At 39.6% G+C, this 58,226-nt stretch overlaps 4 protein-coding genes across 4 annotated transcripts; 3 read left to right on the top strand and 1 right to left on the bottom strand.

Moving 5' to 3' along the window:
- The first annotated feature begins 11,154 nt into the window (after positions 1–11,154).
- On the top strand, positions 11,155–21,491 carry smad3b (SMAD family member 3b). Its single transcript, XM_083893383.1, has 9 exons — positions 11,155–11,567; positions 16,301–16,494; positions 16,592–16,726; positions 16,935–17,009; positions 17,094–17,144; positions 17,750–17,962; positions 18,088–18,225; positions 18,314–18,458; positions 19,833–21,491. The coding sequence occupies exons 1-9, from the start codon at positions 11,365–11,367 to the stop codon at positions 19,954–19,956; spliced, it is 1,278 nt and encodes a 425-aa protein (XP_083749509.1). The 5' UTR covers positions 11,155–11,364; the 3' UTR covers positions 19,957–21,491.
- A 688-nt stretch (positions 21,492–22,179) lies between these two features.
- On the bottom strand, positions 22,180–25,075 carry aagab (alpha and gamma adaptin binding protein). The gene is made up of 10 exons (XM_083893384.1): positions 24,909–25,075; positions 24,462–24,652; positions 24,284–24,380; positions 24,097–24,186; positions 23,896–23,979; positions 23,727–23,806; positions 23,485–23,578; positions 23,211–23,315; positions 23,076–23,125; positions 22,180–22,703 (listed from the first exon to the last, which is right to left on the bottom strand). Exons 1-10 carry the CDS (start codon positions 25,000–25,002, stop codon positions 22,626–22,628), a joined length of 963 nt encoding a protein of 320 aa, XP_083749510.1. The 5' UTR covers positions 25,003–25,075; the 3' UTR covers positions 22,180–22,625.
- Positions 25,076–26,429: 1,354 nt separating this feature from the next.
- On the top strand, positions 26,430–46,490 carry iqch (IQ motif containing H; the record flags this gene model as incomplete). The annotated part of the gene is made up of 17 exons (XM_083893684.1): positions 26,430–26,582; positions 28,145–28,264; positions 29,854–29,956; positions 30,635–30,801; positions 30,884–31,435; positions 32,540–32,606; positions 33,543–33,626; positions 33,714–33,886; positions 35,031–35,303; positions 35,427–35,615; positions 40,355–40,475; positions 40,702–40,988; positions 43,863–44,021; positions 45,163–45,285; positions 45,609–45,670; positions 46,106–46,214; positions 46,371–46,490. The coding sequence occupies 17 exons, from the start codon at positions 26,430–26,432 to the stop codon at positions 46,488–46,490; spliced, it is 2,862 nt and encodes a 953-aa protein (XP_083749810.1).
- A 2,008-nt stretch (positions 46,491–48,498) lies between these two features.
- cUnh15orf61 (chromosome Un C15orf61 homolog) lies at positions 48,499–49,106 on the top strand. Its single transcript, XM_083893413.1, has 2 exons — positions 48,499–48,875; positions 48,971–49,106. Exons 1-2 carry the CDS (start codon positions 48,533–48,535, stop codon positions 49,096–49,098), a joined length of 471 nt encoding a protein of 156 aa, XP_083749539.1. The 5' UTR covers positions 48,499–48,532; the 3' UTR covers positions 49,099–49,106.
- The last annotated feature ends 9,120 nt before the right edge of the window (positions 49,107–58,226 follow it).

Here is a 58,226-nt window from a genome sequence, read left to right as displayed (position 1 = left end):
TGTTTAAAAATAGCTTCTTCACGACTCCCCGCCGCAGTCCCTTTGATGACTTTAAACCGGAGTCAGACCCAGAGTCAGAAGACACTGTCGCTCGTGAAACACCTCCACAACGGACGTTATTCTTCTTCTGCGGTTCAATGTACGTAACCGGATGTGCCCGGACTAGTGCCCGGAGCAGGACGATCGGTTGTTCAGGAGAACCGCTGCTTACGTAACTATTACGGGATTTTCAGTGATCTCGTTGAGCCCCGAGATTACAATAAAACACAACGTTCTCAGCAGTGGCTGAACTGTTTGTTTCGAACCGTCAGGGCTTCATAAACAAGGTAATGACGCAGATACACACTAAAAAAAACAGCGATAATAGGAACTTCCGGTCTAGTTCCGCTTTAATTAGAGCGTGACTTTAGACGTTATTACACTGACATCAACGTTGTGTCAGAGTGAGCTGCGGCATTTTCATATTCACTGTGAGTGACGTACTGTCCGGACAATGTAATGTACTCTCACATACTGCACTTACATATATATATGTGTGTGTATATACAGTATATATATATATATATATATGTATATATTTGTGTGTTTATTTGTATGTGTATATATATAGTATATATATATGTGTGTGTATATATATGTATATGGAAACATATATTGTGTATATATATTTATATATATATACGGCACACTTTATCTCAGAGAGAACATACGTTTTACTCCACTGTGTACTGAAGTACTTTTACTCATAACTACATGCTGCTACTATGAGACATATGAGGTGCACTTTTACTTCGATTACTAGGTGTTGGTTACCTAAATATGTCATCCACTACTGGAGCAAAGAAGAAATAAATAAAAGTTGCATGTTTACATATTTCAGTAATAAAAAGGTCGACTGAAAAGCCGAAACAATAATTAATCCAAAGTACTTATAGGGAAGTACATGCAGACTTGAACATACTGTAGTGCTAGTATGTTATATTGCAATTTTGATGTAGTAAATACACTAAATAAAGTTGAGTAACAGCTGGCTGATAAAGACATAGACACAGTTTTTGCACATTAACTACTTAAGTACTAAATACATTTTAGTTATAGTCTTCAAAATATGCTTTCTGATTATACTAAATACACTTATTGTCTGGTTCCAGATCTGTTTTGACAACATGATGTTTACACTAAATGAAACATCTAAACTTGAGGTTTTCATGGCTGCGTTATTAATCTCTTGTGGAAATATTGTTTGATTGTTTTTTTGAGGGTTGACAGACACATGAACCTGTCTGACTGACTCACCTGCAGCAGAAGTGTATCATTTTTCTCTCCTCTCCTACTTGTCTGAGGATATATAGACAGAGAGGTGAGGACAGCTGCTGCTGCTGCTGCTGCTGCTGCTGCTGCTGCTGCTGCTGCTGCTGCTGCTGCTGCTGCTGCTGCTGCAGGAGGATCTGGTCTCTTCTGTTTGGGGATGCGCCAATCAGTCTGCACTCAGCGATGCAGAGTAACTTTTGTGAGTGAGTTATTCCAGCTGAGGCGTCTTTGTAGCCTTCTGTGGCTGTTTTTGATTTCACAGTATACCCCACCTCACCTCCATCTCTCCCCCCCAGCTCACATCTCAGAATTACTCCCCCCCTCCCCCCCTCCCTCCTCCTCCAGCACTGCCCCTATATTACTCACACACAGATACTCACATTCACTCTCACATGTTAAAATAGTACCACAACAGGTGTTTACACTCACTTGTCTGTCTGCACAGGTTTCAGGGTGATTTATGGCAGAGGAGAGGAAATTAAGCATGAAGGATTACATCGTGCTTAAGACACTGGCAGGACCTGCAGAATGCATGTGTGTGTGTGTTTGCATACGTGTGTTGTCTTTGTATGGCTATCTTTGTGAGGACCAAAGCACTTTTAAAGGAAGTGAGGACATTTAGGCTGATCCTTACATTTTGTCACCCCTTAAAATGGCTTTCTCAGGGTGTAGACCTGGTTTTAGCGTTAGAGTTAGAATTGTGCTTATGTTAGGGTTAGGCACTTGGTTAAGCTTAGGGTAAGGTGTTAAATGTTAGTAAGAGACGTCTTTAACAATCATGATGCATGCATAAAGACTTCCTTTTTTATAGTTTAGGGCAGGGGTATCCAGCTCAAATGACCTTGGGGCCAATGAGCATCTAGTCTGGTCAAGAGGGGGCGCTCTGGAGGAAAAAAAAAAAAACAACTGTTCAGTAGTGGGTGTGCAATATGAGCTTAAAATATTGCACACTATTCCCTATCTGGATGTCACAGTAAATATTTTCATGATGACATTTCACATAATTTCATAAAGTAAACGTGCTTGTTTTAATATGGAACGATGTATACCTCACAATCAAAGCATATTTATGACGCAAAATTAATCTAAAATTAATCAAATGGACAACAAGGACAACTGTATATTATGTCATTTAAATAAAAAACAATAAAAAATTTAATTTCATGTTAATATTTAGTATAATAGTCTGTATATTCTATCACCTCAGCCACACACTGTGTTTGAAGGAAGGTTCTGGGCCATGTTTTCAAAGTAGTGGTGGGTAATCGGTTTTTTTGGGGGGGGGGGGGGGGGGGGCACATGTGGCCCAGTGGCTGCCCCGTTTGACACCTCTGATTTAGGGGATATTTAATTCAATTTAGCCGAAACAAGACTTACCAATAAAAGGAAAGAAGCAAAAATGATTTATACTGTTATAGATTTATACTTTCTTTTCTTTGTACTTGTTTGTCAGTGCAAAAAAGCAGAAACTTCCACGTAAAAACAATAGACAGTGATGATACGAATTTTTAGACGCACACAAACGCTGCACTGTGTGAACTTTACACTGAGGATCGTGCCATTTTAAACTGAATAGTCCGCAGTCCCTCGTGAGGCGGATAACAGTAACACGGCCTGAGATGTTTCCTTTTATCCTCCCCCTCTGTTGGCCTGCTCCCACTCTGTTCTCTCAGCCATCTATCCCTCCTACATCTCCTTCCTTTGCTTCTCACCCTGTTTTTTTTCTTCTTCATCACTCCCTCTCTCTCTCTCTCTCTCTCTGAATGAGCTGCCCCTGGATTACTGGGGCTTGTGGAGGTCGATCAGAAACATGTGTGCAGGGTTGAAGGTGGCTGATGGGAAGACCTTCACCAACCCTCACTTCTCCTAAAGAACCACGGGCCAGTTGGGAAGTAAAACTGTGAGTGGGTTAAAAGGCAGGAACTTATTGGGATATTATTTTCCCATTGAATTGAGCAAACAGGAAAAAACTCCTCACCCCAAACCACTTTGTGTAAAATACAGGAGCCAGTTGGAAAACTGGATCATTGTCATACTCCCCTCCTCTCTTTGAGCCTCTGCTGCTCTCTGTCTGTCTGACACGTTATTCTGCATGTGTTTAACTGCACGTTATATCATCACAGACCGTGATCACGGTCACAGAAAGTGAAATCTAAAGCTGTGATTTAATCTCACACTGCCATCACAGTGTGGGAGAATGAGCTCTGAGCCGATCAAAACAATGTTGATGTATGACAAAGGTAAAGTGAGCCAGTGAGTGAGGGAATTTTCACTCTCAACTCAGTTTTTTTGTTGTTGTTGTAGAGCACACAAACACTGCCACCTTGTGGGCTGTATTGTCCGTACACTTTACACTGCAGTTTGCACCATTTTCAAGGCAAAAACACAGCTTTTTTCTCTGTATGCCTAAACGCACAATGATGGAAGAAGTATAAAAATTAGGTGAAATTGTTGTTCATTTGGCACAATTTGAAGATAATCATTTCCATTATATTTATATCAGGAGCTGGGTCAGCTCTAGAGAAGCCACAATTTGTATTTACAATACAAATGTGAAGTTAGGAATATTCAGCTGCAACATACAACTTTTTACACACACTGTATCTTAAAGATCTATTGTCAGGAACATCTGTTTAAAGTTGCAGTTGCACATGACACTGTTAATACTGATGTATCGTTTGTTAATGTAATCAAAATAGCTGAAAATAGATGTTTACAATCGCTTATCTTACGTTACCTTTTACCTTTAACTGTACATTTTAAGTCATTGGAATTGAACCAACGTCGAGGTTTAATTTGAAAAACCTTTTTATGCTGCTGGTTTACGCTTCAGCAATTGTTGTTAAAGCTGCAATGGACAAGTTTTTGCTTCATTATGACGTCAAACCTGATTGTGCAGTGTAATGTGATAGAAAAAATGCTTTGTCGTGGAAAACAGTGCATCAATATACACTCTTAGAAATAAGGGTTCTGAATAAGGGTTTTCAAGGGTTCTTGGCAACACTAATGGTTCCAGTAAGAACCATTTTGTTCCAGAGAACCCTTTAAAACCCCTTTCCTGAATAAAGGGTTTTAAAAGGGTTCTTGGTGGAAGCCTCCAAAAGGACCTTTATATAAAGGTTCCACCTGAAGCCAAAAAGGGTTCTCCTATAAGGACAAGCTGAAGAACCTTATTAGGTTCTACTAAGCACTTTTATTTTTAAGAGTGTACGTTTTTTTCCAAATAGAAAACAGGAACAACGAGTAGAACGTCACGGCCCTAAGTGACCCTTTACGTACGCAACTACGACGTCAATGCGGAGTAAATTCTCCCCTGTAATTTATGTAGATTCCACGTCTCGAAGCCAAAAACTCTCTGTTTATTAAGCAACAATCGGAGGAAACATCTTTTTTCTTTTTCGATATCGGAGCAGAGACCGAGCTGCCTTACAATGAGCCACGAGAGCGGGAATGGAAAAATCCACAGCGTTTAGGTTAAAGCCATGTCATAAAGGCAACACTAATGAGCCAGAGGTTTTAAGAGAGGGAGAGGAGGAGAGAGGAAATTGTTTACATATGGATTTGAAAGCGCACACAGGCATCACAGCTATGTTGTGTATTTAATGAAGCAAAGTGATCCATGGTGCACACACGTCTCTCCACTGCTGCTCTTCTCCCACACTCGTTTCACTTCAATGTTTTTTTTTTTTTTAGTCATACAAGTTAACACTTCACATCTAATCAGGTAAAGGGTTAACGCAGGTTTCATCAAGTCAAAGCAACAACATTTTACTAGCATTAAAATATTCATGGTCCTCTACGAGCAGATGGTTTACTGCACCGACAACTACTAACAATATCTCACTTTTGGGAGAGCACCCACACTTAGAGAGGTCTATTTTGTATCTCACCGTGGCTAATCTGCTGCTGAAACTCAGCAAATGCACGGATTGACCAGAGGCTATGAGCAAATGCATAATAGATAAATGTAGACGATTGCTGAGGACTACAACAAGTCTGATTGCTTTCTTTTCCTGAAGCAACATTAAATCATCCCCTAAGCCACATTAAACTCCATTCCCATTACAGGGATAATAGGATTGTAGTTTTAATGAGTGATGGCTCGTACCTGGAAGAAAACCCACAGACATTATAGATGTTTTAGGCTCATTCAGCTGCTTCATCATCACATAAAACGTGGAGCAACAGGGAGAAACACTATGAGCATATAAATTATGAGAATTGTAATATCCCAAAACCAAAAATACATTATTACATGAAAAAGCAGTGGATTTGCATTTTTAGCCAATTTAGGGAGTGTTTTTATGAACTGTTTTTCCAAACTTTCTACATTTTAGATCTTTGAATGTCCCCTGTTTCTAGCAGCTTTTGTCCCTGTTCATTTAAAGTATATTTGAAAGTAGCTGCATGGAGTATTTTTTATTTCATAAACCCTTGTGTGTTCTCTGATAAAATAGATCATTGGCAGCTCCGCAGTGTCACACACATTATTTACTTTTACTTGGAATTAAAACAGCACATTTTTAATGACACTATTTTATGTGATAGATAATTAACAAAGTTTGGTCCTAATTTGGATACGGCTCGCTCAAACTCCTTTTATCTCCATCAGTATTAAGACCGAAGACACATTTGACATAATAACATTTAAGTTACAACCTCAATGTCGCAAACCAAGTATAAAGATCATTTTGTAATGAATTAAATCACAGCAAAGGCAAAAATCATGTGTTGCTTTTGTTGAGTGCACAACAATAGACGTCATTGAAACGACAATAAATGAAACAATATACGGTGTTTTTAAAAATATTGCACAAACATTACAGTTGTTAAAGTACTCGTAGTACAAAACCTGTTTTCAGGGTACAGTAAGAGAAATAAAAAACTTAACAATTACTTGCATACTAATACTAATGAGAAGGCATTATAGGCAAACACCAAAAACAGTGATGAGTCCAATAAGAGCAGTCGACTGCCTGCAGTTCTCTGAAATAAGCAAGTTTTAATGTTCAAGAGTAATGCTTAATTATCCATACATGCCCATTTACAAGCATATTGCCACAGGGCTCCAGTTTCACAACAGTCCCCAATCTAATAGAAGATAGCATTATTGCGTGCAGTCAGAATTATTCACTGCATTACCCACGATTCATAGCATGTATTAACACAAGCAATTTCATGCATATGGATACAGTGGGTCTTAGCAGGGGAGCTCCTGATTGCTCTGAAACTAATTTCACAATCATTAGTTTTGGTGGTGGTGTGAGTGACAGAGTGTATTTACCAGATTTGAGATTTTTGAAGACTTCCACAAGCTTTTTTTTTTTTTTTTTAGAGAAAGTTGCACGTGTAAAAGTCTGATCTTTGAAGAAACCACAGTGACTACACACTCGTCGTCACGCGCATTTCCAAACTTTTCTTTTATGAACTCAAAGAGAACACACTATACACAATATATAATGAGTACATTTTTGTACATGGTGCAATGTCTGTCTACAAATTAGCTTTTTTTTTTGTAGAAATATCGTCTGTAAATACAGAGCCTAGAGCTCAAGATGCAGTTCCAACGCAAAGCCACTTTAGCCTAGAGGTGAAGTTAATGAATCGTGACCGAGCGGCTGCATTTTATCCATATGTAACACACGGAAATATTCTGTAAAGCTTCTGAATCAACTTAATGCTGTTATGGGCCGTTGTCCACAATAAACATGTAAATTGTGTTTATTGAATAGCAAATAAATCAGTGGCACAGAGTCATAAATAAATCATCAACACGGCGAGTATTTGTACACTGGCATCAGAAAAACAACAGCATCAATGGCGCACACACGCCAAAGAGGACTTTTGTATGTGTTTTTCATTTTTCAATGTGTCCGTCTATTTGACAGCAGACATTTTGAAAGTTATTATATTGTTTACAACTATACACGTTTTGCTGTGACATGACATGAAATGTCTTCAGGTGACAGAACACAGTGGCCTTTGGTCTTAGTGTACACTTAGAAATAAGGGTTCCAAAGGGGTCCTTCTACAAGGGCTGAGGTTCTACCTGGAACCATTTGCTTCTGAAAAACTCTTTCCCGAAGAAAGGGTTTTTCAAGGGTTCTTGGTAACACTAATGGTTCCAGTAAGAACCATTTTGATCCAGAGAACCATTTAAAACCCCTTTCCTGAATAAAGGGTTTTAAAAGGGTTCTTGGTGGAACCTTTATAAAAAGGATCTACCTGAAGCCAAAAAGGGTTCTCCTATGAGGACAAGCCGAAGAACCTTTATATGGTTCTACTTAGCACTTTTATTTCTAAGAGTGTATAACTGCACTGCATTAGCTGTTGTAGTAATAAAAAGGAGACAGTAGGTGGCGATACACTATTTATATTAATAACGCACAGTGCATTTCAGCAAAGGCACCACAGCTTGTGGATGTGTGCCTCACTTTTCATCAGAAGTATTATATTCTAATTAAAAATATTCACATAACAATGTACAGATCTAGGATAAACCAACTAAATGCCAATATTTTTTTTTAATATTTGGAGGGTTTTCATGTTAAGACAAATGCCGTTTTTGTGTTGAATGTTTCAATCTGATAATAATACTTCTAATAAAGCTTCATATATTTTCTATTAATGTATAAAATAATAATAATATATATTCTGGTGTCTTTTAGTCATGTTTACTGTCAGTTTTGGTCTGTTATGCCACAATGGGAGAGGAAACACAAACATGGCAACCTAAAAGTCATCTTGGAGTACAAAAAATTTATTATTTATGAGCCACTGATAAATCCATCAGAAATAAACACACCTGCAAACCCCACACACATGCAGCCATCTGTGAGATGGAAAAGAGCAAAATAAACGGTCAAAATGGAAGTTTAACTGTGAGGCTGCACACAGAGAAGGGGGGATGGGACCATGTATCACCTCCATGGGTCTGAAGCCAGAGGGAGAGGATTTGAGGGTTCTTTGGTTCAGGCCACAGGGAGAAGTGAGGTCACTCGCTTGCCCCAGATTTGGAGGTGCCACTGTCTGGGGACAGATTGATGGCTGCGAGCAACAGATAACAGCTTGCAGTGTGAAGGGAGATTAAAAAAAGAGGCGAAGATTGCAGGGAGAGGTGGACCCCACCCATGTGGGGCTGTGCTGAACAGTCACGTCAGAGTCCAACACTGCAATTAGCCGCTGGGCCAATTACAGGTTTGTGGAGGGTAAATTAGATTTGTATCACACAACAGATTTGCTGGAAAGCTATGGTTCATCATAGGGAATGTAGTGTATGTATATCGCGTAACTGAGATCAAAACCGAATGTTGCTTTAATAACAATGACTCAGTTTTCCTTACTCTTCGTGGTCTGTTCACATACAAAAGACGTAATTACTCCACTTGCTACTCCATCCTTGTCTAAGTATTGTTGTGACAGCGGCACAGCTGATCGGGCCCCTTCCAACACATTCTGCTTGTTTCCCATGTAACCCATGAATGGTCCATCACAATGCCATTGTTATCCATCAGATTGTCCTCAGTCATTACTTATTCAGCCAGCCGTCACCACCTTTTGTCCAAAACCATTCTTCAGTCTGTCCCAAAGACCTTGTCCTGCCTGCTGTGGCCCATCTGCCCCCCGTCTGACACATACTGCACAAGCCCATCATTTCTCTCTCTCTCTCTCTCACACACACATGCGTGTGTGTGTGTGTGTGTGTGTGTGTGTATCCACACCAGCTGTCCATCTCATGGCCCCTGCCAGTAAAAGGTGCTGGAAAACCAGAAGAAAATCACGGAAAAAGTAGCCACTGCAGAGTGAACCCTTTGTTGCATTGACTTTATTTGAGCAGTGTGATTTACACTTAAATCTGACTAATGGCTAATGCAGACTGTGCAGCACAAAGTCTAGACCCTGCACTGACAACAGCATGACACGCGGAATTGTAATGTTACGTAAAATATTGATACGCATCAACAAGATAACCACGATCAGCAATTTCTGAAAAAAATAGTACATTCATTGAAAAGTGGACGAAATAGAAGAATATTAACTATTTCATTCTGATAATCAACAATAAGTTTGAGGATAAACTAGCTGAGTTCCACAGAGATATATAGTTTCTCGGATGCCACTTGCCAGGATAGCTACAATATTTATTTAAGAAGAAGGAAGCAGGCAACCGTGCCAAATACTTGCTTAAAATAGTCGGCACTCATTGATGGAGGCTATAAATAAAGAGAATGAAAACGGCTAGTCCTGGACTGGGATATTTATTGTACAGGCACACTGTTGTTTACTGGAGGCAGCAGCTCGGGCTACACTTATCAATAGCACCATAAAAATCTCAATACCCTGAATGCAAAGTCACATCCCTCGTCCATTTCTGGGAAATATATATCTGTGGTGAAATTAAATCACTTTTATGAGTGGATCAAAGCCATCACTTCTCAGTGGTTTCTATACTTGGACACAGTAAATGCAAGCGTTTGATCACTTTTCAGTGCTGACATATGTTTTATTACATTTTTAGAAAATAAATCCTTGCATTTTAAGTTCTAATTATGCAAATATACATAACAGGGTTAAAACAAATAAAAATAAATTGCAGGAAAGCATGGACAGCACCCAACCCCCCATCAGTTTCCCTTTACCACAACATTTTCCAGAAAGGATTTAAGCTTTTATTTGCATGACCATATGTCTTTACACAATAAATATGCTTGGTACTGCATTCTGGGAGATATCTGTTAGTGGTGCAAAATTAACACTGTCAGGATGTGTTACCACTATCAGTGTGTGTTGCAAAAGCTGACAAATGCCTATTTCTTTGTTTTATTTTAGTGTCTTGCAATTGTTGTCATTCAAGGCTTCTGTTTAACTGTTTTAATTCAATGTTGAGATGAACTTTTTGTTGTGAACATCTGACATAAATTAAATATATTACCCATAAGTACATTTGTATATAAGTATACAAGAGCTTTGTGTACTTTGGGCAAGGGTATTGCTTTTTGGTGGTCATCGTTACGTTTCCAATGCACATACCAGCCAGAGCCATTACTTGACGCTTCCGACGCAATTGGAAAAAAAAAGGTAATTCTTTCTGGTCCGCACAGGCCACCATTGTTGTTGCACAGTTTCACCACTTGATGTCACTATTTCTTACACACTGGACCTTTAATCACTTGTGTACATGTTTCATATTAATATCGTGCAATATAAGCTTGAATAATCGGTTTTTATTAAGTTAATAACTTTTTATTCCCCACCAGAAACAAACATAACCCTCTCTAAAATATAACATGGTTGTCTTATCTGATAAATTTTATTTTTAGGGGAGAGCGATTTCATTTATGTATTTGTATATTTATGCATTCATGTTTTTTTTTTTGTTTTTTTTTTAATAACTGCAACAGATCTGATTCTGCAAAACAACCCTAAATTTTGCATACATTCTTCATCAACCACAGTAGCAGAATATATATAGTTGGTTTTTTTTTTAAATGGCTGGTTATGTGGAAAATGCATCTGCACAAATGTGTTGTTGACAGCTTTGGAGCTGGTGTTTGCATCAGTAGATACTGAAGGGATGCGATATCCTGTGTTTCTGAAAAACGGACAACAGGCATTTCTCTTCACTGTGTTTAGTTTAGTGTTGTTTTGCGACGTTTGGAAAAGTCAAGCTAAGCTGTACCTGTTGCTTGATACAGGTGGAGGACATAGCAGCAGCAGCAGCAGGAGCAGGAGGAGCAGGAGGAGGAGACAGACAGACGGGGTGACTGACAGCCTTGCTGCTTCTGTGGCTGCTGGAGCTGCTTGTCCACTTTGAAACACATACTACTTGAACGGAGGGAACCTGCGACGCAAGCCGCCGCCGCCGCTGCTGCTGCCGCCGCCGCTGCTTAGCCGAGCCCCGGCATCCGTCTGCTGCGGGAGTTTAGCGCTCTAAGCTAACAGCCAAGCACACTGAAGTCGTCATCACAGGGAGACGAGATTGTATAGTTTTGGACGGCGGGGCAAATACAAGAAGACTGCGACGATTTGATTTAGTTGCAATTTTTTTTTAAAATGTCTATATTACCGTTCACTCCTCCTATAGTGAAGAGGCTCCTTGGCTGGAAGAAAGGGGAGCAGAACGGACAGGAGGAGAAATGGTGCGAAAAGGCTGTGAAAAGTCTCGTGAAGAAGTTGAAGAAGACGGGACAACTGGACGAGTTGGAGAAAGCCATCACGACTCAGAATGTCAACACAAAATGCATAACTATTCCCAGGTAATAAACACACTGGCTAGCTTCATTGTAGCTAACTCAGCTAGCAAGCGGCTAGCCCGCTTGACAGCTAGTTATTAGCCCGTTGCCATGGGTAGTTAGCTTGAATAAAAATAATGAGATGACGCGTACTAACACAGGTTGGTAACCAGTAACTGACGAGAACAGTTTTATTTAAACACAGTTAAGTAAAGTATAGCAGTGTTTATTTTCTTTATTGCATAATTGTTGTTTAGCTGCCATAATACAAACAGTAACCAGGGCCAACACGTCACCCACAGTTTCTGCTAAATATTTTCACTACGTTGCCTAAAAAAAGGGTCACAGTTGGTTGGTGTGTTTTTTTGTCAGTCTGACAAATACTGATATGACAACCTGTCACGTTCATATGCTGCATAAAGCTGCAAAATTCCGTTATGTTCAGCGTGTTTTCTGCACCGGGATCATAACCTGCGGGAAACTGTCACACCTGTGACGGAATGTGGTATATACAAGGCATAGGACGATATGAAACTTTCCTGTCACTATTATCCCGATTAAAGTATTTGTAATTCACGATATTATTGCGACAATTAAAAAAAAAATATATGCTTACACGTTTTAAAGATTCTCAATCATTAACTGTTGGAGCATTTTGTCCACAAGCTAACTTCGCGTTCAGATACAAGGGAAACAGGTGAACTCATTAGAAGTTAACCAGTATGGACATTTCTGTAGCCAATGCCACCTGTAAAAGTCCAAGCAGTGATGTTAATTATTAAATCATCAATAATAATATTACAAAACTTATACATACCAAAAATCAACCAAGTTAATCTGCTGCCTGATCAATCTATAATCAATATAATCAATAATGTTAATATTGTTAGAAAAACACAACTTATCTTATAAAATGAATGGGTGGGAAGATGCAGGCTCCACATTGTGGTACTTTTAAAGATGCATTATGTAATAAATCTAAAGCAACTGGCCATAAAATCCTCCTAATTATGTCACAGAGACTCAGGAATAATGTTCATATAACAAACTGAACTCACCAACAACATTACAGACAAAATATTTGCATTAAAAAAAATATAATATAACCACGGGTTGCCAGTTACGTCAGAAAACGAAACCTAAAAGTACCTCAGTATTTTGAATTTGAATGTAGTAGCTGTTTTTGGCCACATTCTTACATATGGCACCTTTAAATAAATCACTTGGATGTTATGTTGAATCCCAACTGACATAGGGGTTAAAGGTGTACACCCAGGACAGGTCGCCAGTCCACCACATGGCCACATAGAGACAAACAACCATCCACTCTCGCACTCGCATCTACAGTCAATTTAGAGTGTCCAATTTGGCTAATCCACAAATCTGCTTGTTTTTGGACTGTGGGTGGAAACTGGAGACATAACCCATACAAACACGGGGAGAACATGCAAACTCCTTTAAAAACTATTCCCATTAGTAATTATTCCAATAATGGAAATTCACGACAGATGTCCAGGCAAGTTTCACCTGCTGACCTGTGAGCCTGTGGTAATGTGGTGCTACATAAACTGTCCACAGCTCCCACAGTTTGGTCAGGCAGGACTGTGACTCATAGAGGATGTTTAGACTATTGTGTGTGTGTGTGTGTGTGTGTGTGTGTGTGTGTGTGTGTGTGTGTGTGTGTGTGTGTGTGTGCGCGCTGTGGTAAAGATGGGGCATGCATTCAGTGTGGGACTCCCCATGTTTGATAGCCACCTGTCTAACGTAGTCAGCATAGTTTGTCTGAAACATGAGTTGGGTGTGATGCAAGACATGTGCATCCATATAGTTGTATCCTCATCGGTGTGAATGAGTCATCGAATGTAATTCGATTGATTCTAAAATAGGGACAGTGCACATTAAGTATACTCAAATGTCAATGTGGGAGATTGTTGCTAGAGAATCGTTTTCATCTGTAGTGTTTAGGAAGGTTGGTGTAACACGAACACACAAATACAGGAATAAAAACACATATAACTTGCATGTTGTCCATTTACGAATGCAGATGTAAAATGCACATGGCTATGAGACATGTCCACAGGCCTGACTTGTCCTCAGCCAGAGGTTTGAATGTTGTAAAGCTGTAGCATTCTCTGACTGAGGGTGGTAAACTCTTGTATAATGTGCTGCTGCTGCCTCCGAACAACAGAGCACTTCATAGTTGCCGCTAATGGTGGCTCTTGAGGTTTGAGCCACAGAATCGGATAGTCTTCTGTGAGTAAGAATAATAGTGGAGATATGGCAATTCCATGTAGGAGTTTACACATTATACAGTAATCCTTAAAAGTTATCAAAATGTGTACTTCATAAAAATGTTTCAGCAGTGCTGTAAGTTTCCTAGTTCGGCCCACATAAAGTAGTAAGGCAGGTAAAATCCTGGTTCTACTGGTGACGTAGATGCTTGAATACACCCTTATTACACCCTTATCAATACACTCAATATTTTTTGTTTTCTTCATTCCTTATATTTTTTCTAATATTTAATCGGGCAGCTGTTAAGATTCATTGCCAATAAAACTGCAAGTCCTTGTCATTGAGTGCGGAGAAGTCGGGACATGGGTGGTAACCGACATTAAGATGTTTCTCAGTTCTCGGGAATGTGCTCAAGGCTCTAGGGAGGATGTGGGTCACTGTTTGGCTTGTGGTTCAATCTCAGTGGAGGTAGGTAAGAGAGTAACATCTGTCTTGTTATACAGAGATTCAGTGAATTGGTAATAAAGTGGGCCCTCCTTACGCTGCACTTTTATCACATCCTCTGTTGTGGCTTCCGGAGACAGGAGTTGTTAGCATTTAAAAGTGGTAAATGCAGGCCCGAGGTGCTTAAACCTTGAGTGGACTTGGCCAGCAGGAAATTGGGTACTAATATATGTGCATTGTGTCGGCTAAGAGCAGATCAATTGCCTGTCTTCTCTGTAAGGTGTAGAGGGATTTATAAGACTATCAAACAAATCAGAAACCATACAGTCGTGGTGTATGATTGTATATATTTTGAGACTCTTGATTCTGAGATGATTGGATGTATTGTTTATTTCTGCATACTAGATCTTGAAGAAGGGCATTTGATTGACACTTTGAAATATGTACACTGTACACGTAAACATCTTGGCCACAGTATTGGATTGGTGATGAGATGCTAATGAATCTCTGGCTTGTACAGTTGTTGTTTAACCCGTCTTGGCTGAGATGTTTGCTGTAGTCAATGAATGAATGAATGAATGAATGAATCGTTTATTTCGGGCATGACAAGTAATCAACATCTGCATACATCATCATTTATATTCATACACATGACCGAAAGGGACAGCGGGAGAAGCCAAGCTTATCTAGTCCCGCCCCCATTACCCATACAATTTTATTACTTCTTTTTTTTTTTTTTTTTTTTTTTTTTCATGTTAACTTTCGACATTTTGGACGTCGCAGCAACAATAGCATAACACAGCTTTATACTTCACAAGTTACATAAGGCATCCATCATAACATCTCAGTATAGTGTCAACAGACATTTGACCATGACTTCATCCACAGTCACAATAACTGTGTGTTGGAGTGGTCATCATGTCAGAGTGACAAATATCAGGGAAACGGGGTGGCATTCTTTTCCTGTCCCCAGAGGTATAGAAACGCCAACTACAGCAGCTTCAACAAATACACACAATGCAGGAGGCAGTTCTAGAAAAAGTGTGTGAAAGTTGATGTTTGTTGACAAAATTACAAAATGGTAGAAAACACAGGACTCAACGACAGAAGGTATAACATTACCCCATTTTAGGTGTTTTTTTTCATGAGGTCATAATGTCAGAAACCCAACACTTAACTTAGATAAGATAAGATAGACAAACTATTTGATTCAGTCCGCATGCTCACTTCTATGACTATGTGTTCGATTTAAAAGATAATAAAAATAGTTCTTTCTGTGCAAGTATTTCTTCAGTTCCATCTGAGACTAAAGCAGTTAACAGCAAATAAATAGGCTTAACACTGAAATCACCTTAATAAGATGTTTGGTGGTCGCCTTAAAAGCTAGTGCCAAGTTTGCTTTAACTTGTTTTCTTGAACCCAAGTCCTCTCTGACATACTTCAGAGGGCCAAGCCTATGGTAAAGAATGAGAACCATATGTTTCTTGTCTGACAGCTTAACAAAGAGCTGAACTGTTGTCGAGTTCAACTGGGAAAAAGCCGTCACCAGGTTAGACTATATGTGAAGGGAGAGGTCAAGGATGTGTTACAGTCCTTCCTTTCCTTTTTTAGTCATTTGAGTTTCATGGCAACGTGTGGTTTATGGCCATACACTTCAAAGGTATATAAACACTGTAAATATGACTTTTCATCACTTGTCTGAACAGCTGTCTTTTTATAAATCCATTTGTTGCTTTATAGTAGGACAACATCATCATCAGTTCAAACAGATGATGTTTCTTTTTTCCGGTGTTGCTCTGTGGGAACTGAGGCAGTGGTTGACATAAAATAGTCTCTTTCATACTTATACAAATACAGTATATGCAAAGAAAAGCAAACATTGTGTATGAACTGGTCTGACTGTAAAATGCTGTGGTGTTCTGCCCTCGATTTATTTATTTCAGAATTAGGTAATAGTGTATATTTACATAGTTTTTATCCTACACATTGACATGATTCCGCAATAGTGAGGACACGTATCAAAGCAGCAGTGATTACATGTAATCTTGCATAATTCAGGGCTCTTTGATGGTATCTTTCAGATCTTTAGATGGGCGTCTCCAGGTTTCCACTAGGAAAGGTCTCCCTCATGTGATCTACTGCCGCTTGTGGCGCTGGCCAGATCTGCAGTCCCACCATGAGTTGAGAGCAGTCGACCACTGTGAATTTGCTTTCCATACCAAGAAGGATGAAGTCTGTGTCAACCCCTACCACTACCAGAGAGTGGAGACGCCAAGTGAGTGCAGTTAACTGCTATGTGATCCAGATTACTGTATGGTGTATGAGGGGTACAGAACTGAACACATCTGTAATGAGTGTATCCGTGTCTGTAGTTTTGCCACCTGTCCTAGTACCACGGCACACGGATATCCCTGCAGTGTTCCCACCATTGGATGACTACAGCCCATCCATTCCTGAGAACACAAACTTCCCCGCTGGCATTGAGCCTCAGAGTAATTATATTCCTGGTGAGAAAAACTGCACCAAAGTATCCCTGCATCCTGTGTATTATTATTATTATTATTATTATTGTTCCCGCTGGACAGACAAATGCTGTTAGTATTGTGATCTTTACCTTTAATGATTCAACACAAAATATCCATCATTTATACAAACAAAGCTTGAAAAGCTGACTGTAAAGGTTTTGGTTATCCACTCCTCTGTGTGTTTTTACAGAAACTCCCCCACCAGGGTATCTGAGTGAGGATGGTGAGACTAATGATCACCAGGTCAACCACAGCATGGACACCAGTGAGACACATTTCAAGCTCATATTTGTTCCAAATATACCTGATGGAAACCACAATCCAGTGCTTTATTATTGCTCTGTTTCAGGTTCACCCAGCCTGTCGCCCAATCCTGTGTCACCTGCAAACAGTAATCTTGGTAAGCAAAAGCAGAGCATGTGTGGTCATATTCAACATTACTTGAAAACTGTAAAAAGTCAGTAAACCAAAAAAAACCGGCTGCTGTTTTTGTGAAGATGCTTTTCATTAAATATCAGTAATATATAGAAGCAGCGGTGCATCTGTGAGCCTATCTCTGGGTGGTAATACAGTGAGTGAGGTATGAATGAAGTGTCTGTCTCTGGTCTGCCCCTTGTCAGGCAGGCCAGCTACAGAAAGCACAAGATAATGCAATAATAATAAAATGCAGTTGCACGGTTATTCAATCTGGGTGGAAAGGCAGCAGCAGGTTATTAGTATATAAAAGAAGTACATGCACGTCATGTCACAGCCATTTCTGGCTGGGGCCATGAGGGTCATGGGAAAGAGCTATGGAAGAAGAAAATCAAAGGGAACACTATCAGCAATGTGCATCTTTTAAAATGGTCGCATAAAGTAGTTAAATAGCTGTTTGACCACAAAGTACTTTACCTGTTCCCATGAACGTTGTGCCACCTATTGCTTATCTTGGCCTTTCCTTCTTAACTGGTGCTCACCTGCCTGTAAATTAATCTTAATCTCATTTCCCTTTCCATGCTCACACAGACTTACAACCTGTGACGTACTGTGAATCTGCCTTCTGGTGCTCAATCTCCTACTACGAGCTGAACCAACGCGTTGGAGAGACCTTCCATGCCTCCCAGCCCTCCCTCACTGTAGATGGGTTCACAGACCCATCCAACTCTGAGCGCTTCTGTCTGGGCTTGTTGTCCAACGTCAACCGCAACTCAGCGGTGGAGCTCACTCGCAGACACATAGGTACTAGTTTCATTTCACAGGTATCACATGAGCTGTGTTGCAGTTTGGGGTTTCTATTTTTGCACATGACATAATCAGGTGGTTACTGTGCCACTGAGGGACAATCTTTGTCCTTCCCTCTCCAGGGCGGGGCGTCCGGTTGTATTACATTGGGGGCGAAGTGTTTGCAGAGTGTCTCAGTGACAGTGCCATCTTTGTCCAAAGTCCCAACTGCAATCAGCGCTACGGCTGGCATCCTGCCACTGTCTGCAAAATTCCCCCAGGTGAGCATGTGTATAAAAACGTGAAGTCATCAGACACAAAGCTCTTTATGACCCACCAAAATTAACAATAACATATTTTGTTTGTCAGGCTGCAACTTGAAGATCTTCAACAACCAGGAGTTTGCTGCTCTGCTTGCCCAGTCAGTCAACCAGGGCTTTGAGGCCGTCTATCAACTCACCAGGATGTGTACCATCCGCATGAGTTTTGTCAAGGGATGGGGAGCTGAGTATAGGTAAATATTAAAAATGAAGCAGTTTTCTGTTGAATTTATAGATTCCATTTATACTTACTGCTTAATAAATGCATTACATTTACGTCTAATATTTACATTTTGACTGTTTAACATATGACAAAGCTATGGTATTATTTTAGACTGATTCAAATTTATTTTAAAGGTACAGTGTGTAAGAATTAGTGACATCTGCTGGTGAGTCTGCAGAATGCAAAACACGGAGGACTCCTCCACTCGCTCTTCATTTTCCCAAGTGTGCCAAGGAACTTGTGACAGCTGGTGGCTTTGACACACTTTTTCAGAACTCTCTTATAGGAAATACCTGTAAAAGGCTTTTTTTCTGATGCTACAAAAATGTTGTGATGTTGTGATTATATACTTATTTGAACTAGGGCTGCAACCTACGATTATTTTCATTATCGATTATTCTGTCGATTAATCATTTGGTCCTTAACTCATTGGCTGCCAGCCATTTTCAGTGCAGAACTACCAAGCGTTTTACAGCATATTGACTCATTTTCCAAGACACAAAACAGTGTATTCTATGACTATTACCAAAAGAAAGAGTAGATTCTCTTCTTTCAGACATGATTGGCAGTGAGCGGTTGTATTTGAATTGACGTCATTGGCAGCCAATGAGTTAAAATGTCAGAAAATACTAAAGAAACCAGAAAATATATTTAAAAAGCTGAAAAAAATCTGATAATTTGTTTTAATTATTAAAGAAAACATTGAACGATTATGAAGTTAGTTGACAATTTATTTAGGAATCAGTGAATCGTTAAATTGTTGCGACCTTAATACAAACACCAATATTACACACTTGACCTTCAATTTCTCTTATGTGGTTACTTGGAGATTATAATGCTATGTTTTATGTGAAAAATGATAGTAAGAAAATGTACAGGGGCCTTGATGTTTAAGATCAAGATAAAAAAGGCAGGATGAAGAGTTGCTGCACATTGAATATAGAAGACTTGAAAATGAAAAAGAGGGTGATGGGGAGGTTGCAGCTGTGAGTGGAGCAAGAAAGGGCTGAGTAACGGCGAAGAATGCAGCAGGCATGCACTGGTATAGGAGACATGGAGCGGAAGATGAACTCATTCACTCAGACACCCTTTGCAAGGGGATTCCCACTGGACAGTAAGCGGTGCGTGTCATATTTCTGGCACCAAACACTCTGGAGAAAAACATCTCTTGAATGACTTCCAACAGCTTGCAGAGCTGCCTTCGCTATTTACGCTCATCAAACTAAAAACAGTAGATTGCGTCTTCGCCGTGACTTTCTTTATTTAATATGACCAATGAGATATCTCGCAGTCGGTAAAATGTTCAAAACAAACTGATGCCTTTCTGCTTCTATGTGCCCTGCAGACGTCAGACGGTGACCAGCACCCCCTGTTGGATAGAGCTGCATCTCAATGGCCCCTTGCAATGGCTGGACAAGGTCCTGACTCAGATGGGCTCTCCCAGTATCCACTGCTCCAGTGTGTCGTAGGAGCACACCCTTGTCCCAGCCACACACTTAAATACAGACCACGATATAGGAAAAGTCAATCATCTGTCACTGATTGTAAAGAAAGACACCATTCTTCTTTTAACTCTCCTCCCTTGCCTTTAACATTTCACCTCACATGTATAGCACTTTCATTTAGAACCAGGCAAATGTTCCCACTTTTTGGAGATTCTTCATTCAACATCCAACCACAGGGTAAATCATAGGTGTTTTCAAAAACAATAACCATATTTTCTTCACAGTTCATTCATTTAGACATCACGTCTGTGCTTAGTGTTGTTCGTTTTTTCTAAAGCAGATTGAACTGTTTTGTCTGCCAAGTTTGGCCTTGGCTATCAGGTATGTGTTTCAAAACATTTGATTCTATGAATTATGAACATCTACCATCACTGGTATGTCATGGTCCCAGAAGCACTTTTTTATCAGCACTGAATTGGGAGGTTTATTTATCGAATGAACCACGCTTTGATGGAAAACATTAATTAGTCATTATCTTTAGTGATTAAATAACGTAATATCAAGTACAAGGTACTTGCCCATATGATTTATCTGTATTGATGAAAGCATCAACTATCTGACCATTTAATTGGTATTTTATCTATTTTTAAACAAAATATAGACATCAGCAGCATTATTTCTTGAGAAAAATCCCTTGTAAGGAAACTATTTTGCTCAATGAAAGAGACATTTTCTAAGTTATTTTTGCATACTGTCCTGCATGGGAATATATTTTTATTATTGCCTCAGTATAATTGTATATAAATATTTATAGCTTGTGATTTCTTGTCATGCATTGCTTGAATCAGTGGACCTGACTGACTTCTGCCAAGGGCAGATTTACAGAGACTTTTTCTTGAATGACCCCAGCTATGGCCTGCTGAAATGCTGAAAGGCTTCTGCAACCCAGGTCAAAGAATTTTTTGGGGTGTAACGTAGGATTACAGCACCAGGGATTCGTTGTATTTCATATGAAGTACATATGATATACAGTACGGGTGTTTGTAGTGGACTGATTGAATTTATGAACTGTGTGATTTTGGTTTTGAAGGGTACGCGGTAGCATTAACGGTGGCGATGACAATGTGAGTACATTAATTCATACTACTAACTGTTGGTCAGTAGTTCACTATGCTCCTTGTGGATAAATGACGCACTTCACTGTAATTTTGTTGTTGAATGGTTTAGTTCGTTGTGGTATTTTACTCGTCTTTTAAATACTGTACATTACATGAACATTGCAACAATATAAGGCATGTGTAATTATGCTTGCTGTCTCTGGTCATTGTCCTAGAAGCTACAAAGTTAATCCTGCATTTACTTAAAAAGTACACATGACTGAATCACCATGTTATCTACTTTAAACATTACATGGTGCTTAACTGAAACACTATAAACTACAATGCATTATGTAGTTGGTAGACCTGTATCAGTACTCGTTCTCCATGAAATTCTCAGCTGACGGTTTTCTGTTAATTCTTATGTACGTGTTAATTTAATGTCGCTTAATATTTGTGTACCTTTGTTATCTGTGAACATTGAATAAACTAACTGGGAATTAAAAGCCAATTGCTTGTTAATACCCAGTGGCTGGAAAAACAGTACAATCTAGTATCACTCTACTGTAATAAATCCATAGTGATATAAAAGCAACAATCACAGTTGTAGTTTGTGTTGGTTATTTTTGTTGAACGGAATATTGTTTGTTTTCACAGTGTGACAGACTTTGCTTGGTGCCTACTGTACACGCCTGTATGGGAAATATTATGAACCAGTGTTGCTTCAGTTGGTCAGGTTTAGCAATGTAATGTTATATGGTCAAAGAATTTCCAAGATGACAATGTCAGGATTTATCTGGGTCAAATAGTTAAAGAGCGGTCCAGGTAGCATCAGTCATTATATTCACATATGGATTAGACACCACATAGTCAAGACCTCAACCCCCTAAATAATCTTTGGGATATGTTGAAACATAAATACAAAAAAATACTGAATCTGATTCTGAAGAAGTGTATCAAAACAATGCTAAGATGAACGTGTGCCAGAATCAAGCTAAATGTGGTTCGACAAAAATATTTGATTGTGACTGTTTTTTCCCCCCCAAACAGCATCATAACAGAAGTACTTTTTTCATGTGTTATTATTGTACTGAAGTACAGCAAGTGGCACTAATCTGTATTTTTGCTGCTTTCACAGACGACATTCACACTAAAGCAGGAAAAATAAAATCACACATGTTTATGTTAATTCAACAGAATTGACATTATAGATAAGGCACACATCACTTAAAAAATATATGTGACAACTGTACCTAAAGCATAAAAACATAAATCAGTTTAATTTCATGATTTCCACCTGCAACACCAACATGTGTCGAGATTCATTTCATTTCAGGGAGTAAAGCAAGAATGACAGCACCCAGGAAACAAAACTAAGGTCTGGCCCACTTGCATTCTTTCCTGACTCGAGGATGTTTTCATCTGCGTCTCACTATACACAAGTATTGCATGAATTTTAACAATCAACGTTATGATGTCTATGTCTACAGTCCCATCTGCAAGCATTTCCACTGTCCAAGTGCAAGAGTCAGGGGAAAGTTCTCTGGATCTGGTGGGTGGGAGTCCCAGGGGTGGACGGAGATCAGAATGGGTTTTTTAGCTTTCTTCACCCGATGACAACCCATCTATCTCATCTACATCTCCACCGATGGCCATCCAAAATGCTTTAGCGACCTGCAAATAACATTTAGTAAATGATTATCAAAATAACGATTGATAATGATCTACACAGCTGAATGAGCTAAAGCTGAGGGATTCCGACTGAAATGCTAATTTTATTGCCAACAATGTTTCTGTAAGACATCTTTATTACACATAGTTAATATTACTAATGATACTAATTCATGTGATAAAATTTTATCATCAGCATAGACAAACTAGTTTAAGGAAACATTTCTCTGACAACACTAATATTTATTTTATCTACAATGGCCCCTACTGAGTTTAGATCAATATCCCTTTCAACAATGTTACGCTAGTGTCGTACTTCAGCGTTGCAAACATTAAAATGAAATGTGTAATATTGTGGAGAGTGCAGTGGCTTACCTTCTCTGCGTGAACCTTTCTCTGCTCATGTGGTAATGAAGAAGCTTTTTCTGCAGGTTAAAAAGAGATTGTGTAAAGTGTTAAAAGTCAAAACTCATGCCAGTGCAAAAAACTTTTTGTTTCTTTTTCTTTAACCTTTCATCTCTTTTAATTTGGTAAAGAGGCGTTCAAAGTTATCCACATCTGCATCTCCAGCTGTCAGATTAGCGAGTTCCTGAATGTCTAAGTCTGTCATTGCATCTGAGAAAACAAAACAATTACATATTAACATGTAGTGTTACACAGAAACCCCAAGGAATATGGCGTTCATTAGCATTTTTTGAAAATAATGACTGAGTGAAATGTGCTACGAGAAGTAAGAAATTTAAAGGACAGAAATTACTATGTCAAAAACAAGCTGTTCACTTACCTACTGCTGTGTCTCCTCGTGTGCATGTGTTTGTACTCGTTTCTGTTTGGTTGCCCTCATTAACAAGTGTGCCCTCTACTGGCGAGCTGGAAGACTAGCACAGAAAAGGAGTTGGGGTTAGTCAGCCTCCATGAAAACTGACGCATTTAGAATAAAAATTTAAATTTTTAATCAAAAATAAGTAAATTAAAACGGAAGTTACATTATAGTCTAAGTAAACAAACAATAGAAAAGCTCTGTACTTCTGGTTCTTGGCAGCTGCGTGGATTGTTGTGCCGAGAGGCCACCAAACTACTCATCAGACCAAACCCCTGATTGTGTCCTGTTTAACAGAGATGCAGACAAAAAGACAATTACATATCGTATGATGATGCAATTGATAACTGCATTTTTGTTGGGATTTTATCTCACCATCCTTCATCTCCACACTGGACCACACGTTTGCATTCAGAGCCTGAACAATTCTCTTTACTCCAGTGGATTCTGGAAAGTCATCTGATTAAAGACACAAACAGTTACAATTTGTTTAACTCAATAAACCAAAATCGGATCTAAAATGTGAACGTAAGCAGTCAGTGTCACTGTAATTTAGTCTCGACTGTAAAGACGCACCGTCTTCATCTGGCAGCTCCTGTGGATTGAGCTCCACCAGTTCAAAGGTGTGAGCCAAACACCACTGCTGTGCTTCATGTCTGCTCACCCCTGGAATATGAACACCATTTCAAAAGGTTGATATGACATAATATAGTTCTGTGCTTTCTATAAACCGTGTGTCACCCTGCAGGGCTGGAGAACTCACCTGTTTCGCTGACTTGGTCACACACCAGGATGAGAACCTCTGGAGAAAGATCTTCCACCACTGATATCCAAGGGTGAAGCTTTTCCAAACCATCCTTCTGTAAACAGGATTATTACACATTATTTACATGCACCAGTTGACAGTCTTAACACATATACACGAGACTTGGGTCACGTACCACTGTACTGTCAAAATACGCGATGAAAGCCTGAGTGGACTGTGCAATCTCTGACGACATTTGGAAAGTGCTCGGTACGACACAGAGCCTGACGTCCGCTGTATAGTATTTATTATTGATTTCCCACGGATACCAGACCACCGTATCTTCTTGCTTGGTCGGCTCCGGCAAAGTCTTCGAACTGATGATCTCTGAGGCAAAGACATATTTGTTATCAATACAGATGTGACGTTATGCTACGTAGCTAAGTTTGCTCAAGTAGCTTGATTAAGAGCCTTAATCGGACTGTTTTCACAACAACCATGTCCACGTAAATCACTTCACCGGCTGGACTGACAGCCCCACACAAACCTGTTACCTGTCACCAACACCAGTGACAGTAAACTAGCTTTGCGATTTATTGTTAGCATTTAGCCAAATCGTGCCACTTTACCTTTGCTTACTTACGTTTAATGAGCTCCTCTTCTTTAAAACCGCTGTCACAGCTGGTGACGAGCACACAGGGAATAGGCATATCTATAGTTTCTTCTGTATCGGACATTTTAAATAATATGTAAGAGAAAAATCCTAGTAACAAGCTAGCTTAGCGCGACAATAACCAACTTTGACGACCTTTCAACTCTGCCTGGGACGGTCACTTCCGGTGCAAAATTTCGCAGAAGAAACCAGGGGTATTTATTTTAGCGGTGTCTCAATCCAGGTTCTGCTGTTTGGAAAACGTTTTTCTACATATGTGCATTTCTTTTATCCAATTGTTTCAACAAATGTCATTGTAGAGCGTTTACCACAGAACGCAGCATTTTCCCTGAGGCTTGTCTTTCAGGCGAAGTCGTAGCTCTCCCAAACGCTGCAGAAAATAGACACAAGAGTGTTATTCATATTTGGGATATTAACTAAATAAGGTAAAGGTTGGTCAGTTTTCTTATCCAGTCGCACTGAATAATTTGCAGGAGGGAGCATAGGGTGTCTGCCTGCCTGACAGTTTTAACGCGGGGCATATGTGACTCCCTTTAGCTGGTCTTTTGTTGTCATGACAACGTGTAGCTAACAGTTGGTAGATATTGAATACAAATCGTCATTATGACAGTGTTGCACATGCTAAAGTAATTTTGTGAAATCAGTATGCGGAAAAAATGTCTAAAATGCTTAAACATGTAAATAACCTGGGAGCAATTTTAGTTCAGGTAAGGTAATGTAAGAGTTTTAACTTCCTTAGCAAACACTTAATTTGTTCAACTAGCTAAATGTTCAATTCTATTTCCTGTTTATTGTATTATGACCAAAGTAGTTACAAGTCGCACGAATTGGAAGCATTCCTCTAACACATTGGTTCTCAAAGTGCGGCCCGGGGGCCAATGGCGGCCCGCAGAAACATTTCTGGCGGCCCGCAGTAAATTACAGTTGATAGTTTTAATCCAGGAGGTACTAAGCTTGTTAAATGTATATTGGACATTACTGGATACAGACCAATAAGTGTAAACAAAAATACTGAGTATTTACCTGGTTTCTATATGGTGAATTTTAGTGTATTATTGGGTTATAAGCTGGTAATAAGCAGGTAGCTACAGCCCCCAATTACTAGCTATTTACCCAGTAAATATATGGTAACAGAAATATGTTACTTGGTATATACCTGTAATTAGAAGGTAAGAACAATGGCCAAAATACTGGGTAATTACCCAGTAAATTATAAAGCGTTATTATATTAATGCTTAAATTACATTATATTAACGCTTATATTACTTAACGCTAAACTGTAGAACTGCAATCTGGTCATTAAAAATATTACAAATGGGATTTCTTTCTGGTTTTTTTCCCTTTTTTTCCCCTTTGGTGGCCCTCAGTCCAATGTTGGGTTCCTAAATTGGCCCTCAGGTATCAAAACTTTGAGAACCCCTGCTCTAACATAACAGTTGACGTTTCGCTACATCTGCCACTATGTAAGATAATTAGATTCAGGTTGAAGTCATGACTCTCTACATGTCATTTAAATCACAGGTTCAGGATGATTTGAGAGAACTCAGATGTAGCTTTCAGAAAATCACTGTCAATAACAGAGCAACAACACTCGATGTTCAAGCTCTGGACAATATCATCACCAAGACAGAGAGACGTATCAGGGTGAGAATATTTTAATGCACAATAAACACTGTAAACATCAAAAAATAGAAAAGAACTAACGCAGTTGTTTTATTTTTCAAAAGAAACACACGGATGATTATTTCAAAGCATTAACTGCACAGGTGCTGGTTCTTCCAAGTATTGAAGGCACACAGAAAATGTCTGAGCACATTCCAAAATGGTATTTTTTTATTTATTTTTTTTACAAATAAATGTCCTCTGTCCTGAACTATATCACTGGTGGAATAAAATTAAATGAATTGGTTTAGAAATGGGTACAGTGTGGTGATTAAATATTGTGGCCTTTCCACAGGAAACCTGTTCCAGACGTGCATCTACATGGAGAAGGGGTGCGACACACTTTACTGAGGAAAAAGGTAGATAATCATTCACAAATGTATTGTCTTATTTACTTGACAATATAACAAGTCGACTATAAACAAAAGGTGCATTAGAAGCTTAACTGTTCTTTAGTGTTAGGCAATGTGTGACAGAGCAGCACAAAGTCAAATACATTTTATTTATAAATAGAAAAAAAAAGTAAATCGCTAGTACCTCTATGCTTAGCAGAAATAACCTGTTGTCAGTTTGAGAGGTACTAATGCAGCATGGATATGAATCCTATCTTTGTGGTGTTTTTGGACAAATCCGGTGGTAATTTCTGGTCATTTTGGAGGCGGAAGGTTTTGGTACTGTTAAACTATATTGTGTAATTAATGTATTTAATATATATATATATATATATATATATATATATATATATATAAATATATATGTAGTGTTAAGCATTAATATAATAACGCTTTATAATCTACTGGGTAATTACCCAGTATTTTGGCCATTGTTCTTACCTTCTAATTACAGGTTAATACCAAGTAACACATTTCTGTTACCATATATTTACTGGGTAAATAGCTAGTAATTGGAGGCTGTAGCTACCTGCTTATTACCAGCTTATAACCCAATAATACACTAAAATTCACCATATAGAAACCAGGTAAATACCCAGTATTTTCGTTTACACTTATTGGTCTGTATCCAGTTATGTCCAATAAACATTTAACAATCTTAGTACCTCCTGGATTAAAACTATCAACTGTAATTTACTGCGGGCCGCCAGAAATGTTTCTGCGGGCCGCCATTGGCCCCCGGGCCGCACTTTGAGAACCAATGTGTTAGAGGAACGCTTCCAATTTGTGCGACTTGTAACTACTTTGGTCATAATACAATATATATATATGTATATATATATACATATATATATATATGTATATATATATATATAATATATAATATATATTTAATATAATATATTATATTAATTAATCAGTGAAAGTAGGCTAAGTAACAAATGGATCTCTGTTTAATGTAAGACAATCCAACACCATAGTGGAGGGGTTTAAGTTTCAGGCAGAAATTCATTTCAGAAGACATACCCAATCCACATTCAACTGTATGTATATTTTTATGTACACCCTGTCTTTAATATTGTAATTTTTCATATTATTATTTCTAAGATAATCAAGCTTCGTAACCTCTTTTTCTCTGTCCTATCCGTGCAGCCCAAACCGACATTATCCATGCGCTTGCTGTGCAATCCTGCTCACCCAAAGCACAGAGCTATAATGTACCAGAAATGTGAGCTATTGCTCCCTGATGTCCACGAGAAGGGCACAAATGCAGTAAGTAATTTGACAATGAATGTAGGTTAATTTTTAGCTGTAAATTGGCATTTGAGATTAAATAAAATGTATCAAAAGTACTTACATTTGGCCACCTGTAATATAATCTCTCCCATAATACACGTATGACTACACGCTTTTGCTTACTAATTGCTTAAATATACATCAGTCAGTGCATGAAGTCTTAAACTAGAATCATAGTAATGTTTTCCTCCAGCTAGTTTTGGTGCAGTGACAAATTCCTATATGTCTTGAGTATTTGTAGATAATCTAACGTACAGCCTCTACCTCAGGAGAGATTTGATTAGGATGTATCACAAGAGGTTGTGGTACAGGTAAGATGAATTTGATACCATAGTTCCATAGCTTAATAGTTCCTCCTGTAATCCCCAGATTAGAGAGGTTTTGTCTCCGTGAGGAATGATGGCACAGGCTCAGTAAAAGATTTCTTTCTAAGTCTCATGCTCAGAGGAACAGTGACATAAAGGTCACTGGCATTAGTGATGACAGCCAACACAAAACAAATGAATCTTTGCAAAGGTCGGCAACTAGTTTTAGATGTATTTCACCGTCTTTCCTTTCCATTATGTTTTTGGGAATCTTTACCCCACATGAGAAATAGAGGCCAAGATTGTCACTCTGATATAGGAGAGGTAGAAGAACTGGCTGCAGAAAGCAGAAAGCAGCAGATTGCAGCACATCAGCATTCTTCTAAAGAAACAAGCGCCTGATTGCTGTGCTATGGGCTACTGGTTTACAGCTGTCTCAGGACAGAAGTAGGTACCTGGTCCAGCATGCCAATAAGACAGCCGTAGCCTCCCCAACTGCTAACCACTGGCTCTCTGCCTGCTGCCTCCACCTGCATCTCAGACCGGCTATTCTCCACTCCGTACACATGCCAGGGAATGAGCTTTTGCATTTTAGCAATTTTACAAAAGGTGCCACCTTTTCCCAACCCCATCTGTAACAGATGTGTGCCTTTGAGGGGAGATTCTCCCCAGCACCTGGCTACTACCTGTGGTCTGTCAAAGAGCTCAGTGGGCTGAAGACAATGGAGGAGATTAGGGACATTTGGTGAAAAAATCTGGAAAGCAAAAACTTTATGTTTTATGAATGGCACACTGAATGTAAGCTGGGTTTTCCAAAATGCATCATTCAGTTACTCTTAAACGTGGATGCTAAACCCATCTTTAATTTAGAAATGATGATATAGTGCTGTGTTTATTGTTTTAACAGCAATCTTTAATCTTGGCTTGATGTGATTTATTCTTACAGGATGTGGATTACAGTTAAAAAGAAGACAGCAAATATATTCTTTGTTATCACGTGTCTCATTATTCTACTTCTGCTGGAAAGATTTCATCTTGCGTTGCCACATCAGCTTTATTCTGATTTATAGTCACTCTCAGTGTAGACAACAGGTTCTTAGACAGTTGCATTTAAATTATGAAACTATGGCCAATCTTCTACTGTGTACAACAACTTTTTAGGGATGGACAAGTGTGGTAGCATTTGAGCTTTGATTTTATGTGCAGTGGATGTAGTCACAATATAATACGCTTTATAATGAGCTTTAATGTTTGTTTCAGACAAAACACCACAGAAAAATCACTGGCTCTGCTAAGAAAATGAAAGCCTTTGGGCCGAGGAGCCATCGCAACGTGAATATAACTGAAGAAGACAAAGGGACAGGTAAACAGACAATTGATTACATTTAATTATTTAGTTATGCTGTTTTTTTTTTCATAATTGATATATTTCATAAACGTCTGATTTCCGGCAGATACAATTTTACATGAAATGTCAGTCCAGGATAAAGCTGCTCCTTTTTTCACACCAGAGATGATTTATCTTGTTCTAAAATGGGTCAGAGTCTACCACAGACTTGCATCCCATATTTTGTGCACACATTTTTGTAAAAACATAAATCATGCACTCTCTGTTTAGCTTTAGCCCTTTTCCTCAATGGTTTGATTGTCTTTTGATTTCTACCCCCTACGCTCTTAGAAATAAGGGTTCCAAAAGAGTCATTCTACAATGTGCTGAGGTTCTACCTGGAACCATTTGCTTCTGAAAAACCCTTTCATTAAGAAAGGGTTTTTCAAGGGTTTTTGGTAACACTAATGGTTCCAGTAAGAACTCCAGAGAACCCTTTAAAACCCCTTTCCTGAATAAAGGGTTTTAAAAGGATTCTTGGTACCTGGAGCCAAAAAGGGTTCTCCTATGAAGACAAACCGAAGAACCTTATATGTTTCTACTTAGCAATTGAAGAGTGTACTACACCGCTGAATTTGACAGTGATGGTTGGTGGCCACTGATTTATCACTGCGTACAGCTGAGCCTGTCTGTTTGCTGCTTTATGTCTGACAGGTTTGAAGTCTGGATATGATAAGCAGCTGAAATGTGAAATAGCACCGATCTTCACGAGCCGAAACACAGGTAGCACGTGCACAGTATTCCTGACCCCCAAGACACCGCCTCCCACCACAACTTTCAGGAGCATGGACCATGGTAGTGTGATGCATGAATATCCTCAGGTACTATATGAACAATATTTACATTTCTTAACATTTATATTCAAAATCTCAGTTGCTTCTCACTATTTTCAATGTTTTGTAGATTGCACCTGTGTGTACACCACTTCCTGTAAACACCGGTAAATACCCGTTTGCCATCACAAATGGAAGGATCGACCCAATGGCAGCTGATTTCAGTCACTTCAAGCAGAGCTTCAGCTTGTGCTGGAGTAGTGTGGCGTACGTTCTCCAGGCACTAGAAAAGCTGCTCAGAGACTTTGCGGTGCCTCGAGCCAAAGTGAGCGGGGAGCGGCTGGTGGAGTTTGCTCAAGGCTGGGACTGTCATTGGAGAAAAGCTCGGCCAGTGATCAACCTCCTCTCCGTTCTTGAAAACTGCGAGGAAGTACTGGGTCTGGTCCTAATCCCAGGTCAGCGCTACAAGGGAGAAGGTGGCGTCGAGGCAGCTGCCATTCACATCCAATCCTGCTGGAGGGGCTATACGGCCCGGACAGCCTACCTGCACCACCGACGACGCAGGTGGGCGGCAGGGACCATTGCCATCTCATGGCTCGTGCACACTCAGATGCTCCATGTCAGGAAGGCCCTGCAGGCTCGGCGTTGTAGACAGCTGGAGAATTACCGCAGCAGGGCCCAGGTGATGTTGCTTATATCGAAATGCCAATTTTTTTTTCCCCCCTTCAGTTTCAGAGTCAAAAATTACATACTTACATAAATTGGATTAGGCAAGACAAATGCTAAATGTTGCTGTACGTGATTCCATGAAATTGTTCAAAAGATACATTTATTGGCAGGATACATTATGTACTTGAGACTTTTATATTTGTAAAAAAATAAGAATAGAAGGGTTGTGATGTCAGTAGTCATTGTCATGTCAGCTGAAACGTGTTTGAAATGAACAGGAACACAGTAAAATAAAATCAGTCAAATAAATAGAAAAAAAAAAACAGCAAAACAAAATAAGTAAAGCAGACAGAATAGAAGTGAGACTGATGAGCCAGAGAGAACAACAGAACGATAGAGAGAGACAAATGCAGTCACATTGATAACAAAGGAAGACGAATGAAGGAATTTTGATTATAAAGGCTCAAGATCAAGGGCAAAAAAAACTTCCTGATGACCCATTAAAATATAATAACAGCAGCTAAATATATAATGGAACACTATAAATATTAAAGCTACGTTGAATTTTTAATATTGTTGTGATCATATTAGGTTTCAAAACTATTCGAGCAAATTAAAATAGTTTTCCCATGCAGCTCTTCTAGGAAGAAGAAGAACAGCACTTTTTCTCCCCTAGATGGTGAACACAGTGTGATTCCTTCACTGTAGGTCCGCCGTCATCTGGGCTGAACATCTTCTGGAGCACTGACACCATATTAATTAATGACTACAAGTAAATTTAGTAATAACGTGTCCCTGTGTGTGTATACATGCAGCAAATGCATGTTCTCACTCAACAAGCATTCATACCCCGTTAATTAAGCCCGATAATCTTCCCCTGGCAGTGGCATCATGTACCTTCCTTATTGGATTAATTGTGGGAAGATGTTTCTAAAGTAATCGCTTAATTTAATTAAGGTGGTATTTTATGCTTGGTTTCCTTCTGTTAGCCCAGAGAGATTGGTTTGATGTGTTTTAGCTATGCAGTGATGTGTGATGATTTGTGTGTGTGTGTGTGTGTGTGTGTGTGCACTTTGAGGCAGTCCCCTCTCTGATCGCTCCTTTTCTCCATCCCCAGGATCTGGCAGCCAACTGGAAACACATCCAGTCCTCCAAGAGAATCATTATCCACATCCCTTCATTAGGTAGCTTTCTCCGCCTGCACACACACACACACACACAGACACACACACACACACACACACACACAAATCTGGCTGCAGTCATCCCATGTCTCACCACTCTACACTGCTCCGCTCTGTGGCCCTGGTGGAGGCACTCAGTCTCATTCAAATGACTCTCTGCAGGAAAGCACTCACAGGATGATGACAGTCCCCATGCCAGGGAGCTGAACAATTTAGTCTCAAATGCCATTTAATTTGCAGATTAAGCAAATGAAAAGCCATTTTGTTGAATATTTGCAAAAGGCACAAAGGTCCTATTTTTATAGTGTTGCGAAAAGAAAAAAAAAATCACACAAAAAGAGAAGAAGAGGAAGAAGCCGGACTGTTTTTGCACTTAACATAGACGGCATTCGCTTTCTAATTTCACCACGGCGTTCACACTTAGTCCGTAATCAGGCATGTGCATTGTAAATCATTGAGCGATTGTCTAAAATTATTAAGCCTAATTACTAGCAGATGGAATGCTTTATTTGCACTTGGGGTGGCTACACCGAGTGCTGTGTGAGCAAGGATAATTAGAAAGTTGAACCCCATTGTTGTTAATTAGCATGAATCCAATCATTTAATTACCTAGATTCAGTTGAGGATTCTCTCTCAGGCAGAAATCCAGACAGACATAGAGTAAAAATCCTGGAGGTATCACTGGATGTCACTCAGCGGTGGCTGGACATGGTGCAAACAGGACTCCCAGCACACAGCAGACACTGCACCTGCTATAGTTATTAAGCTAAATTAATCATCAGATTGCATTACTGTGTGATTAGACTCAGCCACACCGTGCACAATTATAGGAACTTTGCACATTTGAGGATACTTGTATTCAGCTGCAGATTTGCGCATTTAGATTCAGAGAAGATGAATCCAGTATGTATTATGTTTGTGACCTTGTTCTGACAGGATACGCTCAGAGTCGGCGACTGAACATGAGGGGGCTTGACATCCACCAGAACGTCCAAATGAACAGGCTGTGTGATATTAGAGGTACGAGCGTCTCGGAGTCTTCTTCACCGCCGTCCTCATTGTGCCTCACTGTAAACATGTCCTTATTATTGGAATGTCCACTTTCAGATAAAAATGTGGAGGTGATCTACATATGTCCCCAACATCTGGGGGAGGACATCCCGCAGTATTACAGCAGCCTGCTGCAGCGTGACAAGGCCGATAACAGCGGAGCAACTGAGGCCTCTTCCTGTGTCAGACCCTTTGTCGTCCTCACACCTGAGGCCGTAGATGATTTCCCGGTAAGGTCACTCATATTGGCATTTTGTGAACGTAAACTTGACACTGCGTGTTTCTGTAGAGAAATCAACAAATACTGCACTGTGGAGCCACACATCTTCTTTGTGGCACAAAATACATTTGCAGAATATTTTTTCCAACCTTTTGGACCATTTTTTGGACCATTTTTTTTAAACATACATAAAGTGAAGTTGTGATTTATTTATCAAACAATTTAATCTTAAAATAATTAATAAATTATTAGTTAAATAATATTACATAAAAGGCTCACGTCACAATATATTGTGTATGTCATGTGATTCATGTTTAAAAAGTGAGTCCCTGTGTAAAAACTGTAAAGATGCCACATGTATCTGCGGTTTGCAAAAAAAGCCTCTAGAGGGCGCTCGATGTGATTGTTTTTACACGGTGCACTGAGACACTCCGTTTCATCATTTTCTTTTACTGCTTTTTAATCATCTATGTTATTTCAGAGTAAACACACTAGAGCCATATTAAGTTATAATTTACATATATAAATTAATGTAATGGCTTCTAACTGGTAATCGGTAAATAATTAAATCCCATATTAATTGATTTAATCAACGGTGCATTCCGTGTAACTCCCATCTTCAGAAGTTTGGAGTTGTTTTGATAACCTCAAAATCAAACCGTTACAATCTGGTTGTTGCTATGTTCTCCTTTTACCTCCAATCTATTCTGTTCATCCTTTTACATCCATTTGCACTAATGTGCAACATGACATGGTCCTCCTCCTTTTCTTTCTATTGATTTTCCTGCTGTTTTGTTGTTAAACTGTGCCAGACGTGTTGCTGAGATGAATCACTACTACCCACGGCTGGCAGCACATTCTGCCAGTGACAGAAGGGATAATTCCATGTGGATCAAATAAATACAGATGTGAAGTAATTAGTTGTATTCCCAAGGAGCTCATTGCTAGCGCACATTAAAGATGTGAAGGATAGGGGAGGCCTCCCACAGGCAGCTTTTATCAATTCAACCTGCTGGAATACATGAGAGGTCAAAACCCTGCTGGCTATTACAATAATAGATCTGTTGTGTGTACACAGTGATAAATCAGGTCAAGAAACAACCCTTGAAAGAGACGGTCCAGCTATAATCTTTCTCTCTCCACTTCCCTTTCAGGACCGTAGCATGTGCCTGTCTACGCTGCTAAAGTACAGTCCACGCACACTAAAGCGCATACGGAATCTGATCCAGGGGAAGCGAGCTTATGTTGTGGGTGGAGTTGCCCATGTGGACGACTTAGCGGTGGCTGATGAGCTGGGTGTGCCAATCTTGGGGCCGGAACCAGCTGTTGCACAGCTGTACAGCACCAAGTCTGGAGGGCGGAGGATCTTCACTGTGGCAGAGGTTGATGTACCGCCTGGTCAGGGAGGCGTCTACACGTTAAACCAGGTCAGATATCAAAAAACAGAGATGCATACACATATTCCATCACTGGCTGAGTAACTGATACTAGATTTACAACTTGTAGTTACATTTGAATAATGAATAATTCTTATATCTTTTTTGGTTTAGTTTCAAAGGCTGCTGGCTGAGCTTATGACCCAAAACTTAGACGTGCAGCGCTGGCTCTTCAAGATCGACTCCGAGCACAGTGGCCGTGGCACAGCATATTGTGATGTACGCCATCTCAGCTGCTATGAGTGGGCCCTGCACGAGAACCGTCGCTGTGGTCCTGAGCTATGGAAGGCAAAATGGATTCAGGTAAAGCTGTTACTCAGAGGAGGCTGTCGTTCCCCCACGGTGGAAAAAACGATCTGATCACTTCTTAAAGCACATCTTGTACACTTACATTTATACAGTATTTTATTGAATTTGCATTAATTTTGTGATTTTATTTTATTTTTATTCCCCTTATTACTTCTCCCTAAATTGATGTTTTTTATTTTAGTATTATTTCTTTTTTATGGCGCCCTCCAAAGCACTGGTTTAAAAAAAAAAAAAAAAAAAGTGCAATACAGATAATGTTCATTGCTGTTATTATTACCCTCATACCAATCAGGAAATGGCCACTTTAAGTTAACATGGTAACAGCAAGATACTTAACAGATACCATTACAGTCGCAGCTCTACAAGGGTTAGATTCACTCCAGTCACCAAATGCAAAGGCAAAGGTCACTGTGGGGTCAGGAAATGCATAGTTTAGGAAGTGTTAAAGTAGCAGTCATGATTCTAGTCCCTGTTGTCCAGTATTTTAAGAAAATCAATATAGAAAAAAAAAAATGTTTATACACGCTGCCATTATTCCTTCTCTAGGGCACACACGGATCAACTATTATTACAACAAAATCCTCTGACGGTGGAATCAGCCTAAATCACCTGGTGACAAATCACAATACAAACATTCTGGTCAATAGAGCGTTTTTCTGAAGCGATTTTGCAGATTAATGTCAAAGATTTGACTTCATAGAAAAAAAAAAGGCCTCATGAAAGTATGTTAAAATACAAATGGCACTGAATATTTTTTAGTATTTACTAAAATCTGTTGGTGAAGTTGCATGCTGCAGCCGACTATCTCTCACCTCACCCGACCTTTACGAGCGTGTAGGAGATATTATGGTAGCTCTCTGTCATCATTAAAACTTAAAAGGTCTTTAGTTTGTCCATTAAAAACATGATGGTCCAACATGGCCGCTTTTGTAGAGAAGATCTGCTCTCGACACAAATGCAAAAATCCTTATTCTGTCATGAAAACAACAATTTATACATTTGAAAAAAAAAATAAATCAGTATAATGATATTATATTCTATTTCTGCCAAATGCAAAATAATTCCACTTAAATCTTACACACCTTTAACACAAGACATTTATTCGTAGCCGATGCTGATTTCTTCATGTGCTGCATAAGATCTCCAACTCACTGGCTAATTCTGAGCCATTTCAAATGAAAATATTATGTTACAAATGCTCTGTGAAGGAGGGTTTGAAAATGGTAGAAAATTGAATTTATTTCTCGCCTCAAAACAAAAAAATGTAGATTTAAGTTAAGGCCACTTCAAACCAAACATAATGCACTTAATCATTGGTAAACCATTCATTCAGTGTGCACACAGCTCCTGAGCCCCTGGCTCTTTTTTTCTCATATGCTTACATAGTAGCCTTTGATTTCCTGTCGTTTGTTAATTACCGTATTTTGCCATTTAACTCGAAGCTTTGTGTAAACTAATTACAGGCTAATGATTGTGGGCTTGGAGCACAACAATTTTACTTTTTATTCCATCTGAAAGAACAGCAGTCATCTCGAGCGACTCGCGGCTCACTCTGTTTTGTTCCTATTAGCTTGTTCTTTGACTCATGGTGTATGTGTGCGCGATTGCAGGGCTTTAATTGTTGTGGCATCGGTGCCGTTAATTATGGCAGAGTGGCTAAGGCTGAGCCTCAGCCAAGGTCCATAATGGTGGCTAAGGCAGCACAGGAAAGTAAATGGGGTTTGTTTCACCAGCTGGGGTCCCATGGAGAGGGAAGAGTGCCGAGGCCCCCAGTGTAGGCTGACAGCCTCGGGGCTCATGGGCCATATGGACACAACACTTTAACTGGCCTTTATTCTACACCTTGCTCTTTTAATCAAAGCAAAGCACACATCCTGTGCTCCTCATTGCATGATTTTTTTTTGTTATGACATTGTCCTCCCCTAAAATGTTTTAACCCCTTACGCGCCGTCATAATGTCCTTCTGCTCTTGTATTAGTTTATATTAGAGGCTAGCAATTGGCTTCTCTATGCTGAAAGATCACCAGGCAACGTTGGTGATTAGATTCAAACATATGAATATTTTATATCGGAGTATCTCCTCGCAGCAGAAACTGTAGATGGATGTGTAAAGATGGCAGTATATTTGGAGATATAATGCTCATTAATGTGGCACTTTGCCGAAAAAGAAGTCAACTTAATTGCGACGGGAATGACGGCGAGTGAATAGGATAGATGCTCGCGACGCGGAATATTTGCATGCATTTAAGAATTCAGTTAATAGATGTTTAAAGCTTTGTTTATGGAAATAGTAGCAATTAAATTAATTATTAACGGAGTACAAATCATCAAATGAGGCATTTAAAATATTAATTCATAATTCTTTTCCCCGAGATTATTGTTCAACCAAAATACAACAAACAAGTGATGATTTAAGTGAATATTACACAAATATGTTTATACAGTAACTCCAAAAAAGTCGAAAGTTGGACGAGAGAGCAGACTCGCGCAGACAGTGTGTTTTCTTTTTTTAATTATTGCTTGTTGTGAAGAGCTCAGCGTGAAGGAGGTTGACTCACAAGAAAAACCATTGTGGTCTTAGTGCCAACAGTGTGATCCCTTCTGGCGGTGCAAAAAGAAAAAGCCTCAAAGGTTGCAGGAAGAAGGAGGAGGAGGGATCGCATCCACAATGTAGTAGAGTTTGCGCTGAGGGTCTAAGGACAAGTGTGCTTCTCTAAACACTGTGAGGCCCACAGCCTCCAGCACAATGTTGCAGCCTGCAGAAAGCCCCTGGGCCTCTTTTAGCATTTACACAGAGAGAGGTTAAAGACATGTAGATCTGCACCCATGCAATGCCTGAAGGGGGCCATACACACACTTAAGCGCTCACACAGCTTGCATATGGATCATTAGGCACAAGAGGGTAAAAATTACACCCAATAGCGTCAACAGATGGAGTATTTCTTTTTGGTCACGCTGGGTACAAACAGATCTTGAGCAACACCTTATTTAGGTTAAGTTTGTTGACGAAATGGGTCATTTGATAATCACCGCCACTGAAGAGGTAGAGGGACGTTTTATACAGATGTTTTCCGTCTAAATATTGTGCAGTCTCGTTTGTGCATGGACAAGTTTAAATATATAATTATCGCGCTGAGCACAATTAACTTGAATTTACCTTATAGTAGATGTTTGAACTTTTGTTGTTGTTCACTTTTGAGTGCGGTTGTTTGGTGGCTTCTCTCGCGTCATTGAAGGTCATGAATGCTGTTGGTACAGACAAAAATGCTGCCACTGCTGTCATGAGATTGTAGATTTTACGTTTTATTCAGTATTGCATATTTAATTCACTCACGGTAATAGTCTGAGGTTGAATCTTTGAGAGGTGTGAGTCACAGAAAACGAATCTATATTCAAAAGGTTTGACTCCATTCCCGCGATTTTCTCATTCTTCCACTACTGGTAATCGCAGAGGCAGAGCGACATCTATTTTATTTATGACTAGATTGCTTGGCTTTATGTGGACACAAAGCAAAGCTTGAATCCTATCACCGGGTACTGTACGCAGTTTAAGTCCCAAGTAATTTATGGCAAAAGACATCTCTTTCTTTCCTTTCTGTCCTGCTGCTTCTGTGAACTGCATAGGCAAAGTCCCGGGGTGAGCTTGCTCTTCCGTTGAAAATGACAACCGTTCCCTTACACTTTTTGCCGCACCATTGTGTGCTTTATGGTTTGTATAGGGGGAATCACTGTGTAGCATTTGACCTCGCCTCTTACAGTACTTGAATATGATGATGGCTGTTACATGACTGGAATGTCAACGGCATAATCGCGAGTCACGTCTCCAGTGAAGCCAGGCGGCGTGTACTCAAAACAAAGTAATGCTCTGGATGGAACAACAAAAAGAACAAAGATAATGTTTCCATTCAGAATTTATTCAACTCAGACAATTTTTCACATTTTTATAGTGTTTGACCGAATGAATTTCCTATCTAATAGCCTGACAAAGCTATCGTTACATATAGAGCCCTGTATTTAACAGAAACCTCAGCGCTTGCCTCATACAGTCAACATTATAGTGTTATAATATAATATAAATGGGATACGATGACATCAGAAGGTTAGATGGAGCCTTTGTTGAGCTTGATATGTGGTATTTTAAACTATAATAAACCTACATCTAAACTAGCATCATCAGAGGAAAGAGGATACTTGAGTTTCCAAAGTGTTTAAGAGACACCTAAAACCAAAGTTAGAAATTAACAGCATAATTAAGTGGTGGAACCATTACGGCGTTTCCTAGTTACAGAAACAAGAGTGATATCGATCCCAGTCAAGCCCTGATTGATCCCCAGATAGATGGGGTTAGCTTAGGTATTCATCAGCTGCCCAGTGGAGAGAGTTGTTATTGAGGGCAGGTGCTGTCTCCGTGGTTGTAAGTTAAAGCCATTAGACTCCTGAGGCCGTCTGATAATAGGCTGTCACTCACAGGTAGACCCTCGCACAGTATCCATCAGACAGCACAGAAATTGAAGCAGCCGCACCAAAGGTTTCAAGGATAACAAGCAGTCACTGGAGGCGTTCGAATAATACGGGCGCGTTTCCAAGAACATGGTTAAAGCCTGGACAGGTTCGATAATGGGCCAAACTAAAGTAGCTAAGACTGTTTGAATGACCAAACTTGTGATTTCCTGTCTCCAACTCATTTCCACGAGATTCCTAACATATGAACTTCTACTCTGTCCCTTTTATAGGAGTCTGTGCTGCTCAGATATTTAGATGAGATCCCTCAGTGGCTGACCCGTTACGCCCGGCCTGTTAAAACCTCCTGCTATTCCAACTGGACCTGCTTCCTTAAGACCTTCCTCGGGCAAGGTTAGATACACCATTGTCAAACACAGGATGCTCTCCACCTTCTAAAACAATTCAACTTTGATTCGTTTGAATATGCTAACTGTTATGTCACATTCCCTTCTCATGCTGCTTATGTGAAATGACACAAATGCATAGTTTTAGTTGCTTTTGTGTGTTTTTTTCTTTGCAAAACTGCTGCTTGGAGAGTTCCAGGTGCGGTAAAACTCTGCTCTCGCTGTGTGTCCAGGCGGCGTAGTGGAGGCTTACCCCCCTTCAGACAGCGTCTCCTGTCTGACAGTAGATCTGCTGGTGGAGCCTGGGGGTGAGGTGACCGTGCTGTCCTGTGGAGACCAGCTTCACGGCTCCTGTCAACTCGAAGCCATGGGTTCCACTGTTCCTCAGACCTGTGTACACCCAGAGACCCTGCACGCCATCTGCACGCGTGTGGGCCAGGCCTGTCTTCGACGCCGCATTGTAGGTTACGTCTCTGTGGACCTGGCTACCTTTTTGAACCGCGACACCATGGAGCAGAAGGTGAGACACGACACTGGGTCAAGTCAAGGCCGTAGCTTATGCGAGAACAATAAATTTAACCTCAGCTGTTGCGACGCATGGTGTCAAAGCTTCTCGTTTCACCATTTTGGTGACAGGGATCAATTTTTAGGCCGGAGCAGGGATCCATATGAGCAGATAGGATAGGTGCCTCCCATTCCATTCCCCCGGGGATCTGGGAAAAACAGGCAAAGCAAACAGTGGGAACGGGGACCGAATGTGTGACAAGGCCATCTAATAAACTGTCAGGTCTTATTGTGTCAATACACTGATTCCACCATTTAAGTCTTGCCCTTTCACCTTACACTGCAGAGAATTCCAGAGGCAGCCATCTTTCAGACAATGGGTCATTCTAAAGAGATCCGACAGCTTCACAGCAATGACCTGTCTGTTTTTTTTTTTTGTTTGTTTTTACCTGCAGGATTGACTTGAAATTCCTCCAGTTATTATAGTAAAAACCCCATCAAAGGCGTATCTCAGGTTTTTGTTAGTGGACAAGGGCTGGTTTACGGCCCCTAACATGTGGCTACATTGACTGCCTATTGATCTAGAGCTGTAAAGTGAAATGCTTTGTTTACAATGAGATGTATAAAATATTAAGCACTGGATCTACTTAGCAGTTTTACAAAGCGTATATATATATATATATATATATATAAAAAAGTTGTCTTGTATGTTATATTCAGGACATCTCAATAAATCACAGTTCTTTTTATTGCGGCAGCTGTATTTATGTATGCATCCATATTCTCTTCTCAGCTGAAGGAGGTAGAGTAGAGGGCACACACGCCACTAGAGGGTAGTATCTTATGGACTGGATGTTTGCACAATGTAATGTGAGGAGACCTTAAGATATAACAATCTGTTTCTTAAACGTTATACAGTAGATGGTGTGATTAATTACATTTTCATTTAATGCATTACTATTTTAGTTTCCTTAATTATTTTCAATCCAAGATATTTAGCACTACACAGTCCCTCATTTGGAAAATATTGAATAGTTCACTTAATTACACTGATTATTTTGTGTTTAATTAAAAAAAAAAAAATATATATATATATATGTTTGTACATTTCGATATTTCATATGCAAAGTAAATTGTCCTTCCGGTGACAAAGCTGTGACACTGAAATCAGAGAGTGTTCAGATGCTGCTCCTTTACAACGATCTAATGACAGAACCTAAAACTAATTTTCATTTTCAACGTTGACCTGAAATTGAATGTGATTCAGCGACAATATAATTAAGAATAGACTATAAACTGCATGTGCTTCAATAGAGGCAGGGATATTAAAGACAGATTCTTAACCATCTCCCCCCCCCCCCCCCCCCACACACACACACACACAACACACACATACACACAGCTTAGACAGAAGAGAGCCACATGGGCAAACCTGTCTGGATTTAAACATCAATTTAGATTCAAACCTGTTGCTAAAAGCTGCCTACTTTATTTGATGGGAAGAAGTGGGTCACATATGTTTGCCCTTGCAGTCCTTCCTCACATTGTGGAACGGCGGGGCCCCAGCTGCAGCATCAGGGTTTTTAATGAAAATTCAAGGCAATAGAAAACAGGTGCAATCCAGGCTTACATTTCCCACTGCTTTGTTAAGAGTGACAATGAAACATTTGAGTATGATTTTTAGTGAGTCGAGTGAATAGCTCAGAGGAGCGTGTCCATCAGGTCGAGGTCCAGGTAGCTGCTGTGGATAGAGCATCCATCCGGTCGGTAGCTACTGTACCTCTTTCTCCAAAGGTGACTGAGTGTAGCACACACTGCTGAGCTGTTGCTCAAAATAAATGCATGCACTTTGCCGTTTGTTTCCTGTGTGCAGGAGCTTGCACTGAAATGACATAATCTCACATTATAAATCATGTTATGTGTTGCCATTAATGGTTATGAAACAATAATGCATTGAATGTTTTGCTCGATAAAGGTCAGGCATTGAAATTAAATTGCAAATAAATGTATACATGCAAGTTTAATGTTTCTTTGCGAAGCAAATACCTTTAAATGTTATACATTACGTTTTACATACACATTCTAATAAGCAGCAAATATGATAACCGATCCTGTCACTTTGATTATTTTCAAATGACCTTTGCTTTTTTTTTTGACGCGTCATTGAAAATAATTACTCGGTTAGAAATCAATCATGTTTTCGTGGTAAACTTGACTTCAAAATGTGTTTGAATTAATTACAAACTAAAACAAATGAAAGAGAACGAGTGTACGCGGTCAGATATCCGTGTGTTAGTGGAGATAAAGAGCTCAGGTTTGCGCAGACTGCACGCTTCAGACGGGCGAGCGATTTGCATTCAGTGGCAGGAGCGTTTACTTTGACAAATAGGAACAGCAAAAGGAGGCAGCCGACTGCCACTTAGTTATTAACAACTCCTTCACTTGTGATTTATTTGCCACTTTTGAAGGGAGGGCATAGCTATTAGGTTATTATTGGGGAAAATTAGCCCTGTTTAAGCAGAAGCCTATGACCATACCTGACCCCTTAATATCCTTATAATGATGCCATTTACCATACATATCTGAACTTAGCTTCTCACTAGACCTGAGCCAAACGAACTAGCCCACGGCAGACTGAATCCAAATATGCAGGGAATGATCTTCTTTGTGCACGTGTCACTCCACGACTGAATTACCCGACTCATGGCAAGCACAGCACATTAACCCTGTTTCCCTTTCTTCTGCCTCTCAACATGGATAACACTTTTAGGATTAAAAGGTACTGACCCATGTCTGTACAAGGACTGGTTGATATGGTGATTAAGTATGCAGAGTGTTGTTTTTTTTTTTTCTGGGCTGTGACACATCATTCATGATGTCTTGTTTGTAGGTATGGGCTATTGATCTGGACCTCGGATACAGTGACCAGCTGGCCATGACCCAGATGCTTCTGATGATGACTGGAGGAGCGCTGAATTGCCGCGCAGGCTGTTTAGAAGTGCCAATGCAAATCAGAGAGAAACAGCGTGAACAGCAGATTGCAGACAAAGTAACGTTTTATTTTACTTATGACCGATTGCGTCGTGTAAAGGTTCCCTTAACGTGACAATAATGATTTTAAATGCTTAAAATCAAAGTTGTTTACAGTATCATTCCCCCAAAGTAAGTTGTTAATACATGCCATCATTAAGACAGAAACCACTAAAGCAAGCTCATTCTTTAGAGAATTTTATAATGCCTCCACAGTACTCATGAAGCTAGATCAAGTTTTGCTCCTCATTTTTGTTAAATACAAGTAAAAACTGTAATTACGCACTGAGCTCAATTGGTGTTTAGGTGCTGAATTCATTATCATTTTGATAGATGAGCCTAAATAATCAACACATTAATAATTCATGCCATTTTCATTATGCATGTGTATGCTTGCTTGAACACCTCATCAACCTGGTGCCAGGCCTTAAACAATAGAGCTCCTTTATTAGCAGTATGCCTGAGTTTACGCTTGTTAATCTGCGACTTGTATTATTTTATCAAACATTCATTTAGCTGGTGGCCTGGTGCTTCAGAACAGCAGTTGAGCCACTGCAGTGGTTAATGGCTTTAGCAGTGGCCATCATTAGGGGCATGCATATTACAAACACAATTAAATCCCCGTTGGACACTTTTATTGTTGCGCGAGACTCCCGTGCTTGACAACTGCAAACACACAGCCGTCACAGCGAGTTATGGGCTATCTCCTGAGCTCACGCGGGCTTAAGCCGGTGCCTTTTTTTTGGTCTCCCAGAGGTACCAGAGAACCAGGAACAGTTTTATCCTCGTGAGCCCTGCCACTTATAAGTAATCAACCTCTCTGGTGTTACTTATGACTCTCACATAGCCAGAATCCCTCTATTATGCTGACAGTCCTGTTGTGCATTTTGTCTAAATCTGAATGCAAATTTAAAGTTTAAAAAACCTTAAACTGGCACACATTTAAATAACATTAAATGATCCTCCCTGTAGTTGATTTAAAAAGGGGCCAGTCGTTAAATCCACATGCCACACACTTGTCATGTCCACTAATCACCCTTTGGATACACACCACCATAATACACTGAAGCCCTAAATATATGAGGAAATAATTCAGGCTGTTGTTTGTACATGTATGTTCTGTGACTTCTTTTTATTTCTTACCTTTTTATTCTTTTCAGCGTCCTGTGGTTCATCGTTTTGCTGTTCTCTGCAGCCACTTGTTTCACTCCAACCTGTCCATGCTGTACCATAATGTGTTCTTTACGATGTGCAAGGCTCATGGTATTGGATTTAACATTCAGGTAAAAGCTATTATCACCTTGCATCTTCTTATGTACATAATGTATAGTGCTTGATTTATTAGAACACCACCCAGTGTAAGGTTTATGCCATAGCTGCCCTAAATTAAAAACACTGGTAATTATCAAAATGCTTTAACCAAAATTATAATGTTTAATACTAAAATACCGTTATTATTGTTATCCATGAATTTTCAAATGTACTGTTTTTACAAGAAAACATGATTATTTCTTGGTTAAGATGTCAAATTATAGTTATTTACTTGCGTTTGTTTTAGTGCTCGATTATTAATTAAGTATTTCTACGTGTGGCTCCTTAATTGCAGAGGAAGCAAGGCTCTGTGTTTGCTCTTTATGACAACAGTGAGCGATGCAACATTGGAATGATGTAAGCATTTCTTTATTTTACATGGACTTTATGAAGAAGATGCAGAGAAAGACATTCTGAACGTATTATTAAGGTCTGCTCTCTCTGCTGCTAAGACGAGAGATGGGAGAGGATTAGTGAAAGACCTCTCCCGACTGAGAGTAATGACCCCTTCTTTCCAAGGATTAAGACGCTTCCTTTGGCTTTCTAAATGTCGTTGCAAAGTCTACAAGTTGTTAAGCGGAGGGTTATTTAACATATTTATCACACAAATCCTTTAGCTTACTTCAGCGCTGTAACAGTTAAATCAAGCTGTGCTCATCCCCCTAAAGAGCGACGATGTTATCAGCTGAAAGTTTCATTTAACCACCCCCATCGGAAGAACAAGGTGATTGTTTCTTAGCTGGCAACGTGGGGATCGTTAGTAAACTCATTTGTTTGGGGTGTTGTTAATAGAACGGTCTCTGAAGATCTCCAGGGAGCTCTAGTGACCTTTGCTCGGAATCTGTCAGTCATCCATCGGGAAATATCATCACCTAAAATGCAAGAAGGGACAAATTTCAAGGTACCACGTTAATGACTTCACAGTCTCATCTACATCTACATCATGAAAACATCAGTATTTAGAGAAGCTGAAGAAAGTGTAGCCAGTTAATATTTCTTATTTATAATCACACATTTTCAATTCACTTTTTTCACATTTGTGGGGTTTTTTTTGTAGGTGCTGATCAAGAACATAGAGGATTTACTGCAGAGGATTGTTCAAAAGAAGTTACGTGCAGTGAAGGATGAGCTCGCTGCTGACTGTGTGTTTGCCAAGTTTGACGTCACATCATTATAAATATGTGAACGCCAGAGATTTCTTTTCATGACAGATTGTTACAGTCTTCCATATTTCTATTCTTTAATACTGAAAAAAACAACATACCTATGCCCTTGGTAATACCACTTGGGAATGAGTAGAAGCATTAATGCGATAACAGCATCGTTTTTTATCTATTTTACTCTTAAATGTGTGCTCAGATAGTATGACTGTATTGTTCAGTGGCTGAAGTCAGAGTCCTGCTGTAATACTTTGATGGTAATAAGCTGTGGTTATAATATATAAAGTGAGGCTGCGGCAAAAACATTATTTTATATGGTCTTCTTTTAAGAGTTAGTTTAAAATTTTTCCTCTGTAAAAAAAGTTTATTGTGGGAAATATAAAGTGCCTTCTAACATACAGTTGTGTGGTGATAACTGTAACTGCTGTCTGGTTGATTGTTTTGTATATACGTTGTAGGCTACAATATCTTATTATTCAGCCATGTAAAGACATTTACATACTCTCCAGGTACACAATTTTTCCAAGGCCTGAGGAGGTGGCAGAATTGAGTTCTCATTAAAAACCAAAACTTTCATTTCACCAAAGACTCGTTAGGGTAATTATTACATGCTATTCTATCAATTGCAGTCTGAGACCAATTTTGTGGATAAATGTACAGTATCTGTTTGTTTACTCTTCCATGTTCTACTTCTTTATCCTCCACATAAGGTTTGGCAGGGGTCACTGGTTCCAATCCTAGCTGACGTATGGCAGACGACGAGGTACACCTTGGACAGGTCACTAGTCCATCGCAGGGCCTAATAGAGATAAACAACCATTCGCTCTCACACTCACAACTATGGTCAATCTAGAGTGACTTTAACCCTAAATCTGCATGTTTTTGGACTGTGAAAGGAAACTGGACAATCTGGAGAAAACCTACACACACAGAGGGATAACATGCAAAGTCCATGCAGAAAGACCCAGATCTTCTTTCTGCAAAGGTAAACCATTATACCAACAATGTGGCTCTCTAATAGTGGACCCCTTCTGATGAGCAATAGTATGCAATGCATATATGATCATATATGATAAATCTTATCTTAATCAATAAATGATAAATCTTATCTTAAACAAGTAACAGGAGAATGAGTAGCAGTGGAAAGTGTACATTTCACACAGTAAAGCTAAAACTCTGAATATGTGTTGATCAGAAAGTTTTTATTTGTTTATGTTTGCAGGTTGATTTGCGGTTAACAAAATGACCTGGTCCGATTTATCTGCAGTGTGAAACAGCATTCTTAAGACATTGCCGGTATATTCTGCCGGTGGTTGAAGTGAATTCTGCTGAGGAGGAACAACTGTGCAGCGCGTTGTTTCCATCCGGACAACTTTAGAAGAAGTGCCGTGACAGAACAACACGGATCCAAAGGTGAATTCAAAAGCAGATATTCTTCTGCGTGTGTGTTTAACGTAGTTGTGTGTCTGGTCCTTTCGCTCTGTGTGGAAGAAAGTTTGTTCAGTGTCGCCTCTATAACGTGGTCGCTCATGTTTGCTAACATTAGCTCTTTAGCGTATGTTAGTGTGTGTTATGTGCGCGGTGTTAGCATCACACTGACACTGCTTTAGGAGTCGTCTGCATGAGGTCCAGGTAGGAGGACTGGTCAATAATTCAATAACAGTTTACACTTTGATAAATAACGTATTTCCTTTATATGGAAGGCCGTTTACGCCACATGGAAACAAAGAATGCATAACCCAGTTATAATTTTGAGATGAGTAGTCTTTATTATGACTTAGGATCTCATTATTATGACCTAGTAATATATATTTTTATTTTTCAAGTGGCATAAATGGGCTTCCGTAGCTTTGAATGTGTCAGCTGCTATTTTTTAATATTTTACCATAAATCACTGGTTTCTTTCAACTTCCACTGAGGAGAATACCTCTACTAATCATCTGACATCATGATTAGTACCAATATCAACTGATTAAAAACACATTTTTTTTCATTGCCATAACTTTGGCCATATCACCCAGCCCTAGGTCCAGGTGATTAGTGAATCTTAGCACAAGTCATGAAGGAGTTTTTGAGGACGATACACAACGTCTTAGTGAAGATCGCCCTGTTTCCGAGCATCTTTGCCAGGACGGGCTCACAGCCGGCCGCCTCAGAGGTGCTGACCTGTCACCTGCTGCAGCGTAAACTCCCGCCGTGGACGTCGTACTGTGTCCGCTACAGCTCGGTCCACAATGACCAATTTGGACTGTCCAATTTTAACTGGAGAGTTCAGGGATCCAACTACCACATACTGAGAACAGGCTGCTTCCCCTTCATTAAGTACCACTGCACCAAAGCACCACCACACAACCTGGACTTTGAGGACAGGTTCTTCACCATGCTCAAAGTGATTAATCTGGGTCAGTAAACACACTTTAATGCTCACGTGAGAAACAAATGCTCATTATATGTGATTTTGTACATATGCGTAATTAATGTGCACCTTTCCTTGCAGGTATTCCTTGTTTGGCCTATGGCATTGGTTGCTGGATGGTCGTTGGAGCTGCAGAAACAGTGCAGACAAGTGTTGGACCTGTCAAAGTCTATTTTGCCTACAAAGAGGATGAAGGTGCACAATATTAAACTATGAGCTATTATTAATTTCAATGCACCTTCAAAAGAACATTATCAATGTAACTGCTGTATTTACAACATTTCTCCAGGTGATGTTCCATTGACAACAGTGGCACTCGGTGCTTTCATTGTATCAAAGAAAAGTTTTATTTGTTTTAATTTATTAAATATTTGATCTTTCAGTGTAGGAGTATGTTGTGCGTGTTACTGCAAGGCATACAACATTCACCAAGAACAGATTTTTTTTTTTTTTACATAAACCGTTTACCTCTCTGCCTGATGTAAATGTGGATTTGACAAAACATACAGACCGACACCTGTGGAAATGATAAAAAAGTTTTCAATGTGACATTGACTTAAAGTTGTCAAGATCACCACTTAATCAACGCAAAAGGAGGAATTTAAATAACCACAGCTGATTTAAAGTTAAATTAGTGATCAGTCTCCATGCAACAGATATTCAATAGTGTTAGCGGAAAAACAGTGACAAGACAGGTCTGATAAAATAGGTTTTAATTACCAAAGTGTGGCCTTTCTACAGAGACATTTACATCTCTTCCTTCAGGCCTTCTCTGGCCTTTGATTTCTGGTAATGTGCTTCGCTGACAGTGCACACTTGCATCTGCAGCAGAGTCCTGTTCCCTCTGAGAGGCAGGTTGACAAACTGCCATATTGATTTCTTCAGCCCTCAGCATCTCCTACTAATAGCATTTATCAGTGACCCCAGTTTCTGGCCTTGGCCTCTTCATTTTTGCCACAAAGAAACTGAACGAAACAATTTCTTGTTCTACATGTAAATCAATGCACCTTGTGACCTTCTTTGCTCCTAAAGGTTAAGCGATCCACAGACGTGCTGCTCATGATGTACAGCTTTGTCATGTTTATTATATGTCCATTATGCAAGATATAATAAATTACATGCCTACTTTAACATATCTAAAATCTGCAAGACTAATGCTCTTAAAATACATTGAAATCCATATTGATATATTTCATATTTGGACACCTTTTAATGACGGGTTTCACTTTACTGTCTCTGCTAACTTAACTCTACTTAACCTAAAATTCCACACCACACTATCTAGTAATCATCCTAATTGCGTTGAACAGGAACATTTAGACACACTTACGGAAATCTGATCCATAGTATCAGGCTCCACTTAAACCCCCCCCCCTCCCTTTCGTTTTCAGCCTTTCATCAGGATTGACAGTGTGCATGGGGAAGGCTCAGGCAACCATGTCTTAATTACTCATTGACCCTTTGACCCAGGAGATGCATTGATACTACCGTACGGACAGACACAATTGTATGGGGTTGCAACAGACTGCAGCTTTGTGTGCGGCTATCATAGGATGATGCGAGACAGTGAAATCTAAACTGGAGCTGGTGAGTGTGATGTATTTGTTTTCAGGGCTTTGCCTCCGAGTCGCTCTAAACTGCAGGGGAGGGCACTCCTCGAGCCCGGGGAAGAGTCTCGGCATTATACATGGAACCTCTGTCGCCGCCAGACAGTGTGTGTGCACTGACTGCTAGATACTGTGTTAACTTTACCAACCGTCGTTGAGAGCAAGAAGGACAACTTAAACCTTTGCTGCTTGGGAGCCCATGCATTTAGTAGCTTGACGAGGCTGAAACAATCACTCAATGAATCGATAACTAAATTAATTGTCAACTATTTTAATAATCGATTAATCAGTTTGAGAAAATACTCTTCCATTGACGACTTGTCCCTGTGTTTCTTGATGACTTCTCAAAGAGGTAGCATATAAAGGTTAAAAAGAATAGGGCCTAAAATGGAGCCCTGTGGTACACCACACCACAGTTCAATCTGTTGTTTTGAGACACCTGCTGCGATTGACCCCAAAACTTAAAAACCTGGAATTATTTCTTCAGGAATTTAAACAAGATCTCTGATTTTTCAGCTTCTTTAATGTGAATATTTCCTGGTTTCTTTGCTCCATATAACAAAAAATGTAATCATTTTGATTTGTGGCCAAAACAAGTCATAATATTTCCAGGTTTGAAAAAACATTTTCCAACGCTTTCTTACATTTGATGGACCAGATTACTCGATTAATCAAGAGAATAATCAATCATTATGAAAATAATCATAGGTTGAAGCTCCAAATACATATTTAAAAGTTTTTAAATCATGAAATGTTATCATATTGTCAGTAATTTCTGTATTTGAGTATGACATTATTATAATAATTAATGAATTTATAAATACAAAAACGATGAATGAAAATCAGTAAAATGTCAGCGTTATGTATTTTATTCCACATTTCATTCCACTACTTGTGTGTATGTATATATATATATATATACACAGGATTGACTTCCCCAAACCAAGATGGCGGATCCTCTGCAATCGATACACAGTCTACATATATACTGTATATGTCTAAGATCACGTCTGCATTTCATGTGATTGATGCCTTTTAATAGCTGGTCGTGTCGTCCTGTATTGAAGTGTTTAAATTACCCAGCACAACATGGTAATGAACAAAGAATTAATGCTTGTTTGTCAGGTTTAATTGCAGGCTGGAGCTGGTAATACGTTTTGTCAAGGTGAAATCTTTAAATACTTGTACTGTTTAGAATTTAGGTAAGTAAAGCAAAACAAGTGCTGAAATTGAGTGTAGTGTTGCTGTAAATTGTTAATGTTAAACAGTGAAATTGCTAATCAACTTACAGAGACTTGTAATTATCGTCTAATTAGCTCATAAGTTCTCAGTTTCTTCTGTGCAAAAAAACGACAACAACAACACACAAACAGTCCCAACCACATTGGCTTCCTTGAAATAGTGGATGTGTCCCGTTCTTGAATCAATTATTTAAAAGGAAAGTAACACCACTTTTTTCCCTCTGTCATATAGATGTATGGCTTGGCAGAAACAATTATGGTGCGAACAACCCCTGCAGCTAATGCTTGTAAGTTATCGTTATTAAGCCTCTGGATTGGCCACCAGCACCATAGCTGTGCGTGCGCCACGAGCAGCAGGGACACCAGAGCCATCATTCAGATCACTTTAAGGATCACGCTGGAATTACATCTTAATACACAAGTGTCAGCCGACACTGTCACACCATCCTCTGCGATGTGGCAACCGAAACATGCAGCTTATTGCTTTTCAGCTGGAGCCATTTCTATATTTACAGGCATTTACATATTCACATTTTGCTTTGACAGGGCTGAGAGATATGTGGAATAGAAATGGTGGTGTGAGGTACATCAACCTTTTTGTTGTTACTGTTTTAAGCTTGGGGTGTGCGATAATTCAGTAACTATATACATGTAGTAGTATAATTTTCTTCAATAGCAACGTAACAAAGGCCCAGTTTGTATTGATGTATTACAACATGTAATACAGAGTTGTGCAATTCTGTTTATTAAGAAATTGTAAAGTTGCAATTAACTGGTTTCTTCAACTTTCTCTCAGGAGCAAACCATTTATTGTGTTGAATATTGATACCGGCTGTTATATAAATCTTATTGAAGCAACAGGACCTCTTTACCGATATGATACCGATCATATATATGTATATATAATGTATATACATACATTGTTCCCTGCACCCAACCGCAGAGGTCATTTCTAACCCTTTTATGTAGAAAAACTAACATACTGTTCTGCCTATTGATGTCAGAGCAGATGTGGATATACTGTATACATTTACTCTATTGAGCAAAATAAGTGTAAAAAAAAAAAAGGTCTCTAGCAAAGAAGACAAGGAGGAAACCGCTTATTTAGTCATATCGGCAGATCTTGGTGTGTTTGCCACCGTCCGATAATACATTTTGAAGCTAATATCTGCCAATACTGATATCGTGGCAATATTATTGTGCTTCCCTATACACTCTTAGAAATAAAGGTGCTAAGTAGAACCACATAAGGTTCTTTGGCTTGTCCTCCTAGGAGAACCCTTTTTGGCTCCAGGTAGAACCTTTTTATAAAGGTTCTACCTGGAGCCCTTTTGGAGGGTTCCACCAAGAACCCTTTTAAAACCCTTTATTCAGGAAAGGGGTTTTAAAGAGTTCTCTGGATCAAAATGGTTCTTACTGGAACCATTATTGTTGCCAAGAACCCTTGAAATACCCTTTCTTCAGGAAAGGTTTTTTCAGAAGCAAATCGTTCCAGGTAGAACCTCAGCCCTTGTAGGAGGATCCTTTTGGGATTTCTAAGAGTGTAGTGGCAACATTTCTGTCAATATCGGTTGTCCCTATTTTGAGATATTTTCAGTATTGGCCTGTCAATACGTGGTTGGTGTAGTGGTTAGCGCTCTTGCCTTTGCAGCAGGAAGACCTGGGTTCAAGCCCCGGTTGGAACAAGGTCCTTTCTGCAAAGAGTTTGCATGTTCTCCCCATGTGTACGTGGGTTTTCTCCCACAGTCCAGTACAAAACATGCAATATGGGGATTAGGTAAATTGGACACTCTAAATTCACCGTAGGTGTGAGTGTGAGAGTGGATGGTTGTCTGTCTCTATGTGGACCTGTGATGGACTGGCAAACTGTCCAGGGTGTACGCCTATGTGACTCTCATGGAGGACAAAGCGGTAGAAGATGGATGCATGGGATGGACAATTGTTGACCTCGTGCGCATGACAGTTTTTCTCTCTGATTGAGGAGCCAAAACTGTTTTCAAATCCATTCAATTCAAATGTATTTGTGTAGCACCAATTCTTAACATACAATAATCAAAACACGGTAAGGTCAAGACCTTACAATTATTATGAAGAGACCCGACAGTACACACCGTGATCGAGCACTTGGTTGAAACTGAAGCCATTAAAACTCTATTATGGTATATTTTTCATCCATTTGATGACGAGGGGAACCTCGGCACAGAGATAAAGAACCTTCTTTATCGCTCTGCCATCTTCTATACGTGTGTGTGTGTGTGTGTAATGCCTGCTGCTTCTGTCAGTGGGTTACTAAAGCTACCTGTCATCTCATCTTTTGTGGCTTTCCTGTTCCAAGACCCCTCCCAAGTGATATCGGGGGAGAAGTTGCAAAGAATAGAAAGCTGGACTATTTCATCAAGGTCTTTTATACTTTACTCCACATTAAAAGCACACTAAAAATGCTAATTTTGTATCCTTCGAGTGGATCTAAATGTATATAGTTTAATATATCATTGCAAATGTTTTCTCTATTTAGTTGATGCCCTTAAGCCTGAGCACTTAACTTTGTGCCAAAATTTCCTTCTTTTTGTAGTTCAAGTTGGTAATTGCGTTGTTTTTCTTTCCCTCTGATGATGTGGTATCATGTTCCCTTCATTCATACTTAATGCTTACTCTGTTGACATTAAGAGAGTAATGGATTTTAATAGTTTTGCCACGACTTATCCGTAGAGTTAAATGAACTATCCATTTTTATTATATATTATGCAGTATTTAAAGTTTCAGCTCATTAAAAAACAGACGCCCTCCCCACACCCCCAGGCCGTCTTTTACCCCCCACCAGCATGCAGTCAGGCTCCTCTAGCCACAGGCTCTGCTTGAGCTGTTTTTCCCAAGTCAAAATTGAAATACACTCAGAAATATTTATTTATTTGTTTATGCCTTTCTTTCACCCCAGAACCGCCTAATGTGTTTGTAGCTTAAACAAGCAACGACAGTGGAATCAGAAAAAGGGAGATAATGAAGGGTTTTGTTGATAGACACAGTATAATTTGTAACACTGGGTATATGTTTTTATGTAAATATCTCATCAGCCAATCACATGGCAGCAAACTAATACATTTAGACGTATAACATTGAGGAAGAAGGGGGATTTAAGTGATTTTTAATTTCAGTATTTCAAAAACTGCTGATCTTTTGGGAATTTCACGCACAACCTTTACAGATAATGGTCTGAAAAGGAGAAAATATCAGTGTCGGTTATCTGGGCAGAAATGCCTCATTGAAATCAGAAATCTTGACTGGTTCAGTACGATAGAAGGGCAACACCAACTTCATAAAAAAAATCATAGCAGAAAACCTCACTGGACACTTAAAAACTATTTTTTCAAATCATTTAAACAAATGAAAATGAATAATTTTCTAAAAACAACAGATTGAACTGTGGTGTACCGCAGGGCTCTATTTTAGGCCCTATTCTTTTTTTAATCTTTACATGCTGCCTCTTGGAGATGTCATCAAGAGACAATGGAAAATCATTTTCTCAACCAGGAAGTTTTAGTTATTTGTACGCAAGCTCAGAGTGAACAAGTGAATGCAAAACTTCAGGCAGTGCCTTTTAATCCAAGTAAAAATCTGGCTGTTATTTTTGATGCATATTTGAACTGCTCATAAGGAATATTGTGAATATTGTTTTTTGTCATCTTCAGAACATTGTGTGTCCATTTGTGTCACAAGTCAGTGCACACATGTGTATGTGTGTGTACACATATATGTACACACACATACACCAGGCTGCTGTGTTATCCGATTGCCCTGCTTCTTACTTGCACTATGAGCAGCAACCTTCACGGCAACTGAATGCTAGACTGGAGATTTACATTAAACACACCGATACCGATGCTGCATGCAAACACAGAAATGGAATAAATCAATTTTGTTCTGAGAAATGCTTCACATACTTTTTTGATGCCGCGTGATCTCCAATCTTTCTGCAAATGAGCTGCAGTCCCATGTAATGGTTTCTGCTCCTCGTGGGAGGCCGGTGTCTCAGAAAAGCTGCTGATTGAGGGGGAACTGTGATACAGGTGTAAAGCAGACTTGATAGGGGTCTTACGCGAGGGTTATGCATTTTAACAGTGATATACATACTGTTACATATTTATCAAAGAATGTGGAATGTGCTGTGTCGACGCTTTTCTGGCCCTGCAGAGATTTGTAGGTTTCTGCTCGAGTGTTAATTCTGGCAGAGAGGGTGGCTATTATGTTGAATTAATAGGAATTAAGGGTTTAAATTGGTTAAGTAAGCACTTCATTAATCGTGTCTGGATTGCTGTGTGTGAGAGGTTTATCGGCGATGTAGACTGCGCGTACTTAGATGAAATAAAAGGGGGGAAGTTCCGCATTAAAAAGCGAGGCTGGCGCTCAGCTGATGTAGTTAAGAGATCACAAATACACGTATACCATGTGATGTAGAGCTCAAGTTGCTTATTGATTATAGGTGATTTATCAGGCAAAAATAATGAAAACAGCAAAGCTAACAATCCCTGTGTTCTCCAAACTGAAGGATTTGCTGTTGTTAAGTGTTCCGCACCTTTAGTCATGGACATGTGAAGACACTGTGTTCAGCTGTGGGACATATAGACCCAACTAGAATGTACACAATATAGTCACATTATTCAGCGGTGTTGACGTTGATTGATTTTATAATGTATTATGATGCATGTTGGCCCATGTGAATGAATAACAATTGCACTGTAGCAGCCACGCTGACTATATATCCGCAGCATGACATGCTGATTGTGCATTGTATGCATTGTCCAAGTCTACATTTGTGTATGTGGGATGTTTGTGTACATATTCTTCACTTAACTTTTACTACAACAAAAATAGTGAGAATTTACCGATTCAATTATTTATATAAGGGTCTCCTTGAATGCTCATTCTATTCGCTAATGGATGATTGTTTCAGCAGTGTAATCATTGTCTTTTAGTTTGGATAGTAGTTGCTGTAAGTGAAGTTATGGCATAGGTCAGTTGGAAGTGTTTGCCTTACTTGACGTGCCTCCCGCAGCAAAGCTGGACTAATTGAGGTGTGTTTTTTTATCTGGGCTTGCTAATGATGATGAGGGTGCAGGAGAAGTAGTCTGTCCCCTCAGGCTGAGGAATAGCATGACTTAGCCAACCTTCTGTACTTATTGTCCAACAAAGGGGGAATTCACTTAATGCAGTGTTTCAGAAAAGTGGATAATTGTGGCCACAATCAATAAAGTAACAGAGCGGAAAATGAACGGTGTGTGCAGCGTAGCTGTGTTGTGGATATCTGACACAAATGGGGGCGAGTGGGGGGAAACGCGAGGTCCTTGTTTTTGCGTTTTGTTTCAGCCGAGTCATCAAAAGAGAATTCAATCCCAGTTTCTGCACAAAATATACATATGGAAGCTGATAAAGCGGCTCGTGTGAGTGTTTGCATGTTGTTGTGTACATATGGTGGAGGGGGATAGGTTTGGTTGGATGAGCCACATTGTTCCTGTGCGGCCTAGTGACATAGCTGGAGGGCAGAGAGGGATGGAACCTGAGAGGGGTGACAGTGATAAATAGCCCTTTTAATAACAGCTGCCCCACTTGGCCAGCCAGTCCCAGTCAGTGTCCTCTGTGTATTTATGCCTATGTTTATTTATGCATCCATAGCATGCAGGAAATCACCACCGCAGGGGCACAATCATTCTTTTTTGTGGTGGTGGGGGGGGGGGGGGTGGATTGCATTGGTTTAACTTTGTGAAGAGGTAAGCTAGCTTGTCTTGCACTGAACAGATATTCATTTAAATCCATGATCTGATGGTACTGTATGTTCTGAAATAACCAAATATCCAAACCTCTGCAGAATTGTGACTTTTTTCCCCCCTAAAAGCACAAAGTAAAGTCCTGGAAGTTCAATTGATGTTATTACGATTGCATCATTTCATTTGATCATATGGAGATGAAGGCAGACTTAATATTTGAAGTGTTCCTGAGGACACGTTGAGTATTCTAGATGCCATTTACATCTAATTTGGAATCTAAACATGCTATTGCTTTGTACCATCGTGGCTAATCCAGCCATCAACATGCATGCCTTTTTGCATTTTTTGGTTCATTGTTGCTGTGTGACTAAAGTCAAAAACCCTTTGTCTGCTGAAATATGACCTCAGGCCTACGACTGTGAGTAGAGAGTGGGGAGGCTGTAGATCAGAGGTGTCAAAGCCTCTGCCCACAGGGCACAGTCGACGCTGTTCTCACTTAAACCACCTCCCTCCCTTTAATTGGTTCAATTAGTTAAGTATCCATATACATTATTGTGTATGCATTTTTCATGACTCCTTTTAACGCTCTGTTCAAACGGAACAACTTCCGGCTATGATTTGCCATTTGGATGAATGTCAAGGAGACTAAATGATTGCGCTAATTGAGTAATTAAAAGCAGATGTTGGAGCAAGAGCCACAAGCATACACTTTAAACACTTTGCCCTCCAG

Source organism: Microchirus variegatus (assembly GCF_963457635.1).
Source record: "Microchirus variegatus genome assembly, chromosome: 8".
Taxonomy (NCBI): Eukaryota; Metazoa; Chordata; class Actinopteri; order Pleuronectiformes; family Soleidae; genus Microchirus; species Microchirus variegatus.
Note: the sequence above shows the minus strand (reverse complement) of the source record. Positions and strands in the feature narration are given on the sequence as shown.

Coding starts and splice junctions, on each gene's coding strand:
- smad3b (XM_083893383.1), top strand. CDS start 11,365: ATGTCTATATTACCGTTCACTCCTCCTATAGTGAAGAGGCTCCTTGGC. Junction 18,226..18,313: donor TGTCTGCAAAATTCCCCCAG/GTGAGCATGTGT, acceptor TTTGTTTGTCAG/GCTGCAACTTGAAGATCTTC. Junction 18,459..19,832: donor GGATGGGGAGCTGAGTATAG/GTAAATATTAAA, acceptor TGTGCCCTGCAG/ACGTCAGACGGTGACCAGCA.
- aagab (XM_083893384.1), bottom strand. CDS start 25,002: ATGTCCGATACAGAAGAAACTATAGATATGCCTATTCCCTGTGTGCTC. Junction 23,126..23,210: donor CAAATTAAAAGAGATGAAAG/GTTAAAGAAAAA, acceptor TTTAACCTGCAG/AAAAAGCTTCTTCATTACCA. Junction 22,704..23,075: donor GAAAGGTTCACGCAGAGAAG/GTAAGCCACTGC, acceptor TGTTATTTGCAG/GTCGCTAAAGCATTTTGGAT.
- cUnh15orf61 (XM_083893413.1), top strand. CDS start 48,533: ATGAAGGAGTTTTTGAGGACGATACACAACGTCTTAGTGAAGATCGCC. Junction 48,876..48,970: donor GCTCAAAGTGATTAATCTGG/GTCAGTAAACAC, acceptor CTTTCCTTGCAG/GTATTCCTTGTTTGGCCTAT.